This window comes from Pipistrellus kuhlii, unplaced genomic scaffold (genome assembly GCF_014108245.1).
Source record: "Pipistrellus kuhlii isolate mPipKuh1 unplaced genomic scaffold, mPipKuh1.p scaffold_m20_p_18, whole genome shotgun sequence".
Classification (NCBI taxonomy): Eukaryota; Metazoa; Chordata; class Mammalia; order Chiroptera; family Vespertilionidae; genus Pipistrellus; species Pipistrellus kuhlii.
This window is the reverse complement of record NW_023425493.1, coordinates 4,092,828-4,164,916: the sequence shown is the minus strand read 5'-3', so window position 1 is coordinate 4,164,916 and position 72,089 is coordinate 4,092,828. Positions and strand designations below refer to the sequence as shown.

General features: G+C 41.1%; 1 long non-coding RNA gene and 1 pseudogene across 1 annotated transcript; one reads left to right on the top strand and one right to left on the bottom strand.

The window, feature by feature from the left end:
• Window positions 1-38,547: 38,547 nt before the first annotated feature.
• Window positions 38,548-39,528, top strand: LOC118721665 (annotated as a pseudogene).
• Window positions 39,529-57,867: 18,339 nt separating this feature from the next.
• Window positions 57,868-67,542, bottom strand: LOC118721602. Its single transcript, XR_004988779.1, has 3 exons — window positions 67,533-67,542; window positions 61,829-61,835; window positions 57,868-58,102 (listed from the first exon to the last, which is right to left on the bottom strand). It is a non-coding gene; the product is annotated as an uncharacterized LOC118721602 (long non-coding RNA).
• Window positions 67,543-72,089: the final 4,547 nt, after the last annotated feature.

Sequence of the window (72,089 nt, the reverse complement as noted above, 5' to 3'; positions counted from 1 at the left end):
ACTTTAGAGTGAGAACATGGCTCAATTGTCTAGTGAAGACAGGTTGCAACGTAAGCTTGAAGTCATTGAAAAAGGCAGGGTCATCAGGGAAATCCAGAAAAGCAGTGGCCAGTGAAGGGTGTAGCAGACATGATTCTGTCCCTCAAGAAGTAAACAGAGAAAGCAATAAAATTACCCCTTGCCATAATAAATAAACTGGCCCTAACCAGCAGTTTCAAATTAAAATTTTTAATATGCCCAGCTGGTGTGGCTCAGTGGTTGAGCGTCAACCTATGAACCAGGAGTTCAGGGTTCAATTCCTGGGCAGGGCACAGGCCAGGGTTTGGGGCTAGATCCCCAGTAGGGGGCATGTAGGAGGCAGCTGATCAATGATTCTCTTTCATCATTGATGTTTCTCTCTCTTTCTTCCTCTCTGAAATTAAAAAAAAAAGTTAAAAATAAAATATTTTGTATGCTCTTGAAAGCCTATTCAAATATAGATTTTATTATGTTTAAATGTGAATGAGAGTAAAATGTTTATCTTTACATGACAACATCTACATACTTAGCATAAATTGGAAGAGGACAGAAATGTGTCAGGATACTCCCTGACTCTTGCCTTGGGGCTTCCCTTGAGTTGGGAGAGAAGCAGGCTGAGGCCGTGTAAGGAGAATGAGCCGGAATCCATGGGCTTTGAGAAGTCACAGCCTCCGGGATAGACCCAAGTTTCACTTGGAGCTATTTTTTGTGATCTCAGAATTTAGTAATATTTTTCTGCATTTAACAGTATGGGCTTAGTTGTGTTATAGGGCATTGAGGGAAGGATTTATGTCCATTTTTGAGGTTCAGTCAAAAGGCAGGGAGAGGAATCTCTGAAACAGAAAGGAGACAGCAGTAGAATTTGGGAGCCAGCTATAATAGAATTGGAAGAAATATGAATCATGCTCTGTGAACCATGACTGTTTTATTCTGATCAAAGAAGGCACATTCCGCCCTGGCTGGAGTCGACCTGGAGAAGCAGCCCTTCCTTCCCATTGGGGGCTGCCTGTTACCATGGAAAGATGAACAACTTCGCTGCAGAAACCAGAGTCGCCAGCCCTTTTTGCATACCTCCAGGCAGGCCTTTGCAGACCTCCAGACCTTCATTGCCCACCTGGCACTGCTGCTGGCTAATTCCCCCTATAACCCCAGCCCTTGCATATTACACAGCCCTTTGGAGACCCCTAGCTCTTTTGCATATCTGTACCCTGCCCTTTTGCCTAGTTTCCTCTGTATTGTTTTGCTATAGAAGCAGCTGGCTTATGGTGGGCTGAGAGCAGATTTCTGTGGCTGACCTGCTGCTCTCCCACTCTGCCGGCAATATTGGCATAAACGCTCAGATGTGATTCAATCCTGTCTCTGCTTCACCAGCTGGAGTAGTGACAGGCAGCCCGGACCATTGTTTGTCCGGTTACAAACCCACGGGGCAGTGATGATAGGGAGCTTCTTGGGGATGTGATTTGAGGGGACCAGAGTTGGAGCTACCAAATCCACTTATCCTTTCATATAAAGAGATTTTTTCTGGTAGTTTTTACAAGAATTATAGACTGGCAGAAGAACTTGATGAGTCATGGCAGAAATACTAGAAAGAAGCAACCAAAGAATGGAAGATTGCTTTTTGGAAGTTCTGGGCAATTATTTCTTAATTGAGTCTAAGACAAAGCTAGTCTTTTTATATATATTGTTATTGATTTCAGAGAAGAAGGGAGAGGGTGAGATAGAAACATCAATGATGAGAGAGAATTATTGATCAGCTGCCTCCTGCACGCCCTACACAGGGGATGAAGTTCATAACCCAGGCATGTACCCTGACTGGGAATTGAACCATGACCTCCTCATTCATAGGTCAATGCTCAACCACTGAGCCACACTGGCTGGGCAAAATTAGTCTTGTAATGTTTGGTGAGATAAACACCTGATATCATCTAGGGCAGAGTGAAACAAGGTATTTATTGAATAAATAAATTAGTACCAAATGAGTGAAGATGACACAGCCTCAGTTCTTATAGCTCACAAACAACTATATTCTAATAAGATGTGTTGTAATAGATTAATGAATAATAAGCTATCGTTGTAAAAACAAGCCAAGTGACTTATTTTTTCTTTGAAACAAGGGAGGGGAAGAGTATGGGAAGAATACAGGTCAAGGAAGTATTCAAGAGTGGTGAGATTTTGAATGGAACTTAAGGGCAGGTATGTTTTGTCCTGGTGGGAAATTTCTGAGAAAATATTAAAATGGGTAGGACATGGCTTTGTAAAATAAGAGGTTTGATATTTTGTGATCAATTTATAAGAAATCTTGAGGTTCTCAGGTATAATTTTAAATCATTTCACTTTGTCTAATTGTTTCAGAGGATGATACAATAGAAAAAATTGTATGACAGCTTTATAATTTTTTACTGGAGGGTTAGAAGATAAAAAGCCATACATACTCTGCAAATCTTAAAGCTTTATGAAAATCTTAGGGGATCCTGGTTGTCAGAAAAAGAAATCTCACTTTTGTGTTTGTGGCTTATAAATAGTCCGGGATAGATAGTGGAGTCCAGGGAAATAAAAACCAGCAATCTATAATAATAAAAGCAGAACATGCTAATTTGACCAGATGTCCTTCTGCTCATCCTTCCAGATGACCTTCCGGACAAAGCCAGGGCTAAGAGGGCTGAGGCAGAGGTGGCCGCCAAGGCAGAGTCCCCAGGCCTCGGTGGTGGCAAAGGCCGAGCTCCTTGCACGAATTTCGTGCATCAGGCCTCTTGTCTACTATAAATTAGAGCAAGTTATAGCTTTCCTATATAGCAGGGATCATAAAATAGAATTAGGACATGTCTTAAAAAACAGGCACAGAACCAGGAAGAGTTAATTTGCCCAAGGACTTTTTGCCCTACATGGGAGAGATAGTATTTGCGACATTTGGTAAAAAACTAGAGATGGGAGGACAGTTCAGTGTGTATCTCAGATTATTTTGTTGTTGTTGAGTCCCATGGATCCATTCTTGGATATTGTGGAGATTTGGCATGTTGGGTAAAAACCCTTTTGACTTGGCACTCCATTGAGTTGGGGAGAGATCCATTTCCTCTACTTCATGGAGAAACATTGTGAACTCTGCTGCCTTGCGGACTGAAGAGAGAGCAGCCAGTCTAGGCACCTGGGGAGGGCTGCTTCGGAAGCCCCTAAGGAAAGAATCCCTGGAATAAACACCAGGCTTTCCACAGTGGGCGGTAGGGACAGCAAGAGGAACAGGAGTGTTGTGGACTTCAAAAAGGAGATGGCAGTTCAAGTTCCAGAGGGGGTCACCAGGGACACTCAGGAATAACGGAGTGTGACTCCAGGGTTAGGCAAGGACCATTAAGCTCTCAGCTAATGCAATTCAGCTCTCCTTTGCAGGTCGGTAAGGCTGGGAAAAGCCAGATGTTTTAGAAAAATCAATAGAGACTGAGTAATCCAGGGCTTTACGTTGAGCAGGTGCATAAGCACATGCTGAGACTCGATAATTAAGTTGTCAAAACAAAGAAATAGATAAAATTGCATGGGATTTTGAAATATCAAGGGACTCAGAAAAGAACATCTAGATGCAACCAGAACAGAGACCTGTTTATTTAGCTTAGAGGGATTAAACATTCTTCCTTTCTTCAGAGAGCTGAAACAGAAGGAGCAAATACACACGGTCTAACAGGAAAGGCCAAGTAATTATAACGGCATAGGTAAATAAACATGCTGTTCTCATTATAGAATGTGAGTTCTATAGAATGTGAGTTCTATGTCACTCTCCATGGATCCGTTTGCTATTTTCTGAAGAATTTTGATAAAGTTATTCCAGGTATTCTTGTGTTGAGAGAGTTTGACCAGATGGATTGAAATTTTTAGGTTAAAATAATGGTGTCCCGAGAGAATAAAACCAGGTAATAAACACAATTCATAGAACTTTGTGATCGTGAAACTTATTTCTCTCTAGGTATGCCACCATTAGTTGAATGACTAGGTATTATTTCACCCAGAACATGTATGTACCATAAATCACTAAGCTGTCCACGTATGTAGTAAATATAAATCTTATTCGAGAAACTCAGGTGAGCAAGAAAGGTCACATTTCTATTTGCTTTAAATCAAATCAAGTACGTCTCTGTTTTCTGGCCCATAGAATTGCTGAACATTCTAAGTTAATAATTATTGGGGTTCCATTTCCAATGACTCGAGGTCATGTAGAGGGTCAGGAGTTTTGTATTAATACCCAAATGTCAGGAATGCCCACCGGGTGTTGTTGAAAAGATCATTGTTCAAGCCCTTCCGGGCCCTTAAGGTCTGTGGCACTACTGCTCCTTCCAAACAGACAACGGGCATCCTTATTCTTGAACTAATGTTTTCTGATTTCTTTTCATACAAACGTACTCAGAATTAGTCATGGTACATGTTAACAAGTAGAAGTGTCACTCCTACCTCTAAGCGTTGGTTGTGATGTGTGAGCATATGCAGCGGTGAGAGAATGTTTACTTGGTCACTGGTCAGAACTCAGTGACATTCTGTAAAATAGCAGAATGAGCTTGTGTCCCAGACTCGGTACAGCGTCTGAGGCTTCAGTGTAAGAGAGCACCAGCATTTCCCGTCTGGCAGTCCACACATTCCCAGGCCTATAGATGTACCTAGGAAGTTGTGCATTGCTGAAGATAGTGATTAAGCACCTGTTAACATATTTAATCCTTTTGCAAAAGGAAGAGTTTGGACACGTTTGACTATATGTAGAGTTAAGCATCCCATGTGGCTAATGGCAATCAGAGGAGTGTGCTCAGAAACCCTGCTTCATGATCCTGATCAGTATTTAGTTGTCAATAATTTTATTCATAGTTGCATGATATTTAGTTCATGCCCATAATTGGCTGCTAAAAAATACAAGAAGTATAACGAAGCTTGATGTTGAAATGTAGGTTAATGACAACATTTCAGCAAATTCACCTCAAGGTGATCTTACCAAATCTTAAGATGGCATTCAGCTAATTAAAATTTGTATGTAGCATCTTAAGCATTCTCCCTATTAAGAGAGAAAATTTATCATGATTATAGATAACAATGTGTTATTTACAGAGAACTACTTTTGAGTTTCAACTCTAACATGATATAATATTCATTTAAAATTATTTATAATGCAGTTAGATAGTCATATATATCTTAAAGCAAATTAAATATGTCATTTGTCAAATGTGAAAATGTCATTTTATAGTATGAATTTTTAAAGATAGTATAAAATGAATCTTAAATCAAATATTTAATAATATAGTGATATAATTTAAATCTTATATTCATTTATAATATTTTACACAAAATAAAAATATAATTTAAAAAAATTCCTACAGGATCCATAAGAGATATATATCATTGTGAAAGCCTTTCATTAATCAAATCTAATTAGAAATTGATTTGGCCAGTTTCTTGCAGGTGCCTCAGATTATTGCCTCACTTAAGTGAAATGTGCCCCTTGGTTAGAGGCAGTATTATGTAGGGTGCATAATTGTGCACCAAAGATGGTGCTTGCACATGTGTGATAAACAGGGAGCATCATCCTATCTAATAAAAGAGTAGTATGCAAATTAACCATCACTCCATGACAAAAATGGCGACACCCATAGACACAAGATGGCGGCGCCCAGTCCTCTCAGGCCCAGGGAGGGCTGCTACTGAAAGCAGGCAGCATGAGGCCCCGGCTATTGGCCTGGGAGGCGGCTGTGAACCACTGGCATGATCAGCTCCTAGCTATAACCTGGGCCATAGGCCTGGGAGGTGGCATGTTCCCAGTGGTGACCCTAGTCTTGGCCTGGGCAGTGGCTGTGCCCCACCCCCTGCACTTCTCCACCCCCAACTGCCATGCACAATCTGTTCCTAGACTTGGCCTGGGCTGTGGGCCTGGGAGGCGCCAGCAACTGCCTATTCCCTCTCTCCATCCCACCCTCTACAGCAATCAGCTCCCATCCACAACTGGGGGTTTTAGGCCTGGGAGGCATCTGTGTCCCCAAGAGCTATCCCTTCCCTGGGGCAGCCTGGGGTGTCAGCCTCCAAAGGGCCTGCGCCCCATGGAGTGATCCCCACACACCTATAGCCTTGGAATTTCCCTTGCCCACAGCAGAGTGATTAGAGACAGAAAAGGAATAAAAGGGGAAAAGAAAGAAAGGATAAAATATGAAACATCAAGAAAAAGAAAGAATAAAGGAAGAAACAACCACATGATACCACCTTTCCAAGGTCTCCTGAAATTCCTGTTTAACGAGTTTATTTTATGACACTTTTAGTTTGGGTTTACATTTTTACTGGCTTGTCAAGACCATGGCAGGTACACTGCCCAATATGTTAAAGAAAAAAATCCTATCTAATAAAGAGGTAATATGCCAGCTATCAGGGGAGGGCAGTTGGGGACTCTCAGGTTAGCAGGGGAACAATTAGACATCAATCAGGCTGGCAGAGGAGTGGTTAGGGGGTGATCAGGCTGGCAGGCAGAAGTGGTTAGGGGCAATCAGGCAGGCAGGTGAGCAATTGGGAGGTAGCAGTCCTGGATTGTGAGAGGGATGGCCCAGATTGGAGAGGGTGCAGGTTGGGCTGAGGGACACCCCCCACCCCCAGTGCACAAATTTTGTGCACCAGGCCTCTAGTCTATATATTGATATATAAAAGACTAAGCAACCATCCAACTGTCCGACTGGTAGCTATGATGTTCTTTGACCATTAAGGGGCAGACACTCAATGCAGGAGCTGCTAAGCTGTGGTGAGTTGGCAGTGGCAGTTCTTGGGGACACACCCTGGAGGGGGGCAATTCCAGGGTGCATCATCTGAGAACTGATCTCTCTCCATCTGGGAACCCTTAGAGGATGTCAGAGAGCTGGTTTTGGCCCGATCCACATATATAATACTAAAGCACAAAACTATGAAGGACAGGATTATTGTCTTGGTTGCATATCCCCAGCAGCTAACATTTTAAGATTTATAATAAGTAATTAAGAAATGTTTATTTAATGAGTTATTTTACATTTTAACTTTGAGATAGGAAAAGATTTATTACCTATAGTTTCCATGTAAAAAAGAAGCTCCAAGAAATTGGGTCGATTATTCCCTGCTCAGCTTCTTGACCTGGAAAGCCACACAATATTTAAGTGGTGAAGGCAGACCTTCCTATTGTTTGAAAAATGTGTAGTTACTTTTATTTCTATTCTTTATTACCCTGGCTCATGATGATTCCTTGGAATTGTATCTCTACACTGGATTCTGATACACCATCTGTACCCTAGACACTCCATTCCATGCTGGGACGTCCCGGGCTTCAGGTTTTCAGTACTTCGAGCCACTGTTCCTGAGGAGCCCAGGTCACCTGGAGAAGTGAGGTGGAATAGACAGTACTCAGAATACTGGTGTGCCACTGTGATACCTGTTAATAACAGCAAGTTTCCTGACCTCGACCACCCTGGGCCTGTTTCTTTATATATAGCATAGAGTGAGGGTTAAGTTACAGGATCTGTATGATCATTTAACGTGGAAACATTCTGGGGATACTACTATGCTCCTGTTGCTGTACTTGTGTCTCATCTTAATGCCCCTCGTAGCTTAACTTACAACTTTTGAGACCAACTTCAAAGTGTCCTATTTCCTCCTTTTCTTAGCAGGCAAGTCTCTGTGCAGGCTTATGAGAGTAAGAGGCTCATTCCCTACCTTTGTTTCCCTAAGAGCTTCTGTATGAGAAGGTAGGTGCAAGGACGAGATGAGATGACCAAGAATCTTCTCCTCTGTGCAATCAGACCCACATTTAGTGCTTCAGACTTTGCGACCTTGCATGTATCCCCTTGTTTCACGGGTCAGGGCATTACCACATACTCGTATATATGTATTCACATGAAGTTACATCACAGTCTAGCCATCCAAATGTTAAGGCTGGTCTCCATAAGAGAAATAGCCCAAAGTTTTGTAGAAGGTTAAAATACACTTGCTACCTTTTCTTTAGTGATCTCCATGGTTTGGGTGGGGGAGGGCTGGGAAGGGACGTTATGTGAGTGTATGATTCTCAGGATTATTATAGCATCAGCGAACCAAGTTACATACTTTTCCCATCCTGAGCCACTATCATTATGCACACCCCAAATTTTGGAAACTTTTAACATAATATTATGAAAAGGTCTCAAAAGTATAAACAAAGTCAGTGTGATGATTCAAACTCAAAACACCACAAGGAAGAAATCTCAATAGAAGTGAAAGACAAAGAAATATTTCTGCCTGTTAAAGAATTAATACAGCAAAGGCAATGTACTTAGAGAAGAAAAATGGGAAACTAGAGAGGAGGAAGTATTAACAATCTGAGACAACAAAGGAACAAGATATTTATACAGAAGCTCTGGGCCTGAGGGGAGTCTTGTTTTGTGAAGAAACAAATATATAAATATGACTTATGTGTAAATGACTCCATGATAAAAATAACCCATAGCCACTTCTCCTGAGGTCTTTGAACAAGAAAGTTCTAAATGCCAGTAATCTTAAGTAATGTATTATAATTGAACATAAACAAGAAAGCATGCAACTGGAACAAAAAGACACAGCGAAGTGCCATGTACAGGCAGAACTTTCCGGGGAAGAGTCTGGAAGTATTTTTATGCTTTTACTAGAGGCCCAGTGCACGAAATTTGTGCATGGGTAGGGTCCCCAGGCCTGGCTGGTGATCAGGGTCAATCAGGGCCTTCTGGACACTGGTCAGGGACTTCCTTCATTCCACACCGTCCCCCTGTTGGCCAGCACACGTCATAGCAAGCAATCGAACTCCAGGTCTCCTGTTCAACCCCCCAAGAGGACAATTTAGGCATATATATATATATATATATATATATATATATATATATATATATATATCTGTGCTGTCTCAGGCACTGGGTGTTAGGCTCATCTTGGACTGCTTGGCTGACATACTCACCTAGATGTCAGCCATGAGAGGGACAAAATGAACTTGAAAGAGAAAAACCCGTGGCCTTCCATGCTGGTTCCCCTCCTCCTACTAACTCTCCACCCAGAGAATCTGAGAACTTGATTCTGGGCAGTAGGCCATAAGCTAATCAGGGTGGGGAACGTCTGGCCCACAGGCAGTGTAAGGCCTGGGAAGTCATTTGGTGTGAAATTAAATGCTTAAGGCATTTGGTGTGAAATTAAATGTTTTACCCCAAATATAGCAGCCTAAATTTAAGTTGATAATTCTATATGGCCCGGGAATGATGTTATAAACAACTATATGGCCCTTGGCAGAAAAAAGTTTCCTCACCCCTGCAGTAAGCAGAATTTTGTTGCCGATCTTTCTCCACATTCAGGTTCCATGTGGTTCTATTAGGTTCCCTACTATGCAGTCCAGTTCCTAGGAACCCCTGTTTGGGTGGTAGGGCTTTGATCTTTGATATCCCACTTTAACCATCACTCAGAGTGCTGAGCTTCCCCTGTCTCCAGGTTCAACACGCACTTTCACTTTTGATCTTCAGTGTGTGTGTGTGTTTGTGTGTGTGTGTGTGTGTGTGTGTGTGTGTGTGTGTGTGTGTGTGTTTATTGCAATTCTGTCTCCCCTTTCTCTCTCCCATCCCTCTAGCTCCCACTTTTCCTTTCAGAGACCCTGCCTTCTCTCCCCTTTCCACCACCTTTGTTATGCTTCCCCTCTGCTCCCATATCATAGACATGACTCTGTTAAAACACTTACCAGTATCTAATTTGCTCAACTCACCCACTGGACTGTAAGCTTCTTGAGAAGGGATCTGCGTCAGAGAAAAATCTCAGGAAATAATTAATTCATTCATTTTCCCTGTTACGACTTTCTGTCCCAGTGACCTGATCTGTTTGTTCCAGGCATAAGAGCTAGAACCTTGTATTGCTCTTGCCAGCCAGTTTTCCTCTCTGATAACCAAATCTCATGCACTAAACCTTAGGCCAGGACCTTTGTCTGTGGAATCATTCACGCTCATGTCTCTTGGTATATAGTCTAATTGGTGAATTCAGACCAAAAAGTGCTTTACTGTAACTAGGTTTGCTTTTCAAGCTAAACTTCATTTTTTTTCATTAGCAGGTGCCCCCAGTGCTTCTCTGGTCCTGTGGGTGGGTCTAGAGCAGTTCCCAAAATATAGTTCCTGGGAACCCAGATGAAAGACACCTGAGGTTCTAACTAAAAGGGAAAATTCCCTGCCCTGGCCAGTATAGCTCAGTGGGGTTGGGCATTGTCCTGTGCACTGAAAAGTTGCCAGTTTGATTCCTAGTTAGGGCACATGGCTAGGTTGCAGGTTTGGTCCCAGTTGGGGTATGTGCAGGAGGCAACCAACCGTTTCTCTCTCTCTCTCTCGTCAGAGTTACTTCCTCTCTCTCTCTAAAAATCAATAAGAACATTAAAAAAGTGAAAATTCCCAGGTTCTTTACTTTCAGAATTCCAATACCAAAATATACATGTAGGTGCAGTGCTGGCTTCATGAGCATGTGTCCTGTGTTTAGAAGGGCCGTGACCTTGGTTTAGAGCACTGCTGTTGCTACTTGAAATTATTAATCATTTTTATCAGTTTTGAACAAGAGGTCTGCTTTTTCATTTTGCACTGGACCTACAAAGTTATGTAATTGGGCTGTGTGTGTGTGTGTGTGTGTGTGTGTGTGTGTGTATGAGAGTAATGTCACAAATATCCGTTTTGAAGAAAGAAGAATTCCTGACTTTCTTTGAATTCTACCTTGAATACTTTTAAAAAAGTTATGTTCTAATGTTAGTGAAGATATGAAGAAAAGAACAGTCTTGTTTATTACTCTGGCAATGTAATTTTCCTAGAGGGAAATTTAATTTTTATATACATTTAAACCCTTAAAAAGTTCTCTTGGATATGAAATTCAAAACTTAATGCATTATTTGCCATATCTTTGCCTTTAGGACTATTTTTTGTTTCGACTTATATTACCTTTATTTTCCAATTTTATTCTTATTACAGTAATGCATGCCCATAGTTTAAAAATCAAGCAATACTAAAAAGCTTATAACAAAAAAAACCCCCACAAAAAACAGCATTTTCTTGCTTTATTCACCCTCGTTCCTAATTCCTACATCCCAGAAGCAATTCATTTAGCTCTGTCTTCTGGCATTTGTTTCTCTATTTCTCTATTATTTATTGATTTATTAAATTTAAGTAATCTATTAACTTCCTGTTGGAATAGAGATGATTTAGCTCTCTTATACTTTCCCACAATCCTTCTAAGGTCTTTAATGTGTATTTTTTGCATGTTTCTTAGAAATGTGTTGGTTTTATGTGCATACATTTTCAGGTTTATGGAATTGTTGTTATATATTTAATTGTACTTTCTTCCACCAACCACTGTGGGTCTAGGATTTACCTATGTGGCTTTGTATTTGCACATGGATGAAGAAGTTTATGCATTGCAACTTTGTAATAGAAAAAGACAAAGGTTTCTCAACGATATGGGAGTTGGAACCTTTTCCTCGATGTCTCTTGGCACCTTAATAATCGAAATAGAAATAAATATTATGGAATTATAATACATATGGGGAATGATATCAAGTTGCGGATGGGAAAGAGGTAGTTAAAAGAATGAGACGGGTGTGTCAGATATGAAACCTGGGTCATTGATTTATTGTCGTCTGCTCATAGAGGTGCCTGAGAAGGGACACGTCTTAAATAATTGAATAAATTTAATATCTTCCTTGCTCCTTCTTTCCTACAGACCCAGTTGGGAAGTTTTCTCTGGTTTAAGTGAGAGCAAAGGATTCTTGCATACATACCCAAAGTTCTGCTTACGCTAGTCATCGTTTGTCACTCTTTGCAGCTAGAGATTCAATCTCATACACACACTTGTTCTCACTCAACAAATGTTTACTGAGCTCCTGTAAAGTGGAAGGTCCAGCTCACTTGTATTTTGAAAATGTGTACAAAGCTCTCACTTCTGGAGGTTTAACAAAATCCTACATGTTACTAGATGAATTCCATTGAGAGCAGAAAGATTTTATAAAAATCTTATTCATGCATAATCAGTTTATTGATCACTTTTGACACAGTTGGATAGGTATAAAGAGTTTGATTTTTTTTCACCTCTAACCTATTTGCAACCAGTCTCTGTAGGATTTCTATTTCTGCATTTTAACGCTATTATGGACAGAGTCCATAATGTTTCCTTCTCTTTCAATTATAAGGTGAGATCCCTTATCCCAACTATTTCTACTGGCCCTGTCAATGGGAAGACTTTTGACTTTCAAGATTCACACATCAAGGTGACGGTGGTTGGTTCTTTTGATTTTCCTTCCACTTAAGCTATTTGTATTGGGTGTGGAGGGTTAGACAGGCAGGATCTACTATCTCACTATCTTCCTTTTCTAATTTAGCAACCTTGGGAATCGTGGTTGGGGATTTACCAGGCTGGCTCTGAAATTTCTCTACTGCTTTAAGGCTTAGCTCTTTCGCTCTTTTAGGCATTGAGGCGGGTAAGGATGGAGACAAGCGGCTGTCAACTCAGTTGACAACGTTGTTTTTAGTCTCCTGTGAGTGGTTATCTTTGCTTCTCTGTCAATGACAGTTTATTTATTTTTTTTGTTTTTGTTTTGTTTTTTGTTTTTGGCCCAGCAGACATCTAAATGCCAGCTCTGGCACATGCACGAGCTATTTGGAAGGCCCTATAAAACCTCCCAGACAGTTCCTTGACATGATAATGTCAGTTCCCTCTGAGATCTTACCTCCAGGGGATGCTCTTCTTTTGCTGGAGCCCCATGGCAGGCTGCCCTGGGGGGGGGGGGGGGGGGAACCTGTAAGCCTAGCCAACTCAGGGGAGTTCATTTGATTATAAGAAACTCATGGTGTTGTCATCTGATCACCACCCATTCACCTTGTTGCTAAAGGAGGGACTCCCCCATCCTAAAAGGGTCGAGATGGCCAAACATGCACCATCTGACACCGGACAGAAGACATTGGCAGAGCCCATCAGTCCATACTCCCAGCGTCAGGGAAGAAGGATGCCACGCAGAGCCACATGGGGATATGCTAGAGCCATGGTCAGCAAACTGAGGCTCATGAACCACATGCAGCTCTTTGGCCCCTTGAGCGTGGCTCTTCCACAAAATACCATGGCCTGGGCAAGTTTACTTTGAAGAAGTGGCGTTAGAAGAAGTTTAAGTTTAAAAAATGTGGCTCTCCAAAGAAATTTCAATCATTGTCCTGTTGACATTTGGCTCTGTTGAGTTTGCTGACCGCTGGGCTAGAGAATACAGGCGGGCTTTGTAGTGACCAGAGGAGGAGGTGACCCTTGGTTTCCCTGGAGAGATATGATTGGCTTCTTGGAAATCTTGCAGGTTGGCTGATAGGTGAAGCATGTTAGGTGGAGGACATGGTGGGGTGCAGCCAGTCCAGCTAATGGATCACTAGCCAAGGGAGAAGCCTTTCCCACTGCTTGTGGGGGGGTATATGGTAAGAATGGAGAAATTCATGGTTAGCCCTTTGGAACACTGTTAGGCTCAAAAATGTCAATGCAACAACATGGAATTTCAAGCTTTACAATACTCCCTACCATCTCCCTCTGATTCCCTTTCAGCTCACCTCTGGACCCAGGGACAGATCAGTGAGTTTGTTGTCCAAACAGACATCCAATGAAGCCATGTCCTGAATGATTGTTTTGAAGCATTGCCTCTTATCCGTGAGTGATTTTTTTTCTTTTTTAAAATATATTTTATTGATTTTTTACAGAGAGGAAGAGAGAGGGATAGAGAGTTAGAAACATCGATGAGAAAGAATCATCAGTCAGCTGCCTCTTACAAACCCCATATTGGGGATGTGCCTGCAACCAAGGTACATGCCCTTGACTGGAATCAAACCCGGGACCTTTCAGTCCACAGGCAGACGCTCTATCCACTGAGCCAAACCGGTTTTGGCTGAGTGATTTTTTTGACTCAAGAAAATGGGAGGGTTGGGATGGGTGGGACTCTCCTCTGGTCACAGCAGTGTGTTCCAGGCAGCTCCCACCGGCACCTGATGTGGCTCCTTATTGCACTGGGAAGGGGCAGAGAAACACAAGGCTGAGCATTTGATTGGGGGCAGTAAGGTTAGACCGCAGGTCCTTGACAAACCCTGAGAGGAGATATTAAGCTCTAAATGTCATTAACCATTTTTAAAATGTGTCTTCTTTTCAGAGAAGGCTCTAACTCTAGGATAGCAAGAACACACTGAATGTTCTTTTAGACATGCTCCATGAAGGCATGGCCTTCTATCCTGACCTGATGTCTGTGCAGCTCTATGGCATGAAGGGAGCAGACAGAGGGTCAGAGGAAGAAGGGAAGATTTTCTTTGTCTGCATGACAGCTTCTGGATCCCAAATTTGATTTTGGTTAAATATGAGGTTCTTTTTATTTTAATTTAAAAAATATATATTTTATTGACTTTTTTTACAGAGAGAAAGAGAGAGGGATAGAGAGGTAGAAACATCGATGAGAGAGAATCATCGATCAGCTGCCTCTTGCTCACCCCCTACTGGGGATGTGCCTGCAACCAAGGTACATGACCTTGACAGGAATCAAACCTGGGACCTTTCAGTCCACAGGCCGATGCTCTATCCACTGAGCCAAACTGGTTTAGGCTAAATATGAGGATCTTAACAACAAACGTAATGATCTGCCCCTGGGTCCAGAGGTGAGCTGAAAGGGGATCAGAGGGAGATGGTAGGGAGTATTGTAAGGCTAGAAATTCCATGTTGTTGCATTGACATTTTTGAGCCTTACAGGGTCCCAAAGGCTAACCTAAGGACATTAGTTTAGAGCTTTTCAGCCAGTGAAGAATGCGGCACCTGGAGCAGAGAGTTCCTTTCCTCCCTATTTTGTGCTCTCCCAAGAGTTCATTTCATTGCCAATATTACCCTGGCCAGTGCCACTCAGTGGGTAGAGCATTGGCTTGCACACTGAAGAGTCTCGGGTTTGATTCCTGGTCAAGGGCATGCACCTGGGTTTTAGGTTTCAACCCTGAGCAGGGTACATGCGGAAGGCAACCAATCAATGTGCCTCTCTCACATCAATGCTTCTCTCTCTCTCTCTCTCAAAATCAATGGGAAAATATCCTCAGTGAGGATTAGCCAGAAAACACTGTTAGTACCACTCTTGTATTCCCACACCATTCAGTGTCTGTCTTCCCTGCTGCTCCTCGGCACTCCATTCAGCTGATGCCTTCTCTTCCTCCACACTTTCTCCTTGAGTGAGCTCACTCATTCCTATATCTAACTCAGAATATTCTCCTGAGTTCCAGATCGAGGGATTCTGCTGCTTCCTGGATAGCGCCACTTGAATACCTCACAGCAGTGGTCGGCAAACTCATTAGTCAACAGAGCCAAAGATCAGCAGCGCAACGATCCAAATTTCTTTTGAGAGCTGAAAACCAACTTCTGCGCATGGGCCACGAAGTTTCAATCACACTGTGGTATTTTGTGGGAGTGCCACACCCAAGGGGCCAAAAAGCCACATGTGGTTCACGAGCCGCAGTTTGCCGATCACAGTCTCATAGACATGGCAACCTTAAATGTCCAAAATTAAACTCCGAGTGACCGTCACATGGTCACCTTCTCCTCTCCCAGGATTTCCCGTATTTGTTTAGGGCACCACAGTTCACCCAGGTGCCAGGCCAGAGATCTCAGGGTCATCTGACTGCAGTGGGCCTCTATTTAGCCCATAACCAAGAAACGCCAGTCTTCCACAAATCTGTCTATTTCTCTCCATCTGCACTGTTTCCACGCCAGCGCATCTACCAGCCCTTGGATTTTGTAGCCAGTAATCGCTTTCAGATCTGTCTTCCTGCCATTTTGTCCGTCTATAACCCACCTTCCCCCTCTGCTAGCAAAGTGAACTCTACAAATTACAAATAAGTCAACCATTGCTTTACTCAAAGACATACACACCTACACATGTCCTTAGCATGCTTTCTTCATGTGGGATACAAAGGAATCAACCATTGCTTTACTCAAAGACATACACACCTTCACATGTCCTTAGCATGCTTTCTTCATGTGGGATACAAAGTATTTCATCATGTGATCACCACCAATTTTTGGCCTGTCAATGTCTCATTAATTTCACACCCCAGATCTACTAAACTTTTTCAAATTTTCTCTTACATAACTGCAAATGCTGATTCCTCTGACTTTTGGTCTTCCTTTTTCATACCCTTCTCAACCTTTTATCCAGCTGGCTCTTAATGAGCCTTTAGAATTTGGGTTTAAGTGCTACTTCCTCTGGAAGCTCTCCCATGATTCCTATATTTGGTTATAGTGCACCAATATGTGTTCTCATAACATACCATATTTCTCCCACCATAAGATTTATCACCCTTTTTGGTAAATACTTGCTTAATTTGGGGCCTTTCCTGAGTCACAATGCCTTAATTATTACTCAAGCTCCAATTTGTAGCATGTAACATACCTTTACTTAGTTGATTACATGTTACTTCATTTTATTAAACTCCAGCTATAAAAATGGGAATCATGATACTTACTGACCTACATACTATCACTGCCCGTTTTACAAACCTGGCAATAGATGCATGAAGAGGTGAGAGCATTTAGTGAGTGTCAGAGGTAAAATCAGAACCAAGGTCATCTGTTTTCAGATCTTTGTTCTCCATCTCCGTGCAGTACTGTTTCTCAAGGATGCTCCTCTACAGGTAATTCTATTTACTGTTCATCTGCTTTTTCTACTTAGCTGAGCTTGCAGGCAGTATATAAGAAAGAGGGTTTGCTGCTATAGCCCAGCACACCAACAGCTCAGAAATGTGACAGCCACATCTTGAGAGAAAGGGAGGATACAGAAAGATCTCAAAAGGGGAACACAGCAGTTCTGAAGTAGAAGAATATGTAAGTTCTGTGGGACAGAGGCCAGACCTGCCATCCTGAGGACCAGGGTGCTTCATAGCAGCAGAGAGCGAGGAACACTCATTGCTGATACACTCAGCCATCGAGGAGCAGTTTCAAATGTATTCATCGTACGTTTCATTGTTATATTTAATAAATCGTTCTTGAGATTTATCTTGTGCCATTAACCGTACGAGGCACTGGGCATACAGAAACAGTTATTGTGTCAAGGGGTTTGCTATTTGGGAAGGGAAGTGGATTAGGAGATGGACATTGCCAGTGCAGAGACAAGCTTAGCATAATATGGGCGTCCATGGGAGGAACACACATAAGCTATTCAGAGAAGATGTTTTGGAGGAAGTGATGTCCAAGATGAGGCCAGAGTGACTCAAAGAATATAAGCATTTTCAAAAAGGAAATGTACTGCCTTTCAGAAAAAGTAAAGATGAGATGTGGTGACCGTGTAGTGAAAAACACAGTTTGAAATTACCTTGGTATCAATTCTAGCTCTGCCAATGACTACCTGTGGGACTTGAGGTACATTAGTAATTCACACTTTTGTAATTAACTTAAAACGTGGGCATAAAATGTGTGTAGTTCATAAGGATCAAGTAAGATATATTGTGAAGTGCAAAGTACGATAAAGTGGAAGTGCTGTTATTAACTGAAATAAAGTACAAGACTAGCACTTAGCATGGTGCCTGCCTTGTAGTAAATCCTCAGTAAATGGTTATTGCCTTTTTCTCACACCATATTGCTTTGCTTTCCCATTTGAAATTGCTGTTCCCTTCAGAGATGACTTTCTAAAACGCTAGATCCACATGACCTATGCCACCTGCCTATCCCTTAGGGTCATCTCCTGCCTCCTTCCCTCCACACTCATTTTCCAGAGCATATGGTAATGTTAATCATCTCAGAACTTATTTACCTTATACCTGGATTTTTAAAAATCTTTTGTCCACATTCATCCAATTCCTCCAACCTGCAACTCCACCTCTCTCTGGCAATCACAAATTTTCTCTGTTAATATGAGGTTTTTTTTTGTTTGTTTGTTTTTAAATTACACATATAAGTGAGATCATACAGTATTTGTCTTTTTCTGACTCCCGCTCCTCCCCCCCCACTTAGGACATTATTTTAAATGTCCTGATTCTTAATTTTATATGGCACATCACACTTATAAATTAGTTTTGAAGATGATACCTAGATGGGTAAGAATGCCTTTTTTATGGTGGTGCCACATCCTTTTATGAAAACCTCCACTGCTTTTGGCTCAGTGTTGCTTCGGGATTAATTAGTGCGATGACTAAACGAACACTGAGGGTGAGAAGGGTCTTGAAGCAGCTGAGGGGTTGGCTTGTGGAAAATCCGGGGAAGAAAGTAGTGCTGACTCAAGGGGCCCTGGCACTACGGACCTGCTTATATTACTCTTTATGTTTTGTTTTTCGGCGAGGGGAAACAGCCAATATTTTGTTCTATTTTTCCTTTATGGCATTAATCAGGAGGTGCCATGGTGTGCAGGAATGAAGAATGCACTTCCGGTTTTTACTCCAAACAGGGCACAGCTGTTTTTGACCAACTCATTTTTCTTCATAGTCAATAGAGACAAGCTGGCTCCATGGAGAGAACCAGCAGCCAGAGAGAGGCAGGCCGGGAAAGTCAGATGAGAGGTGAGAGGTGTGCACAATCTATGACCAAGGCCAGCACTCCGAAGACCATGGTAGACAGAAGCACTGACTTTAGTATAAACAAAATAATAAAAGATCAAGTTGTAAGATAAAACTTTATCAAATTTTAAAAACACACACAGTTCACCTTTTCCAGAGGTCCTGATATAATTTTCTTCCTCGCGATGGACTATTCTTACGTTATTACCTGTGGTGCACATTTGAATTGGATTAAACAGACAATGAAAAACTACCTTGAGACAAAATATTTTTAAACTTGGCAAAACAAATGCAAATAGAAGGCCAGATCAAGACATGTGAGAGCAAGAACAAAGACAATGTTCGAAGCAATGCTCTTTTCATAATAGTATTTATTTAAAGGAAAGGCGTCTAATGTGTGAGGGAAGTGTAAAGCATCTCTACTAGGGGGAGCTACCACACCTCCTGACATGAAAAACGCAGCCATAGGGGAAACCCAGACCTTCCCTAATTTAGCACAAACTAACAAACAACCCTGCAGTAATTGGGATTCACCTTCCGCACAGCACACTTGTGTGGCTAGCTACACTTACTGGAATAGGTGTCACCCATTCACCTTGAGTTTTCCCAATATTCTTCCCAAGCACATTACTCTCCAAGTCAGGTGCTCTATTCCTGTAGCTCCATCTTGTTACATCTCCAGGATGTTTTAGTATCCCTTCTAGAGTAAGGGCAATTGACCACCTTACCTTATTTTTAACCTGTCTCTCTTTGAAGGGCAGAAGAAATCCAAAATTGTTACTTTGGAGAAATGTGTGGCTCCAATGACAGATACAGGGCTGTTCCCATCTCTGGGTGTGAAAGAAGCCCCAGTGAAGGAGATGGGGCAGTATGGGGTGTGGGAGTAGGTCACACTGTGGTCCGGCATGGTCTTCCTACATTCTTACACAGAAGAAATCAGGTAGCCACGAAGTCAGTGTTCACCTGGGGAAGAAGGAGGTCCCAGAGGCATCATGAAGCCAAAGAAGTGTGTGAGCTGAAACCGGTTTGGCTCAGTGGATAGAGTGTTGGCATGTGAACTGAAAGGTTCCAGGTTCAATTCCGGTCAAGGGCATGTACCTTGGTTGCGGGCACATCCCCGGTGGGGGGTGTGCAGGAGGCAGCTGATTGATGTTTCTCTCTCATCGATGTTTCTAACTCTCTATCATTCTCTCCCTTCCTCTTTGTAAAAAAAACAAATATATATATATGAAATGGGCAGGTCACCTCCACCAGTGGAGATTGGTTAGGATGAGTTTCCAGCGGTTATAATGTCTGTTGATGGACAATTAGAGCACTGGATGCCACTTCCTTTTTTTCTACCGGTTGCTTTTTTGTGTCTCTGCCCAGCCCTAAGCTACTCTAGCTGAGCATAGTAGCAGCAGTCCTACCAACCGAATCTGGACCCTCTCTGTGGCTGAACCCTAAGGGTGTTTGTGTGGAAGGCACACACCAGTAGATAATCTGAAAAGCATGATAGAGAATGGAAAGGAGCTTTCAAAATGATTTATACACTCCAGGAGGATAAAAACCCTGTGGGAGAATAAGAATGCTGAAATGTGATTACGCGTTACAATTTCAGTAACGAAGCCAATATTTCTACTGGAGGGGAAAAGAAAAACAAGGTAGAGGAGAAAAACACAAGTTGAGAGTGTAAAGGAAACACCACTTGCAAAGGAAAGAAATTATGACAAAAAAAAAAAAAAGGGAACTTGCAAATATCTAAATCTTTGTAACTAAAATCTATTCCTAGAACCAGATTCTGTTTTAAAAATTGAAATATGCAAAGTAGTTATGTCTTTTTAATTATATTTTGTGTGTAAAGAAATTGTGTAGTTAAAAAAACAATGACAGTATCTTTTGCTAGGCTTTCTGTCCTGTTCTTTCCTTGACTTTCCTTTCCTTTTATATTAATCAAAAGTAGATATGGAGGAATTGTCTTCTTGTTTTGGAAGTTGGCTTCTTAAGAAATTATTGTGTGAATTATTTGAATAAGCATGCGAATGATGGCTTTTCTTCCGGACAGAGGCCTCCTCATACCCAAGGGAACCCACCTACCTTCTTGAGTCTATGGAATCTGTGTTATTTTCTGATATTATTGCATACCAGACAATTATGACTTATTTACAAAAGATCACTGCCATGCCAAAAAACCAGATTGTCATTTAAAAAAAAATGTTTTATTGATTTCTACAGAGAAGGAAGGGAGAGGGTGAGAGAGATAGAAACATCAATGATGAGAGAGAATCATTGATCGACTGCCTCCTGTGCGCCCCCTGCTGGGAATTGAGTCTGCAACCTGGGCATGTGCCCTTGACTGAAATTGAACCCAAGACCCTTCAGTTCACAGGCTGTTGCTCTATCCATTGAGCTAAACTGACTAAGTCCAGATTGTCACTTTTTTGCTGAAAAAACAATAGCACAGAATCAAAGTGTCTTTCAAAGCTTAGCTTTATTAAGTTCTAGGTCAGCCTTGTTAGATTATTATGCCATTGACATTTCACTGGATTCTGGATGAATACCAGGTTCTAATGCCTTAACTAGATTGTTGGAGATAAGATTATACACTTCATTGCCTCCTGAATTAAGTACTGATCCTTCATCTTAGAAGACAATGCCATCCACAGTCTGGCTGCAGCCTGGCCCTTACCTCTGAGACACTATTCTCTCTAGTTCAGTGGTCGGCAAACTCATTAGTCAACAGAGCCAAATATCAACAGCACAACAATTGACATTTCTTTTGAGAGCCAAAAACTGACTTCTGCACATGGGCCATGAAGTTTCAATCCCACTGTACGTGTGCGCCCACACATGGTTTTTAGTGGAAGAGCCATACTCCAGGGGCCAAAGAGCTGCATGTGGCTCGCGAGCCACAGTTTGCTGACCACTACTCTAGTTAAATGCCTCAATTGTTCTTGATACACGCCTGGCTTTACTAATTTTATTACTTCTTTTTATTGCCTTCATTCTGTCTTGAATTTCTTATCCGTCTCTGTTTTGCAAAATCCTAACCATTCTTAAAAATCAATCTTTTGAAAGAGATTTGTTTCATGATGACTTTTCTGATGTCTCAACGAGACCTTGTTCTCACCTGTTTTTAATCTCCCATTAGGTTAAGATCAAAGACTTTGAAGGAGCATTCAGTAGTGGTTGACTATTGTGAAAGTTACTAAATCTCTCTGAATCCTGGATTCCTTTTCCGCAAAACAAAGATGAAATTATCCACCTCATAGTGTTTTTGTGAGGGTAAATGATATATCACAATAGGCATAAAGTGCATGAAAAAGTGTCTAGATGGTTAGTTATTATTATCATTTTAAGGCCTTTTATGGATAGTACCATTGTCTGTCTCATATTATAGGTATTAGTGTATTTTTCTCTTATCCCCTCTTGACTGAAACTGGGTATCAGGTATTGCTTAGTTTTAGATCACCCATTTTATTTGACAATTATTCTTGCTCATGAAAGGAACCTCATATATTTATGGAATCAAAGGATCAAGTAGGATGAGGACTTTTTACATAAAACAGTTTATTAGTAATAAGTAAAACCCAGTTGAGTACCAGGAGCAGGCTGCACTGGAAGTAAACCCTGGGAAGTAACCTTTCCTGGGAGCCTGGGGCTTTGCAATTCTTTTTCCCAGATGTTAATTAATGAGTGCTATAAACTCTAGATAGAGTATACAAGGTTTACCAGCTGCTCCTAGTTTTCATCTTAAATGAAGAGATTACCATTTTGTCAACCAGAAATGGCTTTGAGATTAATGAAGAAAAGAGTGTTCTCTGAGTGGAGACAAAGCTGTGGACCAGCCCAGGAGAGGAGGAGGTCACACCACTATGAGGGCCCAGCGCCAGAGTGTTTAGCTGGACATGAGAATGGCGTGTTCAGACACTGCTGAGAGGCAGGCCCTGCTGGAGAGCTGGTTCCATAGCAGAATGGGAAAAATGGGAGGGAGGTGGTGCTGATTTTGTTCTTTAGTTTCCTTCTCTGGAATATGTTTCTTGGGCCTTGAAACAGAGCTGAGTTTCAGGAGTTTTCAAAGTGGAAATGGAGGTTTCTTTCTGCTGCATGAAGGAACGCTCTGATGTCAGGATACAGCACAATGAATCCTGGGCCTCAGAACCGGGCAGAGCTCTCCAGGTGAACAATCCTTGGCTGCAGAGAGGCTCCTGGGAGTCTTCCTGCTAGTCAATATATTTCATTGATTTCAGAGAGGAAGGGAGAGGGATAGAGAGATAGAAACATCAAAGATAAGAGAGAACCATCCATTGGCTGCCTTCTGCATACTCCCCACCCCAGCCCCCCGAGATGGAGTCTACCTCCCAGGCATGTGCCCTGACAAGGAATCCAACTGTGACCTCCTGGTTCATAGGGAGATGTTCAGCCACTGAGTTACCCTGGCCAATCAGAACTCTGCCATTCTTGACCACGACCTATAAAAGAGAATAAGAAAAAGGTCAGGGAACTGAGCACTGACTTGAGGGAGCACTTGTGTTACTAGGGTGGCAAGCAGGGAAAGAGCCAGGGAGGGAGACAAAAAAATCTTTGGCAAAGAGAAGGATAGTTTGTGTAGCATCATGGAAACCCAACTTTTTATATAAGTTTCCAGGAGGCAATGTTGAGTGGGATTACATACATCAGAGAGATCTAAGTGGAAAGGATGCTGGATGTAGCAATAAAAACTTCATCAGTGACCTTTGGATGAGCAATCTCCTTCAAGTCAGCATGGCAGAAACCAGGGAGCAGGGAATGATGAAGGGAGGAAAAGGTACAGAGTCTATTTCATAAGATTTAATAATTCTGACAAAGATCATAATGAAAGAAGCAAGGTTCTCAATAAGGGACTCAGGATCCCATACAGATTATAGATGGTCTCTTCTTGACAGAGAAGCTTTTGTGTTTCTGCTTCCCACCCCATAACATTTCAACCAGTGACAGAAATAAAAAATCAGTGTCTACCTCATATTCTGGGTGATGTTTCTTCCGAAGTAGCTCTAAATGCCAGGCTCCAGGTTGCTGGCATACCCCTCCACCCCTCCCAGTTCTGGCAGAGCCACACACGTATCCCTTTCCAGGTCCTGTGGCTATGGAAAGTCTTTCCTTGACCTCAATACTCTGTTCCTAATTTTAGAGTTCATTTATAGAGGAAATCTCTGCTCAGTTTTTCATCTTTTACTTTGGGGTTTAGTCCTACAGGTAGACCATGCTACCTCAGTGAAAACTTAACTTCAAATTCAGAATTCAGCTGAAATCCTCTCTAGAAGGCCACCATATTTATTGCTCTGTCTTTATCCTTTCCTACATCCCTAAGTTATCACTCACTTATTTCAGAACCACTCATCTTCACAATACTTATGAAATTTACCTTCGTTGCTGAGATAGATTTTTATCCATTATTATTTTTTAAATCTTTCTTGTTGAGAGTATTATAGATGTCTCCCCCTGGTTCATGGGTTGATGTTCAACCACTGAGCCACACCAGCCAGTGCTACCCCAGCTTTTTATCATTTTCATTTACAATTATTCCTTAGGTTAGATTGACAGGCCTCTGTGGTCAAGAACCTTCTGGTTAAAACTCCAGGGGAGCAAAGACTCTTTCTCTCCCACATCCCCAACCCATGACCCGTACTCACCCAGTTCTCTCCTGCCCAGGAACACCCAACCATGGCAGCAACCCTGCAGAGTGACGTAATAAGAACCATGTGGAACATATGTCTTACAAAAGTGGCAGGATCGTTCTGTATGCAAGAGATTGTTGTTGGTTGAAATGAGGCTCTTCCACAGAATCATGAGAAAAGCATTTCACAGACCCAAGCACAGGAGGTTGTGGCATGGCAAGGTTTATTCGAATGGCAGTAAAACCCTGGGTTTCCAATGCCTCATTGTCCCTGTGGCCCTCCATAGGAAAAGTCCAAGTGTGGAGAGACAAATGCGCCAATGTTATTCTGACTGCTGATTATGCAGCGAGCATTATGAGAAATCTACTCTGATTCAGAAGCCTCATGTGTGCACTCAAGAAAATTTAATAAAAATGAATATTAAAAAACAAGCATGCACTCAAGCACTGCCACCCTTCTCGCATGAGGGCTAAGATCCAAACGTTATTGGAGAGGGCACAGCACCAGTCCGCTCTGTGACAGAGACAGCAAGGCGCCATGCTGAGAGAACTCGTTAGAAGCTAAACTTCTGGCTGGGAGGTGGGCCCAACAGAAGCCCAGAAAGCTCGGGAAGTTGATTGCTTGGTTATGTTGAAACACAGGTAGAAAAGAAATTCAAGAAAATAGTAGTACAAAGGACAGGAAAAGGAAATGGAAGTGCACCGTAAGAATCTTCTCACATGATCATGTTTTATGAAGGTGCACTGACTACTTAAATATAAACCTCTGGGTGACTATTAATAATTAAAACAAACAATTTTAGTTAATAAGCCAATATTAGAAAGAAAGTGAAATCATAAAACATACTTGGTTAAAGCAAACAAGTCAGATAAGAGGGAAAATGGAACAAAGAAAAGAAGGGTCAAATATAGAATAAATAGTAAAATGGTAGATTAAGCCCAACTGTATTGGAACAATTGCAGTGAACATGAAAGTGGAGTTTGGCAGAGAGAGAAAAAGCAAGACTTAACTATATATTTTCTATATGAGGCACTCTTAAAATACAAAGAGAAAGATAAATAAAAATTGAAAGGATGGAAAAGTATATAACATGCAAATACTAAACATACAAACACTACAGTGACTATGTTAAAGTGAAATATATGAGATTCATTACCAGATAAAAGAGGGTTATTTTACAATTACAAAGAGTCAATCCAGTCTTAAATGTGTACACACTTAATAACAAAGCTTCAGAACTCACTATAAAAGACAGACAGAACTGAAAGTAGAATAGACAAATCTACAATTATAGAACAAGGTTTCAATAGTTCTCTCACAATAATGATTGTTAACAAATAGACAAAAAAATCAGTAAAAATATAAAGGACTAGAACTACAGTTTCAATAAATTTGAACTAATTGATTTTTACATAACACATCATTGAAAACATCATAATGCACATGCTTTTCAGATATTCATGAAACATTTGCCAATATAGACCATTTTCTAGGCTTTAAAACGAGTCTTAATGAATTTTAAAAGATTAAAATCATACTGTATATCTTCTATGGCCATAATTAAATGAAATTAGAAATAAATTACAGAAATGTTCAACCGAAGGGCTTGTATGAATGCATATAAGCATAACCAATGAATGCAACTCACAGGGAGGGGGGTGAAGGCATGGGTCGGGGGGTAGGGGAGACTGGGGGAAGGTCAATTGGGAAATAAAAGAGAGACATATGTACTACGATTTGTAATACTTTAAACAATAATAATAATAAAAAGAAATTCTACTGGGTGTCAAAAGTCTATAAAGAGATTAGGATGGGTAGACAAGGTAGAAAATGAAACAACAATTCAAATCTCTAGAAATAAATAATGAATTTCATAGAAAAAAAAAGAATGTACATATATGAAAAATCCACAAATATTTGGGAATTAAACAACATACTTTTGAATATCTCATAGGTCAAAGAAGAAATCACAGGAATAATTATTACATGTTAAGAACTAAATGAAAATGCAAGAAATCTTGTTTAATAGAGCTAAAGCAGTTCTTAGAATTTTATGGCTTCGAATGCTTGTATTTGTAAAAAAGAAAGGTCCAAATTCAATGATCTAAGTTTCCACTTTTAAGGCCCTAAAAAATAAAAGAGAAGAAAAGAAAGAAAAAAGAAAGCCAAAAATAAATCGGTGAAAATAAATAATGTAGATGAAAACTGAAACCAATGAAATATAAAGCAACCAAATAAAATTAATAAAACCAAAGTACTCTTAAAATAATAAATAAATTTGATAAACTTCTAGTCAGACTAAGACAGAAAAGAAGATGCAATTAAAGAGAAAAGACTACTACAGATTCTATAAGTATTAAAAGATTAAAAACAGAACATTATGAGGAAATTTGTGTTAATCAATTCTACCACTTACATAAAGTTAATAAAGTCTTTGAAAATAATACATGAACAAATTTGACCTAAGAAAATCTGAATGTTCCTATATCTATTAAATTTATTAGAATAAATTCTCTCAGAAAAAGAATTCTACAGGCTTTGACAGTAGCATCACATGGAAATTCTATTAAAGATTTAAGGAAGAATTTGCATGAATTCTTCACAAACTTCAAGATTAGAAAGAAAGAATAGTTCCACTTTACTTTTTGAGATTTGCTTTATTCAGATCTAAAATCAGATGTGTGCGCGTGCACACATACACACACACACACACACACACACCAAAAATAAAAATAAAAACAACAAAAACACTAAAGAAAAATATCCCTCACAAACATAAATGCAAAGTCATTAATACAATGCTAGTAAATATAGTTCAACAATTTATAAAATAAATCATATATTATGAATAAGTAAATTTTTTAAAGAAATAAAAGGTTGGTTTCACATTTGATACTGCACTTTATCTTAGTCAAAAGATCAAGAAGTAAAGGTTTAACATTTAAAAATCAATTAATAAAATTCACCATATAAAGGTGTTAGGAGAAGATTTGATGTTGGGTGGTGGGCACACAGTACAATATACATATCTTGTAACACAGAAACCCGCACCTGAAACCTATATGATCATATTAACCAATACCACCCTAATAATTTAATTTAAAAAGAAAAAAAATTCACCATATCTATAATAATAAGAGAGTAACATGCTAATTAGACCAGACAGCTGAATGACTTTCCAGATGTCCTTCCAGGCAACCTTCCAGATGAAGCCAGGGCTGCGAGGGCTGAGGCAAGCTGCTTTGGTTATGAGGGCCAAGCCTCTTGCATAATTTTGTGCACCAGGCCTCTAGTATATAATAAAGAAGAAAAATCATACGATTACTTGATTGTTCAGGGGAAAACGGTAAAAATTTAGCCCCCATTAATGAAAAATTTCTTGGCAACCTGGCTATGGAAGGGAATGTTTTCAACTGACAGCTGTCACTGTAATTAACAGTAAAAGGTTGAATGTTTTGTCTTAGAACAAGAGTAAGGCAAAGTAACCTTTTATCACTTATATATTCAGTGCTGTCCTGCTGGTTCTAACTGGTGCAACAAGGTAAGAAAAATAACTAGAGGCTTTAAGATTATAAAGAAATTAAATTGTCTTTATCCATATGTGATCTCTTTATATATATAGAAAAAACATTTTAAAAATCAATAGAAAGTGTACTAGAATTTAAAAAAGCAAATTTAGCAAGTTTTCGGAATACAACACTAATGTAATAAACTGTATAGCAACCAGTGCTCATATCTTTTTTAAAAATATACTTTATTGATTTTTTACAGAAGGGAGAGAGATAGAGAGTTAGAAACATAGATGAGAGAGAAACACCTATCAGCTACCTTCTACACACTCCCCACTGGGGATGTGCCTGCAACCAAAGTTCATGCCCTTGACCGGAATCGAACCTGGAACCTGGGACCTTTCAGACCGTAGGCTGATGCTCTATCCACTGAGCCAAACCGGTTTTGGCTAGTGCTCATCTCTTGATGTACTGTATTCCTGCTTGTGGTAGTGCCCCAGCAGAGATCCTGGCCAAAGTTTCTCCATCTGTCCATGGAGCCCAGTTGGCAGTTTTGCCAGATTCGGGAACTCTAGCAAATGGCCTCTATTGGCCAAAGAGCCTGTTCTAGGACCTCACACAGGCAGGAAAGCAATCTGCAGCTCTTTGTAACTGCTGAGCAGCCTTCTAGTCCCACCAGGGTAGGAAGGCTGGCCAGGGCATCCAGGCAGCTCCACAGCCCATCCTACAGCCTTGCCTGGGCAGAGAGCAAAGTCCGCAGTCAACACTGAGCACAGCCTCTGATCCCACATAACCAGGAAGTCTACACAGTGACCTCCGGCAGCCTAGAAGCCCAGCCTACATCCCTGTCTTCTTGCTGAACACAGCCTGTGATCTCACCCAGGTAGGGAGCCAAGCCAGTGAACCCACTCAACCATGGAGCATAAGCTGTGGTCCCAAACACTGCAAGTCGTCTCCATCTACGCACAACTGCAAGAGACAACTGGAGGCCCTGTCCGGCCAGAGAGATTAGCCCAACAGGAGGGCATAGCCAGTGACCTACCTGATTGCAAAGCCCAGCCTGTGGTCCCACCGACTCCAGGATGCAGCCCCTGGTCCTGCCTGATTGTGGGGCTCAGTATGAAACCCTTCCTGTGGTCTCACCAGAACATGGAGTCCAATCTGTAGCACTGTTCAACTGGGGAGCACAGACTGAGGCCCCGGGGAGCCACCTCCATGACGGCTGTTTTTCTATTTTAGAAAGAACCTAACTTTCTCTAAAAATGTGTTGGAAAACTTAAATATATATAAGCAAGGGTTATGAGGAAGGAAGAAAGCAGTAAATGGAGAACAGGTGATTTTATTGAGGGCAATGAAACTATTTTGTAGACTCTATAGTCATGGATACATGTTATTAGAAATTGGTCAAAATTTTGTGTACGACACAAAGGGAGAACCCTAATGTAAACCATAGACTTTGGTTGATAATGATGTATTGATGTTGGTTTATGGATTGTAATAAGTGTTGATTACAATGAAGTTGGTTCACTTCATCTCATTTTGACATCATCACACGATGGGTGAGTGCAGTACAACATGTGTGAGGAGGTGGAGATATGTGGGAACTTTCTGTGCTATCTGCTCACCTTTGCTGTGAACCTAAAACTGCTCTAAACACTAATGCCTGCTAATTTAAAAATGCACAAAACAAGATAAAACATACACCTTCTCTTGTTATCTTTTTTAGAAAATCTTGTAGAAGACAAAAATAATGGCCAATGTCCAAAACAGATGAAAATATATTAAACATGACTAATGCAAGCCAAAACAGTATAGGAATATCATTTTCACCCCAAATTTCAGAATAACTCATTAGCACCAGCAGGAATACAGAGACACAGGAACTTCTGTACACTGGTGGTACACTGTAGAAGGCTACAAACATTTTTATCAATTAGCCTGAACTTCATTATAAAATTACTAAAAACACTCATTGACTCATAAATCACTGAGGAATAAGGTCTAAAGACATGTAAGTCCCAGGAAGTAAAATGTCTATTTGAAAAGCTGGTTATTACACTATATTTTTAATCTTAAGTAATTTTAATTGTCACTAGGAGAATGGTTGAATAAATTACAGTCCATTCATACCATGAAATATTGTGCAATGAGTTAGTTCTATTTGTATTAATATGAAGTGACACCTGTAATATATTTTAAGAAAAAAAAAAGAACATTGCAGAGTAATGCATGTGGTGTAGGACATGTAAAATTGAAATACACAAAAAATCCCAATTACAGTCCCCTCCTAATCTCTGGGAGATATCATCCAAGACCCACAGTGGATTCCTGAAACCACGAATAGTAAAAAATCCTATATATATCAGGTTATCTCATATACATACACACCTATGATAAAGTTTCATTTATAAATTAGGCACAGTGAAAGATTAACAACAATAATAAAATAATTGAAGAGTTAGAACAATATATCAATATTATAATAAAAGCTATGTGAATGTAATCTGTCTCTCAAAATAACTCATTATACTGTACTCACCCCATCTTGTGATGATGTCAAATGATACAATGCCCACAAAATGAGATGAGGTGAAGCAGATACACTGAACAAAGTGATGACTCAAGGTCAGGGTGGGACAGCGTGGGACCGCACGAGACCTCATCATGCTACTCAGAGTGGCACGCAATTGAAAACTTACGAATTGTTTATTTCTGGAATTTCCCATTTAATATCTTTGGATGGTGGTCGACCATGAATAACTGAAACAGTGGAAAACAAAACTTTAGATATACTGTATCTTTTAAAAATATGTTTTTATTGACTTCAGAGAGAAAAGAGAGAGAGAGAGAAAGAGAGAGAGAGAGAGAGAGAGAGAGAGAGAGAAGAGGGAGCCCTAGTGAGAGAGAAATATCAATGATGAGAATCATTTACCAGCTGCCTCCTGCACAACCTACACTGGGATCCAGCCTGCAAGTTGGGCATGTGATCGGGAATAGAACCATGATCTCCTGGTTCATAGGTCGATACTCAACCACTGAGCCATGCCGGCCGGGCTAGATATTCTGTAGCTTGATCTTTATTTGTGAGCACAGAGAAAGGGGATAAAAGGATACAGAATAAGCCATTAACATTGATTGCCTTGGGAATGAGGAAAATAGAAGATTTTGGCTTTTTCTTTACACACTGGCAGTTGTTTTATTGTTGCAAAAAAATAGATACTGCTTTTGTAGCTTGGAAGAGAAATTCAACGAATTGTAGTAGAAATAAAAACAACAAAACAGAAGCCATGGACAATATGGCCTCAGGGTCAAACATCTATAGACAGTCAGATTTTATTCTGCCAAGAGTGACTACCTCTTAGCAAAACTCCTCAATACTACTACACTAAGGAGTCCTTTTCCAAGCTTTGAGGGATGTTATAAACAGCAATGACAAGCCTTCTGCTATCTGAGCAGGGCTTACATCAGGAAAGATCTGTACTCCCACCCCATCTCCACCCTGTTCCTAAATTGCTATTCATACAGTTTTAGAAGATGTAGGGGGTAATGTGACATGCCCAGAAAGGGGATGAGGAAAAATTTCTATTAAAAATATTTAACTACCGTCTGGCATCAAAGCTCGAACATAACATATTAGCCAGCTAGTAATGCATAACAAATTTATTCCAAAACTTACCAGCTTAAGACAACAATAAGTATTTATTATATAATCTCATCTGGTTTCTGTGGATGGGACCTTGGGTGTGGCTGTGCTGGGTGGTTCTAGTTCAGAGTCGCTCATGAGGTCAAGGTATTGGCCTGGGCTCATCTGAAGGATGGCCAATACAATGACCAGGGCTGGAGGATGTTTTCATGTTGTCTGACTCACTGGCTGATGAGGTAAGCTGGTGGTTAGTGCCCTTTCCCCATATTTTGCACTGAGCATCTTTTCCATCAGGCTGTCCCTGAGTTATTTTCTTTTATAATAAACTAGAGGCCCATTGTAGAAAGATTCCTGCAAGAACAGGGCTTCCGGCGGGTTTTCCTCCCACCACCACCACCTCTCCCTCCCAACGCTTTCCCTGCCACGTCTGCCCCCCACCCCTACCCCATGCTTTCCTTCCCACAGTAGCCCCACACTTTTCCACCACCCACTGCCTCCACTCACCACCGCTTTCCTTCCTGTAGCCGCCTTGCTTTCCACTTTCCCTCCCTCTTCCTTCTATGCTGTCTTCAGTCTTCAGTTTTCCCTTCCTCCACATATGCAAATTAACCACCATCTTTTTTGGGTTAATTTGCATACTTGCTCTGATTGGCTGTGGGTGTAGCGAAGGTACAGTCAATTAGCATTTTTCTCTTTTATTAGTGTAGATGGGTACTCTAGTCCAGTGTTTCCCAACCTTCTCTCATGATGAGAATCACCTGGTGGAGTTGTTAAAACACAGATTCCTGAATCCCAACTAAGAAGTGCTAAACTAGAATTTTTGGGAACATATAGGTAAAATTGTATACTTAACTAGTGCTCTAAGACAGATTTTATATACAGAGCACTAAGCTAGGTATGCAATTTTACCTATATGTTCTCAAAAATTCTAGTTTAGCACTTCTTAGTTGGGATTCAGGAATCTGTGTTTTAACAACTCCACCAGGTGATTCTCATCATGAGAGAAGGTTGGGAAACACTGCTCTAGTCAATTAAAATTTTCTCTGAATTCTTGAACCATTCTAGAAAATTAATTGACCCAAGGAGGGGGTCATTGGAGCCTCTGATCTATAGCTGGGTGGTCATAAAGACAGGTGACAGCCTAGACATTTGAAGTGAAGGGCAATCTTGTGGGACTAAACCATTAACCTGTGGAATCTGATGCTATCTCCAGGTAGACAGTGTCAGAATTGAGTTGAATTTGTAGGACACTCAGCTGGCATTAAAGAAGTGCTTGATGGTGTGATAAAAAAAAAAAGAAAGTAATTGGAAGCAGAAGTATAGGTTTATTGATCAAAACACTGTTCCCTATTCCCCTCCATTCTTAACTTCTCTCCTTACCCCACTTAGAGTCCTCGATCCCTGATTATAATAATCTGTCTCACCTTTCTTGTTTTTATCTGTCTTCACTGCACTCACCTGGCAAACCTTCAAGTCCAGTTAAATCCAGCTTTCAGGCTACTTTATATCTAGTGCATGCCGCAGAACTGATTGGAGAGCACAACCACTCTATGCCTAGGAGCCTCTATGGACCAAAGTAGTGCTAAGCAACCTTACCATATTTCCATAGTCCAAACGTTCTTGCACATTACAATCCCTTGGGCAAATGTTTTTTTTTTTAATCTGTATTGTTGAAAGAATTACATATGTACCCTTCCCCCCCTCCCATTGACCCCTCTAGCCCAACTCCCCACCCCCTATCCCCAGGCTTTCACCACCATATTTGTCTGTGTCCATGGCTTATGCTTATATGCATACAAGTTCTTTGGTTGATCTCTTCCTCCCCTCCCCTCCCACCTTTCCCCCACATCCTCATTCTCACCTTCCCTCTGAGGTTCTGCAGTCTGTTCTAGGCTTCTATGTCTCTGGATCTATTTTGTTCATCAGGTTATTTTGCTCATTAGATTACACATAGGAGTGAGATCATGTGATACTTGTCTTTCTCTGACTGGCTTATTTCACTTAGTACAGTGGTCGGCAAACTCATTAATCCACAGAGCCAAATATCAACAGTACAACAATTGAAATTTTTTTTGAGAGTCAAATTTTTTAAACTTAAACTTCTAACACACTTCTTCAAAATAGACTCGTCCAGGAAATGGTATTTTGTGAAAGAGCCACACTCAAGGGGTCAAAGAACCACATATGACTCGAGAGCTGCAGTTTGCCGACCACGGGCTTAGCATAATACTCTCCAAGACCCTCCATGTCATCTCAAAGGGTAAGAGATCCTTCTTTTATACTGATGCATACTATTCTATGGTGTAAATGTACCACAGCTTTTTTATCCATTCATCTATTGATGCTGGCACTTAGGCTGTTTTCAGATCTCAGCTATTGTAAATATTCTATTGTGATCTGAGAAGATGCTTGATATCTCAGTCCTCTTGAACTTGTAGAGACTTGTTTTGTGTTCAAACATCTATCTTTGAGAATGACTCACATACTCTTGAGAATGTATATTCTGCAGCTTTGGGGTGAAATGTTCCATAAATGTCAATTAAATCCATCTGTTTCAGTGTATCATTTAAAGTCACCATTTCCTTGTTAATTTTGTGTCTGGAAGATGTGCCCAGTGAAGTCATCAGGATTTTAAAGTCCCTACTGTGATTGTAGTGCTGTCAATCCCTTAAAGTCCTCTAGAAGTTTTATAAATATTTAGGCGCTCCTATAATTGGGTGCACATATGTTTACCAGAATTATGTTCTCTTGTTGGATTGATCCCTTTAGTATTACGTAGCGACCTTTATTGTTTCTCTCTCTTGGGCAAGTTTTTAAAAATTCTTGATGTCAGGCCAGGCTCACAGACCAATGAAATCACAGTTTCAAGGGGTGGACACAGGTATCAGTTCGTTTCTAAAACTCCACAGGGGATTAATGTACAGTCAAGTTTGAGGACCACTGCCCTAGTCTACTCTTTGCTTTCCCTCCCACATGTCCAAGCACAGTTCTGCCATAGGTCTTTGGAATAGTTTCTCTATCATCTACTGGTAATGCCTTTCTAAGCTAGCCCATGTAAAATAGGCACCCCCTCACCTTAGCACTTCCTGTCTCCTCTGTTTTACTTTGCCTTCCCCCTAAGCATTCACTACCATCTAACATATTATGTATTTACTAGAGGCCTGATGCATGAAATTCATGCAAGGGGCTTGGCCCTTGCATACCCGGAGGCTTGCCTCAGCCCTCGCAGCCCTGGCTTCATCCAGACGGACATTCTGAAGGTCATTCGTCTGTCCAGTCTAATTAGCATGTTATGCTTTTATTATTATAGATTTTCTATTTACCCCGTATTTTCCGGCGTATAAGACGACTTTTGAAACAAAAAAAAGTCAACTAAAAATCGGGGGCAAAAGACCAAAATTGCACAAAAATTACCCGCAGATCTTGACAGCAAAGTAAGTCTTTTCTTTGAAGTGGGGGGTAGTCTTATACAGCGAATATAGGCCTAAATCTATGTTTTAACTGTAAAATTAGGGTCGTCGTATACGCCGGAAAATACGGTATTTATTATCTGTATCCACATGCTAAAAAAAAAATAGCAGGGACTTTGTGCATTTTATACATTTGTTATAACAAATATGCACAGCACATTTATTTTACTATAGAACCCTAAGTGCTCAATAAATAGTTTTTAAAAGGGTGGGCAGCCTGGCCAGTATGGCTCAGTCATTGAGTGTTGACCTGTGAACCAGGAGGTTACGATTTGATTTCTGGTTGGGGAATATGCCTGGGTTTTGGGCTAGATCCTTGGTAGGGACATACAGGAGGTAGCTGATCGATGATTCTCTCTCATCATTGATATTTCTCTCTCTCTCTCTCTTTCCTCTCTTTAAAACCAATAAAAAAAAAACATTTTTTAAAGGCAAGGCAACAGAAACTTCTCAGGACTTTATTGTGTTTAAGGCAACTGTTACTTTTGTAATAAATGCATTTTCTAAGCCTGACCAAAGGGACCGGAAGCTTTCTAGTGGGACTTGGTCAGGTGGACTGGGATCTTGGATGTTTTGAGATTCAGTTCCTAGGTAAGAGTTAGGCCTGTTGGGATGGCGGGGAAAGAGAGTAGCAGAAGCAGCAATAAAGGCAAATAGGGCATTTTACAGCACTTAGTCTGCAGGATTGTGTTCTCAGCAACCAGAAGGAGAGAATCAGCAGGAAAAAGCAACTTTTAATTAAGCTCAAGGCCCTGAGGGACTCTGCTGGTGATCCGAGAGTGACCAGCACTTGCCACCATAACACACAGATGACAAGCTGCTCCAGGGGCTTTTGGGGGGAGAGAGGGTCTAAAGGAAGTGGGGGTGACAGTAATTACAAGGGTAAAAACGCAGCTTAGTAGGAGTGGTTAGGGTACCAGTGGGTTTTCTTTACTAATTTGGTGACTGAGGTACACATGCACTCTTAGAAGATCTAAAGAAAAGAGAATTTACAGGCTGATAGCAGATCACATTTTTTAAAGTTTAAACTTTTTAAGTTAAGTATAATAAATAATTCATTACAAAAGATTAAAAGATGCATCTTTAGTCAATATTGTTCAAACTTTCCTCAAATTACTCTGTATTTTGAGTAATAAAACACACAGACCCTTTTAAACATAGATTCTCCCCATGCAACCGTAATAGGCTTACATCAATTCACCTATCTCTAGGACAAAACAGGCCACATTTCTTTGTTTTATAAATCAAATTAACGTTGTTACCTACTTCCCACTCATGGCAGCCCATGAAAAGGTGCAATGCCAGTTCCTTTCCCACCACTGGATTGTCCTGGGACTCAGGCCTTCAGGAAAGTGTGAAGAGGCTGAGATTTGGACCGTGACCCAAAGGGTTCACGCCCACACCTGGGAGTCAATCTGAAGCTGTGCGCCTTCCTGGCCAGCGTGGCTATGGGAGCCCTCTGGGGAGAAATGGTAAGATTACAATCTTTCAGTTAGCCGTGGCCCCCCAAAATGTTTAAAGTATGACTCACCATGAAAAACCCGGGGAAGGAATGGCCCTGTTGCGTCACATGGTCTGTATTTGCCATGTACAGAGCTGGCTGTTCTTCTCTTAGTGAGGGACATGAGAAGAGGCGGGGCCTCTGCAATTTGGCAGCTTTCTGAGCGCACAGCGCTGAAGGAGCAGGGCTCTCAGACGTACACAGGCTGTGTTTCAGGTCCCATTTGCTAAGAAGCAAGGTGCTTGCTGAAATATCCCCAGCTTCTTCTGGAGCCATTTGCCACAGATTCCTTCTAGAACATTTTTTTCCCCCATTAAACACCTAACTTCTAAATAAGTTATGTAATTCCCCCTCAGATGGAACCAAAACCTGGGAACATTTAAACATATACGTTATTTATTTTATAGATTAAAATGCATTACACATTTTACATTATAGAAAACAACATTTTCCATCAAAATTGAAAATGGCCTAGCCAGTGTGGCTCAGTGGTTGAGTGTCAACCTATGAACCAGGAGGTTATGGTTCAATTCCTGATCAGGGCACATGCTTGGGTTGTGGGCTGCATTCCCAGTAGGGGGCGCCTGCAGGAGGCAGTCGATCCACGATTCTCTCTCATCATTGATGTTTCTATCTCTCTCTCCCTCTCCCTTCTTCTCTGAAATCAATAAAAATGTATTTTAAAAACTTGAAAATGCACTATCAGCTGTATGTTAATTTGGCTCATTGATCTGTAAATCATATAGGTTATTCTTTTTTAGTGAAAGAGAAGGAGGTGGGGGGGGAGAGGAACCTGTTATGTCCCACGATCGATTTTTTCTCCTTTGAGCAAGCAACAAATAAACAAATTAGGTATTCTCATTTCAAAACAATATGAAACTGTTTTTTTTTTGTTTTTTGTTTTTTTTTTTTGAGAGCCTTTAGTCTCCATGGGTGTTCAGACAACTGTTTTTCCTCGGAAATCTATTTATGGGGTGTTGTTTATGAGAAGCACACAGATTTCCATAACACCCAGAGCTTTCAATTCATGGAACCCTCTCTTCTTTATGGAAATTAAGCTGCCTTGGCGCTGTGCCACCTATTCTCTCTTAAAGTCACAGTACCCACCCGCTCCCACTGGTGGACCCACTGTCCTAGCTTCCTGACGGGGCTCAATTTTCAAACACAAAAGCACTGTTTTTCTCTTTCCTGCATCAAGAAGCTTCTTTTTTGGGCTGACTGGGGCGGGGGAAGAGCAGATAGTATATATGTTGGTGCTAATGAGGAAGGAAACAGGATGTTTATTTTTCCCCCCTGATAAAGCCATAGCAGGTAAAAGAAAAAACAAAAGACCTCATTAATCCTTTAAAAAATGGTAAAAGTAAACTGCAGAATAATCATTACCCTTTACTGGCTTAGACTTCTAAAGCTCAACTCCAACACGGGCTCACAGTGGCCAGCTCCTGAAGGATACAAGTGCCTTCTGTATCCTCAACAGCTGCTTCCCACTAGCGCGGACTAGGTGCTAATTAAAAGCTGAATGACCAACCCAGGAGCAAGGACTATGCACCCCTAGCCTTACTATGTGGACATTGTGGTTTAAACGTCCAAGACTATCATAACTTACTCTTTTTAGAAATCTTTTTTCTATTTAAAAATTTTTCTTTATTGATTAAGGCATTACATATGTGTCCTTATCCCACCCATTACCCCCTACCCCACCCCTGCTCATGCCCTCACCCCCCTGGTGTCTGTGTCCATTGGCTAGGCTTATATGCAAGCATACAAGTCCTTTGGTTGATCTCTCCTTCTTACCTCCACCCTCCCCTGCCTTCCCTCTGAGGTTTGACGGTCTGATCGGTGCTTCCCTGTCTCTGGATCTGTTTTTGTTCATCAGTTTATGTTGTTCATTATGTTCCACAAATGAGTGAGATCATGTGATCTTTCATAATTTATTCTTAAGTTATCAGTCTCTAATCTCTTTCCATTCTTTACATTTACCTATACTTTTATTTTTATTTTTAAAAATATATATTTTATTGATTTTTTTTTACAGAGAGGAAGAGAGAGGGATAGAGAATTGGAAAAATCAATGAGAGAGAAACATCGATCAGTTGCCTCCTGCACACCTCCCACTGGGGATGTGCCCATAACCAAGGTACGTGCCCTTGACCGGAATTGAACCTGGGACCTTTCAGTCCGCAGGCGGACGCTCTATCCACTGAGCCAAACCAGCTTCAGCTACCTATACTTTTAATATTATAGGTATTAAATTGGCTGCCATGACAGATTACAGGCATATCTGCGAGATATTGCGGCTCCACGCCACCGCAATAAAGTGTGGATGGCAATAAAGCGAGTCTTAATCCTTTTGCTGGGAAGGGTCTTGCCTTCGGTTTGTAAAAAACATGCAACACCTGTGAGGCACAGGAAAGTAAAGCCCAATAAAGTGAGGAATCCTATACATACAACAAACACGGTGACTTAATTTTACTCCTCACAGCTCTGGGGGCGGGACGTCTGACATAAAGGCCCCACAGGGCTGGTTTATCTCCTCTCTGCTGGCTTCCAGAGGTGTAGAGGCTGCTGGCAATTCTCGCTGCTGGTTGGCTTGTAGGCACGTTTCGTCCCATTCAGATGCAGCCCGACAAAGCCTTGTGAAGCAGTTAGGATTTTAAGATCACGATTCCTTGATGCCGGACGAAAAAGGCATAACTTCAGTCAACAGGCCACAGACATCCAGAGTGAAGGTTTTGACTCAGCTGCCCCTCTCCCAGGGAGGAAGCCAGAGAGGAGCTGGCCGAGAAACGGCGAGTCAGTGCCCCAGCCCTGCAGGCACCGCCCCAGCTCGCACAGCAGGAAAGGAGATCATCAAACGACATGCCTGGACCAAGGAATCCAACGGGCTTGGCGACAAAGGAATCAGGTATAAGATTATCCGAAAGATTTCAGAAGAAGCCAACCCCTACGCTGCAGAGACAGCCACGGCCGCCGCATACGCGTGGCCGCAGCTGGCAGAGCAACCAGACCCAGTCGCCCGCCTGGCCAACTCTGGTTCTTCTGGCTCTTTTCCTCCCAGGTTCTGGGACATGTTCTTGAACTTGCAGTCTGAGTGGAGATTCTTACGGGAGGTCCCAAGTCGGAGCCAATGTGCACTCACAGGTGCACCTTCCGTCCTGTGATCCCTCAGAGGCAGGCTACGGTGACGGCCTTGGAGGAAATTTGCTGTCCAGTCACATAACCTAACTGCTAATGGGTGTTAGCAGGCTGGTGTGCCTCAGTGGTTGAGTGTTGACCTGTGAATCAGAAGGTCACCGTACGATTTTTCTCTGGCCAGTTAGCTCAGTGGTTAGAGCATTGGCCTGTGGACCAAAGGGTCTCAGGTTTAATTCCTGGCCAACGGCACATAGAATCTGAGGGGTCTAGGGCATCTGGGAGGTGACTGGGCTCCCACAGGCCTGAGCTGGAAGACAAAGTGTGGCTGGACATGCAGCAACAGGCATCAGGAGGGTGAAGGCTAGTGTCAAAAGTCAAGGAGAGGTCAGGAAGAATACAGCAGGAGAAGTGTACCTTGGTTGCAGGTTTTATCCTTCACCCCAGGTTAGGGCACGAGTAGAGCCAGCCAATCCATGTGTCTCTAACACATCAATGTTTCTCTCTCACTCTCTCAGTTTCTCTCTCTCTCTCTCTTTCTCTCTCTCTCTCTCCCTCTTTCTGTCTCTCTCTCTCCCCCCATCCTTTCCACTTCCTCTAAAGCAAAAACAATGAAAAAACTATTCTCCCTCTTTGGGTGAGGATTAAAAGCTAATGGAGGCTGCAGGACATAACAACTCCATCTCCAGTGACTTCCACAGAAGGCCCGGAAGTGCGCACTCTTACCTCTAACCTCTGGCAACACCTTTCTCTGTGCTGACGGGCCGTGGGAAGTGCATTCAGGGCCATACGGGAGAAAGGAGAGCATTGTTGTAGCCGACCATCTGCAGCTTTCCCGTAGAACCTCCTTTTATTAGAGGACTTGTAATCTGTTTTTTAAGGGCTCATACTCATTTGTATTTATACTTAAAAACACACAATGTTATCAAAGCACTTTCTCCAATGAGGCCGAGATTTAACATTGTTGACAGTTCTGTGGCTACTTTATCATAATTTGTCATCAATATTTTACATTCATGGTTCTACAGTTGCCGATTACTTGGCCTTAAGGGTGAAAAAGCACAATATATGCTAAACCTCAATCGTTCAAGCCGATGAAAAATTTTACCTCACCTAAATAGAACTCCTGGCATTTTCCATCCTAGACTCTTGATCATCTTTCTTTCATATTGCTTATGGAGCTGGAGTAAATGACCTGCTGGGCTATCTCTGCTTAAAAAAATTGATATTATAATTCCATCTACACGGACAGCTTCATTTCATCATTCCCACTTCTTGTCTTTTTCTCTACACATTTGGGCTACACATTTCTCTCTGCAATCTCTATTTCTGTCCCAGTTCCAAGTTTTTAATTAAGAAGATAAAAGTAATCCAGTTGGGATACTTCCTGATTCAACCAACCTTGACCAGAGTTGGGATCATATTTATACAAAAATGGGCTTTGGGGATCAGACCATATAGGTTGGGGATAAAGGCAGTTGCACTGAAGAAAGAATTTGGAGTTTGGCAGATTCACCACAACGTGCACCACACTTCTCTTCTATAAAACGGTGTTAGCACTTTCTGCTCTGCTCACTTCACAAGGCTTTTTGAGGATCGGAGTAGACATTGTGCTTACAAACACATTACAAATGGAAGGAATTGCTTTAAAGTTTATAGTGCGATGTCTAGGTTTTGGACAAGTTAGCAGCCTTGACATTTTTTAAAATGGGAAATAGGAGATAACTCATCCAGTTGTGAAGTAAATAAGATTTCCTAAGAGTTCATAACCGTGGCTTTCAAAGTTTTTATGGTTTCCCAGTAAAAACTGGCAGAAAATTTTAATTTCAAAATAGGGACAGAACTGTGTGTGAGAGAGGAAGAAACTGGAGTTGTATTTTGTAAGTGGGTAATGTCTGTAAGTGGAGACAACCTTTCAAAGCTATCCGGACAACAATGGCAAGACTACTAATTGGATGGAAACTCTGATACATTAGACATAGAAAAAGATGGACTTTATGTAATATTGGTTTCTTAATTATTTATCATATGGTTATTTACTTTCTGATAGGTCATGAAAAGCAGGATAAACACCTGATAATAGAAGAAATTATCAGCCTACAGAAAAATTAGAGACATTTTTAAGTTTTTTAGGGATCTATGATTCAGTGTTTATGTTGGTGAGAAAAGATGGGAGAAGCAGGAGTATCTTTCAACAGGTGGATCAAACAGGGAAGATATGTTTTGTCAAGAAGGTCGTCAGCGGGATTATTATATCCCTCATCTCTTATTTCCAATGGGGCTGGAGCAGCAGCAGGAAAAGCCAACAGTCCTGGGATGGGCACAGAGGAAAGCCTTGATAGAGTGAACTTCTTGAGTCATTTTATTCTGGGCTTTAGGAAGACAGGTTCTTACACTTAAGATCATCTATCTGTTCTTCATTTTACTATTTCATTAAAAAAAAAAAAAAAAAAAAAAAAAAAAAAAGCTTGTCAAATTCCTGGAGGAGACCTGATAGAAAAAGCCCCAAAGTCACCCTAAGACTTTAAGTTAGACTGGCTGAAAAACACTGTAGACAGGACATGTGAACCAGCCCAGATCATCAAAAGAAGACACTGTATTTTATTTGGGAAACAAGTATGCACTTCCCTATAGTGTTATTTGTGACAAATATGTCCTGGTCCTATATAATAAAAAGCCTAATATGCAAATCAACCAAACGGTGCAACGACTGGTCTCTATGATGTGCACTGACCACCAGGGAGCAGATGCTCAACACAGGAGCTGTCCCCAGCCCTCAGGCCCCAAGCCAGCCAAGGCAGGTGCCAATGGGGGCCCCATGATCGCCCCACCAATCTCCCCACAGATTGGCCCTGATTGCCGGGCAGGCGTAGGGATCCTATCTGTGCACGGATTTTGTGCACCGGGCCTCTAGTAAGAATATAAAGGAATAAGATCTATCATGAAAATTTTAATATACCCTGTGAAGAATATAATCGAGAGACAGCTGGTCAAATATTTGACATCCTGGCTGTCTTTCTATTAACACTGCTAAAACAAGGCACATAAGTAGGTGCTCACTGAGTGATGAGGGAATTAACACTTTACTGAGTGTGTCCTTTTGAAATGTGTCACTGAGATCTATATGTGTTGTTTTATGAAGCAGCAACAGTTTCAGATTTATACTCTGTGAATGTGGCAGTGTTTCCTGGAGACAGAAATGTATACTGGTATATATGGAGCTGAGAACACCACTCACTACATTGCTTTTTTTTAAGTTAGAGATGGAGATTAGAGTTAGCCATGGGAGCAGACTCTTCTTCTCCATGGAGGACACAGGCAAAGAAAGGAAGGCTAATATAGAAGACCATGGAGGCCTGGTGCTCGAAATTTGTGCATGGGGAAGGGGTGTCCCTTAGCCCAGCCTGCACCCTCTCCAATCTGGGACCTCTCGAAGGATGTCTGACTACCTTGGACATCCCTCTCACAATCCAGGTCTGCTAGCTCCCAACTGTTTACCTGCCTGCCTTCCTGATTGCCCCTAACCACTTCTGCCTGCCAGCCTGATCACCCTGTAACCACTCCCCTGCCAGCCAGATTGATGCCTAACTGCTCTCCTGTTAGCCTGATTGTCCCTAACTGCCCTCCCCTGAAGGCCTGATCACCTTTAATTGCCCTCCCCTGCAGGCCTGGTCACCCCTAACTGCCCTCTCCTTTAGGCTTGGGTTCTCTCTAACTGCCCTCCCTTGCAGGCCTGGTTCCTCCCAACTGCCCTCCCCTGTTGGCCATCTTGTGTCCACATGGGGGCAACAATCTTTGACCACATGAGGGCAACCATCTTGTGTGTTAGAGTGACTGTCAATTTGCAAATTATTCTTTTATTAGATAGGATATTTGAGTTAAGAGAAGAGATTTAGAGAAACCCATGTCAAAGTGCCCTAATATTCTTGGTAATGCAGTTGATTTGGAAAACTTACTGGTGAAAGTGAGGGAAGACAAAAACACATTCTCATTTTCTCTTTAATTTATTCAGGTCTTTTCTCACATGTTATCTGGAGGGGTGATCAGATTATTTTTATCTTTCATTTTGTTTATGTAGTCTATCTATCACGTTAATTAATTTGTAGATATTAAACCAATTTTTATCCCAGAAATAAATCCCACTGGATTATGATGTATAATCATTTTTAAAAATATATATTTTATTGATTTTTACAGAGGAAGAGAGGGATAGAGAGTTATAAACATTGATGGGAGAGAAACATTGATCAGCTGCCTCCTGCATACCCCTACTGGGGATGTGCCTGCAACCAAGGTACATGCCCTTAACCGGAATCGAACCTGGGACCTTTCAGTCTGCAGGTCGACACTCTATCCACTGAACCAAACTGATTTCAGCTATAATCATTTTAATGTATTGGTGAATTGTATTTGCTAATACTGTATTTTGTTGAGGATTTTTGCATAATTAGGGATATTGGCCGATAGTTTTGTTGTTGTTATTTTGTGGTGTCTTTGTCTGGTTTTGGAATTAGGCTAAATTATGGCCTTGTAAAACAAACTTGGAAGTCTTCCCTCCCCTTGAATTTTTTTGGAATAGTTTGAGAAAGATAGGTGTTAATTATTCTTTGAATGCTTGGTAAAATTCACCTGTGCAGTGTAGGTCCCATACTTTTCTTTGTTTTGATTACTAATTCAATTTTGTTAGTAGTTATCAGTCTGATCAGATTTTCTGTTTCTTATTCAGTGTTGGAAATTGTATACTTCTCAGAATTTATTCATTTCTTTCAGATTGTCCAGTTTGTTGGCATATTTATTGACATATAATATTTTCATATATATCTATATATATTTCTATGGTGTCAATTGTCCCTTTCCTTCTTGGTTTTTCTGATTTTATTTATTTGGTTCCTCTCTTTTTTCTTAATGATTTAACTAAAGGTTTATCAACTATGTTTATCATTTCAAAGAATCAGCTTTTGGTTTTCAAATATTTTTTAAGGTTCTATTTCATTTATCTTTAATGTGTTTTTTTCTCCTTTACTCCCTTTGGTCTTTGTTTGTGTTCTTTTTCTAATTCCTTTAGTGTAAGGTTAGGTTATTTGTTGTATTTTTCTTGTTTTATGAGGTAGGCTTGTATTGATGTGAATTTTCCTCTTAGAACTGCTTTTGATGTGTCCTATATATTTTTGGTTATGTTTTCACTTTCATTTGTCTCAAAGTATCTTTTGATTTGTTTCTTGATCTTACTGTCAGTTCATTCATTGTTTATTGATATGTTATTTAGCCTCAATATGTTTGTGTGTTTTTAATTTTTTTCTTGTAATAGATTTTTAGTTTCATACCACCATGTTCAGAAAAGATGCCTGCTATGACTTATATCTTATTAAATTTGTTGAGCCTCATTTTGTGGCCTAATGTATTATATATTAGAAAATGTTCCATGTGCATTTTTAAAAAAAAAATATTCTACTGCTTTGGGGTCAAATATCCTAAAAATATCAACTAAATTCATCTGGTCCAGTGTGTCATATAAGGCTGCTGTTTTGTTGTTGATTTTCTCTCTGGATGGTCTATTCATTGATGTGAATGTGGTGTTAAAGTCCCCACAATGACTGTGTTACTATTGATTGTTCTCTTTATATTTATCAATATTTGTTCTATATATTTTTGTACCATGTTGGGTGCATAAATGTTTACAAGGGTTATATCTTACTGTTGGATTGATCATTATTATTTAATGCCTTTCATCATTATTTAATGCCCTTTTTGTCTCTTATCATAGCCTTTGTTGTAACGTCTATTTTATCTTACATAAGAACTGCTAACAATTTTCTTTTCAATTTGCATGAAATATCTTTTTTTCCCATCCCTTTATGTTCTGCCTCTGTGTGTCTTGAATTTGAAGTGGCTTTCTGGTAAACATCATATATATGGACTTTGTCTTCTTACCCATTCAGCTACACTATGTCTTTTGATGGAAACATTTAATCCATTTACAATTAAAGTGGTTATTGATAGTGCATAGTAATTGTCATTTGATTATTTTTAGATACTGCATTAAGTGTACTTTCAGTTTGGTCATATTTTTCACACAAACCCAACAAGGATGGCAACTGATCAACTAAATCACACAGGCGTTTTCAAATCTTCTTGGCTGGAACTTTCATAAGGAATCTTTAGACTGATCTTTGGTGAGCAGTCAACCACTCAGGGTGGAAAAGCCAAGCCACAGCTACCATCTGGCTTTGCCTGCAATACCTGCTGGTTTGGGTCAAGTCCTCAAGTCCTTGAGGTCCCCAAAGGTCTCCTGAGTTTTCTTTTTCTATCTTTCAGAAAAGCAATCTTTGTTCCTTCCCTGGAAAGTTTGTCATGAAGCACGCAACCAAGCAAGGTATCAGGCCATTTTTGCAAGTGACTTATGTTTCAAGAGTCAGTCTCAATTCCTTAAAGCTTTCTGGTAATATCAAGAGTCTAGACATGTCTCTCTTAGTCAAAGTCTTGATTAATAAGACCACAGAGTTTGTAACTGGTCTTATTGGATTTATGCAAAGAAATGTATAGCCATGACTCACTCACTAAGAAATGCCAAATTCTGGAGATATACATAAGGAGAAAATGTTAAAAGTAAGTAATTAGCATTCCCTCGATTGGCAAACATATTTCATAACTTTTAGAAACATAGGCTTCTTTACTGGCAAACACATTGACCCTTTAAGAGACACACTTCCATGGAAGCAGGTATACAGTAAAACTTACTAAGTTACTAATTCACAGGCAAACTGAATTAAACTGATTGGCTTAGATAGTTTAGGCTCAGATTAGATCTATTCCTCAGAATGAGCATTTCAACAGATGGCTCAGTTAACCTATTAACCGCGCGGGACCTATAAATACGTCAAATGTAAACAATATCGGGAACGGGTAGGACGTATAAATACATCCTTGAAATATATGTTGCGCCCCAAGAGGGACGGTATATATTTTTTGTAATCTTTTTTTAAAAATATTTTATTAATTTTTTACAGAGAGGAAGGAAAGGGGAGGGCTAGAGAGTTAGAAATATCGATGAGATGAGAGAGAAACATCGATCAGCTGCCTCTTGCACACTCCCTACTGGGAATGTGCCGGCAACCAAGGTACATGCCCTTGACTGGAATCGAACCTGGAACCTTTAGGTCCGAAGGCCGACGCTCTATCCACTGAGCCAAACCAGTTTCGGCTATTTTTTGTAATCTTTATCATTGTTTGTAAAATTTATAATTTTTTAATTCGACGTGTCCATTTTTTTGGTCAGTATTCTTTTCTATTTTTTTTTGGTAATTTTTTATTTTCCTTTGTGCTTTATATATATAAATAAATGAAAAAAATATATATATATTTCATTTATTTTTATTAAGTATAAATTAAAAAAATAATATGAAATTACGTCCTCCGGGCGTGACGTACTGACACGTCCTAGTGAAAGAGTATGCACCCGTTACGGGTTGCGTCATTTTAAGATTTCTTTGAGACTAGGTATTAGCATTTTAGAGGCAGACAGTCCTTTCTTTGACAAGCCCATAATAAAATTCCTTGACAGAATAAGTACTCTTGAGGAACAGAGACAACATTACCATTTATTTTGGGAAGAAAAACCTAAAATAAATAACTTTCATCCTTTTTTTATTTCTTTTTTTTATTTAATATATTTTATTAATTTTGTACAGAGAGGAAGGGAGAGAGATAGAGAGTTAGAAACATCGATGAGAGAGAGTCATCGATCAGCTGCCTCTTGCACACTCCCTACTGGGGATATGCCCGCAACCAAGGTACATGCCCTTGACCGGAATCAAACCCGGGACCTTTCAGTCCCCAATCCAACGCTCTTATCCATTGAGCCAAACCGGTCCCAGCCTTTTTTTATTTCTTAAAAGAGGGAGATTCGATAGTTGGGGGAGGTATGAAGGTGTTCTATGCTCCCCAAATCCCTGTCCCTCAGCCATGGCGTACCACAACCTGTCCAACCTTAGCCGGCTGGGGACTGCATTTACCCCCAGTCCCAAGCCTCTTCCCACACCCGGAAAAAAGAGCTTTCCTAAAGGTCTGGAGTTTTCCGACAGCCAGCATTGATCAGGCACTGTTCAGTTGGGGTATTTAATCCATCCAGGTGATTCTGCTGGTCTCTGACCTTCCTGGAGGCTTTTACCCTTGACTGACTTGGGATAAAAAAAAGTCTGGTCTTTTTAACTTGCCTCTAAGAGTTGGGCTAGCAGCTGGTTGCTGTCCCTTGTACTTTCTAAACAGCCTAGGTCCCTTAAGAGGCTTGGCAGTGTGAGACAGCTTCCCACAAGTGGGCAACGAGCATTCCCTGTTAATCTGGCCAGACAGAAATTTAATTTTGAGGTTTATTCTGTATTAAGTATACCTGTGGAAGAAGCATTACATGACAAGCAGCAACATTTGCATAAATTAAAATATAGCAGTTACGAGGGTGCTCAAGGTCTGGAGCATGGGGGCAGGCTAGAGGGGGTCCATGGGGAAAAAAGGGACATATGTAATATTTTCAAATATATATATATCCTATCTAATAAAAGAGTAATATGCAAATTGACTATCACTCCAACATAGGATGGCTGCCCCCATGTGGTCAATGATGGCTGCCCCCATTTGGATGGCAGGGGAGGGCAGTTGGTAGGGATCAGGCTTACAGGGGAAGGAAGTTGTGGGCGATCAGGCCAGCAGGGGAGGGCAGTTGGGAGGACCAAGCCTGCAGGGGAGAGCAGTTGGGGGAGGGACCAGGCCTGCAGGGGAGGGCAGTTAGAGGCAAACAGGCTGGCAAAGGAGCAGTTAAGCATCAATCAGGCTGGCAGGGAAGTGGTTAGGGGGTGATTAGGCTGGCAGGCAGAAGCAGTTAGGGGCAATCAGGAAGGCAGGTAGGCAAGCAGTTGGGAGCCAGCAGTCTGGGATGGTGAGAGGGATGTTGTACATCCCTCGAGGGGTCCCACATTGGAAAGGGTGCAGGCTGGGCTGAGGGACACACCCCTCCGTGCACGAATATGTGTGTGTGTGTGTGTGTGTGTGTGTAATAGAAACAGTATTACTAACAAATGCAAGTAAAAAAGATTTCCAAACAGATCAGTCCCTTTGCCTGGTTACAGCTTCCATGCATTATGGCTGCCAAAGGCAGGACTTCCATCCACAAGCTATGTGGCTGCCAAGGTGCACAATGACAAATTCCGTCCTCAAGCAAAATGGCTGCCCAGGTGGCTACAGGGAAAACTTCTGCCCTCAAGCAAAATGGCTGCCAAAGCAGACTAGTTGTGTTCTCTTTCCCTTAGCAACCAGCAGAGGGGACTTGGCCTTAGCAGTCTGCAGTGCTGACTTGCCAGGGGCGGGACCTGCCACAGCTTTTCTCTGCTGGCCCAGAAAATTCATCTGGACGAAGCATCTAATGAGCGCCCTCACGTCCCCAGCAAAGGGCTACCAGGTCTGGGGGGCACTTTGGCTCAGAAATTTGCAGGATCAGAGCTCTGTGCTCACAGCAGCAGCTTCAGCCGGTGTCCATCCCTGCAACCCCCATGCCCACTCCCAGAGCTGTGTGCCCTCCAAGCGCAAGCCTGTGGAGACTGGAGCACGGTCTGGGCAGAACAGAAGGAAGATTGGAGGCTGAGGGAAGCAAGAGACTGGAGTGGCAGGGCTGTGAGTCTCTAAGCTCCTTACCCCACACCCACCACCTCCCAACCTCCAAGGGCTCAGCAGCAGGGATGTCTTAGAAGACATCTTTTGTGGCCATCCCCTCCCTCCCACAATGCCCCGATTCTGTGTGCCCAGCCACCAGAACTGGGGTGGGCACACCTGAACCAGCAGGGCCAAAGGCAGTGCAGGGCTGAGATAAGGAAATGGAACACACACACACACACACACACACACACACACACACACACACACACGTTGAGGGAGGGGAGATTTCATGTCACCAGAATCCAGGTGAGGTTTTTGTCCTTCCCAGTGCAGCCCAACTGCCAGCCAGGGGGCAAAAAAGAGATTTTCCTGCTTCAATCCTTTCTGTATTATTTTTGGTTAATCCTTGCCTGAGAATATTTTCCCATGGATTTTCAGAGAGAGAGAGAGAGAGAGAGAGAGAGAGAGAGAGAGAGAGAGAGAGAGAGAGAGAGAGAGAGAAAGAGAGAGAGAGAGAGTATAAGGGAGGTGGGGAGACAGAGAAATATTGATTGGTTGCCTCCCACATGCACCCTGGCTGGGAATGGACCTGCAACGGAGATACATGCCCTTGACTGGGAATCAAACCCGGGTCCTTCAGCCTGCAGCTCTCTCCACTGAGCCAAACTGGCTAGGGCCTCCCTGTATTTTTTTTTATTTTTTAATCAGTTCCTGATTTGCCATCTGTTATCAGAGGAAGGCATGGGTAGTCTTTCTCCATGGCTAGTGGGAGTGAGTGCCTCTGGAATAAGCATTCCCAAAGGCCCCCCTGGAGGGTTAGATGTGGCAGATCGCTTTCTTTTGTGGAATTACAGCCATTCAGGGAAGCTAGAACCAGAGTCAGAGTCAGAGTTTCCATTCCATATTGGAGCTAAAGAATCTGATAATGAACAACATAAACTGATGAACAAAACAGATCCAGACACAGAGAAGCAACAATCAGACCATCAAACCTCAGAGGGAAGGCAGGGGAGGGTGGAGGTAAGGGGGAGAGAACAACCAAAGGACTTGTATGCTTGCATATAAGCCTAACCAGTGGACCAATGGACACAGACACTAGTGGGATGAGGACACGAGCAGAGGTGGGGTGGCGGGGGGAATGGAGCGATAAGGACATATATGTAATACCTTAATCAATAAAGAGGAAAAGAATCATCTGATCTGGTTGAAGTCTACTGGTCTTGATTAGAAGAACGTCTGCTGTGACCTGGTTAGCATTCTCCACTCCTGGGAACCTAGCTTTCTAAGGAGATCAAGGGAAGGAAGACAGTTTCTAACTGTGACAAGAGCTGGTATATGACAACAAAGTAAAGCCAGCCCATGACCAATACCAACCATTTCCTTTCCTTTTTTTTTTTTTTTAAATATATATTTTATTGATTTTTTACAGAGAGGAAGAGAGAGGGATAGAGAGTTAGAATCAATGATGAGAATCATCGGTCAGCTGTCTCTTGCACACTCCCTACTGGGGATGTGTCCACAACCAAGGTACATGCCCTTGACCGGAATCGAACCCGAGACCTTTCAGTCCTCAGGCCGAGGCTCTCTCACTGAGCCAAACCGGTTTCGGCAATTTTCTTTCCTTTCTAAGAAGCATATGTCTGTCTAATGCTGAGGCAGAGCAGGAGAGCCGGCTGGAGGCGTCTGAGAAGTGAAGCTTGACACAAAGAGTCTATGGCAGAGCCTGAGGCTGAGCAGGCAGCAGAGGCATGCCCTCTAGCAGGAAGGGGGTCAGGCGTGGGAGCTGCCAGCATCCTGGACAACCCCTCTGTGTGGAGAAGTCTTTGAAGCCAGAGAAGATGGTCTCTCAGGAGTAGCCAGTGGGGATCCTGGTTCTCACTCTCTGAAGGCAGCCCGAGAGCCACCCTGGGGCTGGGAGGAGGCAGACAGCAGGTACCTGGGGAACTCATTAGGTGGGGTTCATTGGCCCAATCCCAGGCGTAGCATTGTGGGAGCCTGAGGGAAGTTTGTACTTCAAGAAGAAACAGCACTAGAGGCTCTAGGATGGTTTATTTAGGTGGATTTTATTTGTTTGAATAAGCACCCTGTGGTGCTGTTTTTCATTTATGCCTTGGAAACTTGTAGTTTACAAATCTAGGCAGCTTAAGCCCAGAGCCATTACACCTTTGGATCTTAGCAAGGCTAGGCCCTTTTTCTTGTATAGGCAGGAACTCTACCCAGTTTAAAAATCTGGGTTTCTGTTTGGAATAAAAGAAGTCAAACATGGCCATGGTGGTGCAGGGGCCAGTTTTTTGCTGCCTGTCTTTCTGCCCTTCTGGCATTCAGAATCCAAGGAGCACAGTCTTTAGCCCCGGGGTCCTCTCTTGAGGGCTAGGAAACCAAGAGGAACGAGAGGAACTTCTAATCGCTCTCTGCTCTGTTTACCCAGAATTACCTGCTCTTCTTTATTTGAGAGCCCACACTTCCCTCGGAGACTTCTCATGAGTTAGTTTATTGCTTCTTTAGTGTTTTCTTAGTCTCGTGGGCAGCGCTTACCTGTGGCCATTCCCTCTTCAAGCACTCAGCATGTGCGGGGCCTGTGCTAGCTGCCGGGAAGGCAGAAGTGACGAGGTGCTCATTAGCTTTTGAGGAGATCACTGTTTGGTGGTAGGTGATGGGCATTACAATAAACTGAAATAAATACCATGTGCCAGTGGGGTAGTGAGGAGATGGCCCTTGATTAGACTCAGATTGATTATAGGAAATGATTCTGTAGGTAAAGTAAGGTCGAGCCCTGCAAGTATTGAAATTAATTACACTTTACCACTTGTAAGGGCCTCTCAGGTGATTTCACGTTACTCCTCCTGTTCATAGTCTTCAAAGTCCCTTAGCCTCTGACCTCACGAGGACCACCAGCCTCACAACCAGCTGTCTTGAACCCCCCTCTTCCTGGCTACCTGGTGGTTTTGCTTCTCTGTGGGGAAACGACACCCTTCAGCACCGGGACTCAGTAGATTGATTGGGAAGAGAGTGAGGATGGATTTAAGATTGGTGAGAAGAGGCAGGGAGACTGCTGATATAACAAATCAGGCCAGAAATCAATTTGAATTAACCTGGAGGAATGGCAGTGGCCCAGAGAGAGACAGAGGTTAGAGACATTTGAGGTAAATCAATAGGGCTTATAACTAAATCGATGTGTGGATCAGGAAAGAGGAAACCAATAATTTTATAAACTACTCTCATCAAGTTCAACTCCCTAATTGTTCACAAATATGTATAGCTTCCTATTTTAACAGATAAGTCAAACAAAGTGATCTCTATATCAAACAGTCTATCATTAGGTACTAGAGGCCCGGTGCATGAAACTTGTGCACTCAGAGGGGTCTTTCAGCCTGGTTTGTGCCCTCTTGCAATCTGGGAGCCTTTGGGGGATGTCTGACTGACAGCTTAGGTGTGCTCCCCAGGGAGCGGGCCTAAGCCAGCAGTAAGACATCCTTAGTGCTGTTTCTGCACTGGTCAGCCATGAGTCCGTCTCAGGGCTTCTGGCCCAGTGGGAGCAGACTAATCCCATGGGTGCAGCTCCTGCATTGAGCATCTGCCCCATGGTGGTCAGTGCACATCATAGCGAACAGTTGTTCTACCATTCGGTCAATTTGCATATTACCCTTTTATATATAAGATTATTATATAGGATGATTGGTGGCTATAGAATCTCAAAAGAAAGGAATGGAGTTGAGCAAAATAGCTCAATGTTTTATGATGCCATTCCTTTGGAACAAGTTGAATTTTGGAAATGGGGCACTGGGTAGGTGGTTTAAAAATGTGGTACCTGGAGAAAAAGAAGAGGTATTCAGCTTCTGAGTCAACTTAGCATTTAATGAATACTTCAACAAGTTTTTTTTTTTTTCCTTAACCCTCCTAATGACCCTGTTAAGTCAGTGCTATTATCCCCATTTTATAGATGAGAGATGTTCATAACAGGGTTATCTACAATAGCTAAGATCCGGAAATAGCCCAAGCACCATCAGTCGATAGTGGATAAAAAAGCTGTGGTACATCTACACAATGAAATATTACGTGGCTTTGAAAAAGAAGGATCTCTTACTCTTTGCAACAGCATGGAGGGACCTGGAGACCATTATGTTAAGTGGAATAAGCCAGTCAGAGAACAACAAGTATCACAGGATCTCACTCATATGTGGAATCTAATGAACAGAATAAACTGACAAACAAAACAGATTTAGAGGCGTGGAACAGACTGAGAAATCTCAGAGGGGAGGGGAGTGGGGGACAGGAAGAGATTAATCAAAGAATTTATATGCATATATGCATACCCCAAGGACAGAGACAATAGTGAGGTGAAGACCTGGGGTGGGGTAAGGGCTGGGTGAAGGGGTAAATGGGGTGAAAATAGGGGACATCTGCAATAATGTCAACACCAAAAAATAAACTTAAGGAAATAGAAATACACAGGCTCATAATCTCTCAGGATCCAGAGACCCAAAGTGAAGAGATAGATATGTAATACATTTATCAGTGCTTGGGAACAGACGGTACATAAATAACCTCATTAGAACTCTGAAATCCTTAGAGAGCAGTTAAAGGAAGGCTTAAAAGCTGGACAGCAGGTCTTACAATAGTCAGTTAATCTTAATCCTTATTTGTGGATACCCCCTCATTACAAATTTTCTTTCTTTTTTTAAAATATGTTTATTGATTTCATAGAGGAAGGGAGAGAGAGAGAGAAACATCAGCGATGAGAGAGAATCATTGATCGGCTGCCTCCTGCATGCCCCACATTGGGGATCAAGCCCACAACCCAGGAATGTGCCCTGAACAGGAATCAAACTGTGACTTCCTGGTTCATAGGTCAATGATTAACCACTGAGCCACACTGGCCAGGCTCCTTGAAGATTTTCTGGTAGCTTTATGAAAATGTGTAGCTATTTGAAGTTAGAAGTAGAAGGGAGTTCCAACCTATGAGAAAGGAAAGGAAACCGTAATATTGAAATTACAAACTGAAAATGACTGAATTTCTAAAAACTTATCCGAAAAAGACTGAAAAAAAGTGTCTAGAGTAGATTTGTGTGTGTGTGTGTGTGTGTGTGTGTGTGTGTTTTCTGAAAAGAGAAAATATATTGAGGATTGCATAGTTTATGTCTTTTGACAATTTTGTATTTTCCATTCTGATTTATTTTTTTATATCTCATCTCTCTTGACCTTTTACATTTAATCATGAACTACAATACAATATAAAATACTACATTTATTACAAGCATTTTGGTCTTTTTCCAAATTAAAAAATTATTTTGCAATTACAGTTGACATTTAATATTATATTAGTTTCAAATATACAACACAATGGTTAGACATTTATATAACTTAGTAGGGGCCCGGTGCACTAAACACGTGCGCTTGGTGGGGGGTCCCTCAGCCCAGCCTGTGCCCTCTTGCAGTCTGGGAGCCCTCATGGGGAGTGGGCCTAAGCCATCAGTCTAACATCCTTAGTGCAGCTGCAGAGGTGGAAGAGGCTCCTGCCACTGCCGCTGCACTTGCCAGCCATGAGCCCAACTCAGGGCTTCTGGCTGAGCATTGCTCCTGCTGTGGGAGTGCACTGATCACCAGGGAGTGGCTTCTGTGTTGAGTGTCTGCCTCCTGGTGGTGCACATCATAGCTACCGATTGTTCTGCCGTTTGGTCAATTTTCATATTAGCCTTTTATTATATAGGATGAGGTGATCCCCTCAATAAGTCTAGTATCCACCAAACATCATGCATAGATATTAGAATATTATTTATTTAAAAAATTAGAATATTATTGACTATATTCCCCATGCTGTACTCTACTTCCTGTGACAATTTATACATCTTAATCCCTTCACTTTTTCACCCAGCCCTCAACCTCCCTCCCATCTGGCAATCAAGGTTTGTTCTCTGTATCTATGATTTGTTTCTGTTTGTCTTGTTCATTCATTTCTTATTTTAGATTCCACATATAAGTGAAATCATATGGAATTTTTCTTTCTCTGACTTACTTCATTTAGAAAGTCAACCTTCCAAGTCCATTTATGTTTTCACAAATGGTAAGATTTCATTCTTTTTTTATGGCCAAGTAATAGTCTGTGATATATGTATCACTTATTCTTTATCTATTTACCTATCGAAGTAGAGTTAGGTAGCTACCATATTTGAACTATTATAAATCATGCTGCAATGAGCTAAATGGTGCACATATTCTTTCAAATTGGTGTTTTGGAGTTCTTTGAATAAATACCCAGAAGTGGCTGCATCAATCTGCAGTCCCACCAACAGAGTTCCCTTTTCTTTACATCTTCTCCAGCATTTGTTGTTTGTTGATTTATTGATAATATCTGGTTTTTGCTGTACAAAAAGGCAAGTGATTTATTAATATTAATTTTGCATCCTGCTACTTTACCGAACTACAGAACTAATTTATCATTTCTAATTTTTTTTTTTGTGTGGAATCTTTAGGAATCTCTATTTATATTATCATGTCATCTGAAAATAATGGCAGTTTTACTTCTTCCTTTCCAACTTGAATGCCTTTTTTTTTTTTTCCTATTTGATGTGGCTAGAATTTTCAATACTATTGTTAACTTAATACACATTCAAACCTGTAAAGAATTTTTGTGAGTTTATTTGAGCCAAACTGTTGACAATTGCCAGGAAGTAGAATCTCAATGCATTGAGACAATGCTCCAGAGAATGGTAGTCTTGCACCTATTTTTATAAATGGCCATCAAAGGAGGAGACATACATAGGGAACATGAAATCCATTGGTGATAGATTAGGGAGGCAGGAGAAAGCAAAGCAGGGATACAGCTGGGATTGGATAAAAAGTAAAATGATAGACATATGCTTCTTTTACATAGGTGGGCATAGGGTAGTTTACAGTCAACAATTAACAGGATAGCAATAACAGTAAGGGAATTTGTCATCTCTGCCCTGACACCTGGTGCATTGGTTGTGCCCTGAGGAAAGTTACAAGTTACCCTTACATTCCAAAGGTATGCTATCATAGATGCAAAAAAGACAACAGTCTCAGTTAAAATCAAAGTGGATCTTTGTCGGGGAAGATGCCAGCCTTAGGAGATGACTACCCACCACAGGCTGCTTTTTAATTAAAAAGTTTTAATTTCAGACCATCCTTTGTGGTCACTTTAGGTCTCAGTTTGCAAGACCACCATGCAGGCCCTTCCTGAGCTAGTCAGGCTGGCATGTGACTCCTTTTCATACACACTATGCTGAAAAAAAAAAAAAAAAGAATATTCTTGTCTTGTTCCTGATCTTATGGAAAACAGTTTTTAGCTTTTCCCCATTGAGTATAACCTTAACTATGGACTCTATTATGCTGAGGTGTGTTCCCTCTATTTACACTTTGCTGAGAGTTTTTTTTTTTTTAATCATAAATCGACATTGGGCTTTATCTGTATCTATTGATATGATCATATAGTTTTTATCTTTCATTTTGTTCATGTGGTTTATCACATTAATTGATTTGTGGATATTGATCAAATCTTGCATTCCAGGAATAAAACCTACTTGATCATGATGTATGATCTTCTTAATGCATTGCTGAATTAGGTTGGCTAATATTTTGTTGAAAATTTTTGTATCTGTATTCATCAGGAATATTGATCTGTAATTTTTCTCTAAGGTCTTTGGTTGTGGTATCAAGTAATGCTGACCTTGTTCAATTCTGGGAGTAGTTTGAAAAGGATAGGTGTTAATTCTTCTTTGAATGTTTGGTAAGATTCATCTGTGAAGCTCTCAGATCCAGGACTTACACTTATTAGGAGCTTTTTAAAATTATTATTACTGATTTGGTTACATTAGTAATCCCCTTGGAGCAAGGCTTGTCTCAGCAGGGCTCTCCGGTGCCTAATGAGTTTACTCCTTTAACGTGTCACTCGTGAATGTGGTTGGGTGGTACTTCCTTGTGAAACTATCCATCTAGCAGGTATGCTGGCTCTGGGGCCTCCTAGGAGGTGCGGGCCAAGATTGCCACTGCCTTTGCTCTGCCCATTTACACAGAAACACAGTGATCTGCTAATAGTTGGCACTTGTGCTGGGCTTGGAGATGTTTGGGAGAGGCCATCTTGTGCACCGAGGCCCTGCCTGGGGCCTCTTAGCTAGTGGCAGGGGGCACCTTGAAGCTAGATGCTGTTTATTTGGGGTGTGTTAATTTTTGAAAGATTTTGGAAAAGTCCACAGCATGAGCAGAGACCGGCCACTAGTATGAAAAAGCCACTGGGAACCGCTTTGGAGGGCCCACCAGATGCACGGGGCGGGGCTCTCAGGGAATCACCTCTGTGGAGACTCAGATATGGTGCCTGCGTGCTGGCTCTGTGGGGGCGGGCTCAGGCAAGAAACCATGGCCCCTGTCAGCATTTTTGTCTGAGAGAAATATGCTCCCTCAACCCTTCCCTCAAAGACAGACAATTCAGTTCCTCTCTGCATGTTCCTGGTACCTTAGGGTTGTCACCCAGTGTCGGAACTTAAAGCGTGGAGTCTGAGTAAACCTGCACAGGCCCTTTCGGAGGCATGCCTGGGATTCCAGCAGCCTCCATCTCACTCAGCCTCAGCCCTCGCTGCTTTCCACAGCCAGAAGGTATGGGGGCTTCTCTTCCCAGCACTAGATCGCTGGGCTGGGGAGCCCGGTGTGGGCCTGGGGCCGCTCACTTTTCAGGGGGGCCATCACAGCTGAGATATTCCTCCTGATTTTTAATTGCCACACAGGGGTGTAGGACCTGCCTTTTCCATGTTTCTGAAACTGGATAATTAATGGGTCTAGACTTCCTGTAAGCAGAGACAGGGTCGAATCATATATGAACGTCTATTCCAATACTGCTGGCAGTATGGGAGAGCAGCAGGTCATCCTGCTGCCCCACTATAAGCCAGCTGCTTGTATCGGGTAGAAGGACAAAGATTCCATAGGGAAGCAGGCAAAAGGGATAAGAACGGGTGTGTAAAATGGGCAGTTTACAGGCAATGTGGGCTGGGGGTTTGCAAAGGCCTATGGGTATGCAGAGGGCTGGCCCCTCTGGTTTCTGCAACAAGGTTGGTCATCTTTCCATGCTGATAGGCAGCTCCCAGATGTGGAGGGTGGGCCACATTTCCAGGGGAGCTCCCAGGTCCCACGTGCAGCTCCCAGCCAGGTTAGAATGTGCTTTCTTTAAACAGAACAAAACAATCTCCAGTATTCTATTTCTGCCCCCATCATTTCCACGTCTATCAGTCTCCATGTGGCTTCTGTATATCCTTAGTTATAGGACTCCTAGTCAACTAGACTTCAGGTGGTTCTGAATGGCGGCTGTTCTGTTGTGGAGCTGTTATATGGATGTGTTTTTGGGAGGACATGTGTACTGCATTTACCTACTCCACCCCCTTGATGGAAAGCCTCCTGGTTTTATTTATTTTATCTCTCTGATTCATCACAGTTGCTGAAGGTTTTATTTTTAAACTAGAGGCCTGATGCATAAAATTCATACAAGGGGCTTGGCTTTTGCAGCCCCAGCTTTGTCTGGAAGGTCATTTGGCTATCTGGTCTAATTAGCATATTATGCTTTTATTATTATAGATTACTTTTTCTAAAGTTCCAAAATTTAAAAATAATTTCTGTCATTTTATATTTACTTTTCTGTTTTAAATAATTTCTATTATTATTTGTTTCTACTTTTGGGGGGAGTATTTTGTTATTATATTTCAAGCTCTTTTTGTTTATTTATTTCTCCTCTTATTTTATAGTAAATACATAATGTTAGGTTTCTTTCTCAGAACTGCTTCAGATGGTCCTCAATTTTTTTTTGTAGTGCTTTTGTTAAGGTTTGGCATATATATATATATATATATATATATATATATATATATATATAATTTATTTGATTTTTTTTTTTTTTTTTTTACAGAGAGGAAGGGAGAGGGACAGAGAGTTAGAACATCGATGGAAGGAAACATCGACTAGCTGCCTCCTGCACATCCCCCATTGGGATGTGCCCGCAACCAAGGTACATACATGCCCTTGACCGGAATCGAACCCGGGACCCTCTAGTCCACAGGCTGATGCTCTATCCACTGAGCCAAACCATTAAGGCTGGCATATATTTTTAAAATTTTATTTTTATTTCTTTTTAAACTAATAGTTTCTTTAGATGTTTATGTTGAGGGAATAAATTTGATACAAAAGTCAAGAGCTCAGGTCCTAGAATCAGCATGCCTGGGTTATGTCCGACTTTGCCACTTAATATCTGACTTGGGCATTTTGCTTAATGTTTCTGTGGCTCAATTTCTTTATTTGTAAAAAGTGGAGAATAATATTACTTCCCTCAAACAATTGCTGTAAAGAATGAGTAAATAAATACTGAATGTGCTTAGGATAATGGCTGGCATATTACAGTAAGTACTATGTAAGTGTTTATGAAGTCAATTTTCCTTCATCACTGAAGGCACTGCTTCATTGTTTTCTAACTTCTTGTGTGGTTGCAAAAACATCCAATTTCTTTTAAATTTTTAGTCTTTTTAATATAATGTTCTTTCATATTTCTCATTTTGGGAACTTCTAGAATTTTTTTTTTATCCTTAGAGTTTGAGTATTACAAGATGATAGTCTTCAATGTGTAAATACTTCCCTGCCCCAGTGTGCTAGTCACTCAGCCTGGAAATTCATGATCTTCCATATATTGAAATATAATTTTTGTTGATGTTTTCTCTCTTTTATTTTCTCTATTCATTTTGGAACTCACATTTGTTGGATATTAAACTTCTTCTAGCAATCCTGACATTTTCTATTTTCTCTGTTTTATTATCTAACTTTTTTCTTCTTTACTACATTTTCTGGAAGATTACCTCAACATTCTCTTCCAATGTTTGAATTTATTAATTAAATAAATTATCTTTTTAAAAATATTTATTGTTAATGAAGCCTGGTTTTATTTTATTGATGCACTCTATTCCTTCATCCCTTAAAGGATCATATATATACACACATATATGCAGCATTTCTTTAATATTCTTTCTAATTTCTGAACACCTTGTTGCAGGATTGTAAGAGTCAAAGGAGGAAAATGAGACTGGGAAGAAAGGCTCTCTGCTTGGTATATAAAATATTTCTTAATTATTTCATTTTCTACTTGCATTTCCCTTCAGTTCTGCAAATATCTCTGGAAAATATAAATCTCCAGTGTTTCACTTGAATGTGAGAAAGGCATTGACCTTACTGTGAATAGTAAGAATGAAACCTCACTCCATATATTCTGGAAAAAACATATTTAGAGAATTAAGAAAATTGGAATAAAACCATCGTCAAGAACTGTGACTTACCTTACTTGCAGGCTTACCATTTTGCTTTCCACTTTTTCAAAAACCCAGGCAGAAGGCATGAAACTCCTGGGTCTGAGACAAGAGGCACTATTACTCGCAGCAATAGTATTGTCATGTGCACCAGTTCTTACAGAAGAACACAAAGGGAGCTTGGAAATACCTTAATAGGCAGTGGATTGCATTAGAAATGAGGGACTCTGACTTTGGGGGACTGAGTCTGCTGTGATGTTCATTAAGTGCGCCGATTCTTTGCTTCAGAGGAAGACACTCTCTCTGTCTTGTAAGGCTGGTAGCTATACAAATATTCTTGATATGACCACCCGGAGCAATAGCAATCAGCGCCTCTGCTCACAAGACATGCAGAACGCAAGAGACCCAAGAAGAATTGTCACAGTTCGAATGTAACAGCAGAATCTCCTGGGGAAGGATGCTGTGCTGTGTGCTGCAGTGGGTGGGGGTACATGTTGGCTTCAATAATGAAGTATAAATGCATTGAGCATCGCATATGGAGAAAACAGCGTGGCTTTTATATGGGGAATGTATTCTTTAAAAGGCTAGCTGAACCATTTGCTGTATAAATTAAAAAAATAATTTAAATTTTGGTTTTAAAAGCTTGGAAAGGCTCTAAAATGCGAACCATTAAAATAATTAAAAACCTTTATCTACTATGGGTAGATTAGCGTTTGGTAATAAAGGATATATGGTTATTTATCTTAATGAGAATGTGTACACTCCTCAAAGTTGTAAAGATATGAAGTTAATGAAAATAAATGGAAAGAATTTCTTTGCAGCTCACAAGAAGAGGAAGGAAAGATTCAGTAAAAAATGAAAAATGATACATTGAATAAAAGGTTGTAGAGTATAATAAAGCACCAATGGCTTTCTTAGGGAGGGGAGACCCAGAGTGGGAGCAGTCATGAGTTTCTCTTTAATAGTTAAGAAGGCCTTTTGGATTCTGGCCAGTGTGGCTCAGTGGCTGAGAGTCATCCTGTGTACCAAAATGAAATAATTAAGAAATATTTTATATACCAAGCAGAGAGCCTGGTCAGGACACATACCCAGGCTGTGGGTTCATGTGGGAGGCTACTGATCACTGTTTCTCTCCTTCTCCCTTCTCTGTGTGTAAAATCAATAAAACCATTAAGGAGAAGGAGGAGGAAAGAAGAAGGAGGAGGAGGGAAGATGAGGGGGAGGGGGAGGAGGGGAAGGAAGAGGAATAGGAGTGGGAGGAGGAGGGAGTGGGTCTCCTTTCCAGGTGGGCAGGAGGGGGAACAGCTTCTGGCTGCCCATAGGAGGCAACCAAGGAAGCTGGTGAAGGGACCCCACCACACAGGTCCCCCTCTCCTAGGAGGGGCACTGAGGAGGAGGAGGAGGAGGAGGAGGAGGAAGAGGAGGAGGAGGAGGCCTTTTAGAAATTCTTTTCCAGTCTAAGGACTCTAGGTCTGTTCACTTTAAAGCTGCATAAAGCGGTTTTTCAATCAGTTCAAAGTTGAGGATCCATATCCTGCAAAATCTTAATTGATGACAGGTGTCTGATACGGCTGCCTGAAAGGCAGGGTCCCTCCTGTTGGGAGTAGACTTCTCTGTCCTTGGGTGATCTCTAATCCCAAGCACTTTACATGGGGCTGGAGTATGTGAGCCTTTTTCTGGGAGACTCGATATCCCAGATCAGCTAGACAGTTCAGAGTTATCATGGTGTTCTTGTCACATGCCCTCTCATTTAGGCTGGCAATACACATATTATCAACATAGAGAGCTCCTTTCACCAGTTAAAGTCTCTCAAGCCTCCAGCTGAAATTTTTTCAATAGGGTGGGGGAGTTTCTAAATTCCTGCGAAGCACTCTCCAGCAAAAGGGCTTTTGTTTTGCTTTGTATTGGAGGTTGGGTCTTCCAATCCAAAGGCAAAGACATTACATGATACAGGGCTTATGTGTATACAGAAGGAAGCATCTTTCAAAACCAATACTGTAAACCAACAAAGCACCCCAGATAAGGTGGTCAGTCATCTGTAGGGTTTGGGGATCACCATCACCAGATTATATGTCCTCTACTATTTGGCTGAAAGCTTGTAAGTCTGAACAAATCGATACTCACTAGTGCCTGGCTTCTGTACAGGAGAATGCCATTATCAAGGGCTAAGTTCCTTTCTTTGCTTCTCCTTTTAGCTACTGTTTCACGTGAAAAATAATGGCCTTTTCCTGTGGATGGATCTGCACTGCAACAGCTGTCTTGACTTGTCCTGGCCTGCCTTAGGCGCAAACCTTCCAAGTTAACTACTCTCAAGGTAACATCTGGGGTTTTCTTAGGGATGGTTTTGCTCCCAGAGCTTAATAAGGCCACCTGTAAAGCACAGGCATTTTCTAGAAAGAATTTTAACGTCTATTCAGTCAAGGGCAAAAATTATCTTTGCATTTAATCCAATCAGTAAATCTTATCCTAGGCGTGGAATAGGGCACATAGGCACCTAAAGGAAGCTCTGTCTTAGGTAGCTTTTTCTCCCATTTTTGAAGTCCAAAGTTTGGAGGAACAGCTTTTGCCCGGGCTTCCCTAAGGCCCCCCAGTATTAGCATCCTTTCCTGTGATAGTTTTGTTAATCTGGTATTTAATACAGAGTAATAAAAGTAATAAGTGGCTCCGGTGCTGATTAAGAAGTCAATAAATTGCTTTTCCGCTTCTAGGGTGGCCTGGGGGTCCATGTGGTTGATGTTAAAAGAGCTGTTGCTTTCTACCAGACCCCCTGGACCTCATCGTTCCTGGACCCTGTGCCATCTGGTGTGTTTGCAGCAAATTTCAGTTGGCTTTCGAGTGTCCGGGTCCCTGGCTCAGAGTCGGGCAATCCTTCTCCCAGTGTCCTTCCTGTTTCAATGGGCACACCGATTTAGACCTAGTTTGGGGCGTCCTCTAGAGTTGCACACTTTAGGTTGAGGGGAAGGTCTGACCTTGTCATCTTCTCATGTCTTCCTGGTTTCAGAGCTGTAGCCAGCAGTTAGGCATGTCACCTTATTTCTTGTCTTTTTTCCCTCTTTGAAACCTGGTTTTGGCTCTTGAAGACCCTGAAAGAAATCTGACAATTGTGAAGTTGGCATCCCATAAGCACCCTCAAATTTTTGAAGTTACCTGTGGATATCTGATGCAATCTGAGTGAAAAAGCTCATATTAATGACCATGAAGTTTCAGGAGCAGTGGAATCTAGGTCAGTGCACTAACGGTAGGCCCCACAAATCCACTCCGAGAATTCTGAAGGGTTTTCCTCAGCTCAGTGGTTGAGCCCTTGAACTTTACTGGAAGTTATTGTTTGTTTAGGTACTCCCTTCGTAGGCCAGAACACAACCCTATCATGTTCAAGTTTTGGTAAGTACCGTCATTAGCATTCCATCAGGGTTAGTTGTAGGAATGGCTACCGAGGCTTCAGCCCTCACCTAATATTGAGGGTTTTTCTTGTGTAGATGACTCACCTCCTTTCTAGCTTTTTCTAAAATAGTTTGTCTTCAGCAGTCAGGAGAGCAGCATATGCTGAATGTCTACCAAGGCTGGTCTCTGAGAAGTAAAGACAGAAGCAAAGAGACTTTCCATTCTGAAAGGGTCCTCTCTGTATGCAGCACAGTATTTCTGCAGCCAATGAGGTGTGAGGAGAAGAAAGAAATGTATACCCAAAGCATTCTTGATTGGTGGCCATTTGCATTCTGCTCTTATTGGCATCTGTCTTGAAGGGTGTTGCCATGCCTGGGTTGGGAAAGTTTCTTGACCAAATTGGGTTGTCCTTTTGGTATGGAAAGGGGAAGCCATTCCTATATTTATAGTTTTGGAATACCCTACAGAAAGGAAGGGGGTGTTGCCTGCACTGCAACTTTATTATTCCCAATAGGGGTGGGGGTAGGTGAGGTGGCAAAAACTGATGCTGAAATCAGTTGCTCCATAATAATCATAGTCCTCTGCCTCTAAGGGGTTTCCAACAAAATAGGCTCAGTCGATTTCCCTGTCTTTTGTACCAAATTTTTACATTTTCTCTGAAGAGGTCTGTTCTGGTACATTAACATGAATGCCTGGACATATGGGATCTCTAGCTGTGTTTATCCTCTGGCCAGTGTTCCTCCGAGTCTAAGGAATACTGTGGTCATGCCAGTCTGCATACAAAAATCATTCTTTTCCTTTTCGTGGCCCCATACCTAAATGTTTCCCAGTTCTGTAATGTACAGCCCTGGGGGCTACAGTGAGTTACAGAGGTGGAGTTACCCATATCATTAAGGCCTATAAAAACATTTACTTATTTTAGCTCGAACGATATTGGATAAATTCTAGGATTAGATAGTTGTTAGTGAGTAGAGAGCTGTAAGTTCTACGAGTTGAACAGCAACAAGTCAGACACAACAGACAAGAGAACAGGAAAGCTTGTGGGGCCTAAACTTCTGCTCTGCCTCATGCCCTGAACATTATTTACTCAGAGGGAACAAACACGAGGCCCACTCAGTTTGGTGGCTCTGAGACAAACAGCTGTCTCGAATTAGGCTGGGACAAGTTTCTGCTGCCAACTCCTCCCAGGTTTGCTGAAATACATCAGATTGGCCCCCTTCCCAGAACGTGAGGCTCAGACAAATATCAAATAAGCAAATTAATAAACAAGACCTCTTGGTTCCACCACGTTTCCTCGATTCTGGGAGAGAGAGAGACTAACAAAACAAATGTACAAGACTTCTTCCTCTTGGTTCCCGCCAAGTTTCCTCGAGTCTGGAAGAGGGAACCTAGACAAATAATCTTTCTTGCTGAGTTTCCACATGAGATCCAACAGACTGGCTAAGATTTCTCAGGAACTGCTTCTCTCCCTGTTCCCATTCAGGTTTCCTGGAGCCCAGGAGAGGGTGGTTATTTGAGGCTTTATCACTCACAAAACCTTACAGAAGAAATCCTTGATTTCCAAAACCAGCTACTGTTATGGGACTTTGTTTATTATGCTGCAAACGAATGCACTGTAAGTCAGGGGGCACTCAGTCATAAGCCACAGTCCAGGCTCTGCCTCTGAGACAACACATCAGGTAGCTGGCAGGCAGGCTTGGGCTGGGGTTTCCCACCCACAGGCAAAAGGGAGCCCTCTATTAGGTGCCAACATTGTTACCACACTGAAAGGGTCTTTTACCCGTGAGCATCAAAGTCCAAGTTGCCAATAGGAGTTAGCAGGAAAGAAAGTAGAGGTTTATTAGCTGAGAAAATGGCGCCACGCTGGGAGTCACAGGTAAGCTAATGCTCAAAGACCTGGGTTTGGGTTCTAGGAAAAAATTAATAATCATAGTGGCTAAAGGAGTTGGGGTTGGGGCTCTATTGATTGATTAGGGCCAGTGTAAGGAGGTCAGCCATGTCATTGTTCTGCCTGGCAACATGAGGGTATGGTCTACAGGTCATCTGCTTTCATGGGCCTGAGTGTGACACACAACTGAAGTCAAGATTCTGTCTCTTGTTTGATCACAAACGTTGCGGTCAACACACCTGGGGCTTCATTCTTAAGACAGTTTTGATGCTTACCAGAATCTAATGTTCTAAGACAGTGGTTCTCAACCTTTCTAATGTTGCAACCTTTTGATAGAGATCCTTATGTTGTGGTGACCCCCCAACCATAAAACTATTTTTGTTGCTACTTCATAACTGTAATTTTGCTACTGTTATGAGTCGTAATGTAAATCTCTGTGTTTTCCAATGGTCTTAGGCGACCCTGCCAGCGTTTCTCAACCTGTGGGTCAGGTTAAGATTTGTTCCCACAGGCTGAGAGCCACTGCTGTAGAGCATAAGACCTAGAAAAAAGATCTACTTCTAAGATCTCCTTATTAAATTTATTGGGGGTGGCATTGGTCAACATAAACATATACTAGTAGGTTTTAGGTGTGGGTTTCTATGTTACAAGATCTAATCTTTTTTTTCTTAGCCAGTTTTATAGCATTCTTCCAGCAATCTACTCCCTGAGCCACCTGTCTTCCTTCCTCTGAGCCCGGTGTTTATGCTGTCCATTTCTTTTAGTGCCACAAGGACTTCTTCTTTTGGCTTATCCTCAGCCAGCAGAAGCAAAGATTCAGACCAAGTCATGTGAGCTATATTCACATGACCAGAGCTACATGGCTGTCATATGTGGTTAGCAGTCCTCTCCACTAACTCTCCTTATCCCCATGCCTACCCCCTAATTCCATTTCCTCTGGAATCCACATGTGACAGGAGACTTGCAGTGGGTTGTTTGAAAGTGTTCTCTCTAGAATGTTTTTAGCTCATTCTAAACCCATTTCCTAGAGCATATCTATATTTTTTGCTTTGCTTATCTTATTAAAACACATGGCAATTAAATTTTTGCACAATTTCCTTTCCAGTCACCCCATGTTCAAACTTCAAGTTTACGTTAAAAGAAGATTCAGTGAAGTTGCGATTTTAATGTGATTTATACTTCAGCAAAGTGGACCAGTCACTTTAAATGCGAGCCTCAGATGTGCACTAGATCACTCCCTGACCTTGTCACCATCTCCTGGAATAAGGTCAGTGGGTGTTTGTCTTCAGATCTGTACTTGGTTAGCAAAATAATTGAGGAAGTGAGAATTAATTATTAGAGGCCACCCCAGCTTCACCTTTTCTCTGGCCCTGATTATAATGTATGAGACTTCTCCAGTCTCTTGAAAACCAGGTTTTGTAACTTTACCGAAAGCTTTCTTTTGGAAGACACGAATTCCTATTTGGGTAGGACTTTTATCTTAGGAAAGGGATTTCCTATCCACCATTCTCCACAGAGCATGCTGGACATGTTTGTTTCTCAGACCACAGCATTCAGTAAAGGTGTTATGACAGAGTAAGTCCTTAAGATGAGATGAACTCAACTTGACCTTTGGTGTTCTCTGACTTGGGCTTGAAATAGACAATGGAGACACAGCCATATGAGGTGTGAGGTGCAGGTGCCAAAGGACTTCTTCCAGCTTTTCCACAGAGGCAATCTTGAGAATGGCGGAAATAATGAGGATATAAGAGATAAAGAGGAAGGTGGCAGGAACTGTGATGGGCACGAGGCTGATACTTAAGGTCAGAATATCACTGGTGATTGGAATAGCACAGGCCAGATCCAGCACAGGTCAAACACCACAGAAGAAATGCTCAATCCATGTGTTGCAAAAGGGTAGACTGAAAATAACCACAGCTGGAACCAGTGAGAGCAAGAATCCTGTGGCACAGGCTGAGGATGTCTTCATGGCACAGACCCTCCATTTCACCATGATGACTAATGAAGTGGGCTGCAGACGACCACCTAGCGGTCATGCTCCATGACCTCTAGCAGAAAGCAGTTAGTGATAGCAAAACCAAGGAAGAAGAGTTGAGCCCCACAGCCCTCCCAGAGGATGGATTGGCTCAGGCCTATGAGACTGGCAAGCATGAGGGAGATAATGACCAAGGAGTAGAGTTTCTGACATGGAGAAGACACTTGGAGAGAATTACATGGGGATGTGGAGGTGAAGCTCAGTACAGGTAACAGTCACCATAGTTAACATTGCCAGCCAGAGTTAAGATAGACAAGGCAAGAAACACCACAAAGAGTATGAGTTGCTGTTCTCAGAAGTTGGAGAGACCTTGAAAATCAAACTCTCTTACTTCTGCATGGTTGACTTTCTTCATTGAGGATCTCAAGGCTGAAAGATAAAGAGAAGGTCAATACCTTCTCTTGTACCTGAGACTGGTACAAGATCTATGGTGAATACTGTCCAGAGGAAGGATTCAATATCACAAAGACCCAGTTCAAAACTTCATGAATCTAGGGATTTGGAAGACTAGGTCGTGGAACTTAAGGAAAGTACAGAAAGTTTGAGCAATATGATTTAAAAGTTTGAGGTAAACCATTCTTTTCAAGTATACCAGGGTCATGAAAAGAAAAATGGCCATCTCTGTATGGTTTATGAAGTTGTTCTCAACCATTTCTTAGAACCGTATTTTTTTAAAATATAGACCACATTCTGAGGCCACAGTGTGACTAAGTCAGAAATTGTCGCCAAAAATGATAACTTGAAAAATTGCAAATGTTTGATAATCTAATTGATAGTTCAAAGAGGAACTTATAATGGATATTATGAAATGTTTAGAACTAAACAGTAATAAAAGATTCACAGCAATAAAAAGTACATGATGTATTTAGAACATTATTAGAAGGAAGTTTATAATTTAAAGTGCTTGTTCATTATTTTAAAAAGAGGCTAAAAAGTTGTAAGTTGAGCATCCATCCTAGAAGTTATCAAATCAAGATAGAAAAGAAAGTAGAGGGAAAGAAAAATAATGAATAATAATGAAACATATGATAATGATATATAAAAGAGAGGTTAAAGATAGAGAAGATCCACAAATGTAAAAGTTTATAAACTTTAGGTAAACTGTTAGTGATACTGACCAAGAAAAGCAAGTGAAAACATAAATAAACTCTTATTATACTAGTAAATTAATGAAGGAACATAATTTCAGATACAAAATATTATGAACAACTTTATCTGAATACATTTTTAAAACCTCAATACATTTTTAAACTTCTATGAAATGCATACATTTCTATTTAAAAAATCACTTACCCACCCTGGCTGTTGTTGCTAAGTGGTTAGAGCATAATAAGCTGAAGGATTTGCTTACTGGTCAAGTATCTGGGTTGCTGACTCCTGTAATAGATTAAAGGGATTACTTACATTTCTGAAAGAAAAAAAAAAAACATAGAAAAATTTGAAATCATACTGCTGAGTAATAGAAAGAAATCACACACATAGACAAACACACACACACACATGAGTATGTATGTATCCTATTTATATACTATTCAAAAGAAGGCAATATTAAATAATACATTGTTTAGGGGTAATCTGATTTTTAAAAAACATGCACATGCTTTAACCTAAAATTGATGATAGTGACTATTTGTCATATATTTGAAATATTTGAAAAGAGGATATATGAGGTTTCTAAATTTATGCTGCTAGACTATTTCTTACCTGGGCATGAGATATTTTTGTTATTTTTCTTAAAATGTACATTTATTTTATACACTCTTCTTAAAGTATAACATTTTGCAAGAAAAATTTTAATATTACACATAAAAAAAGTGTTCCTGATAGTGTTCATTGGAAGAAACATTACAAAACATTCTAGTGTTTGCAGGCCACACAGTCTCTGTTGCAACTAATCAACTCTACTGAGAGAGTGCAAAAGCAGCCATACGCAGTATACAAACATATACCCCATAAACAAATGGGTAATCAATAAAGATTTGTTTATAAAAACAGGTAGTTGGCCTATGGATGTAGTTTGCCTACCCTGCTTTATAATTAATTCATGTAATGCTCTAAAACACTTCATCATGAGCACTGACTTCAACTTAAATATTCTCTCTGCTTTTGAAGAACATTTGGTTTATTTCAGTTTTATTTTTTTAAATTATAAACAAAGCTGTTTAAAACCTCTGGCATGTGTCTCTTTCGTTTTTTTCTGGATTACATATTTAATGAAAAAAATTGCTGGTTTATAAAGCATGCTCACTTTCACCTTTAGCAGGAAATGTCAAAGTGTTTTCCAAAATGACTGTATCAATATATTCTTTCTCCAGTGAGAAACTGGAGTTTCCATTGCACTGTATCTAAGATACCCTGGATTTTTTGCAGTTTGGTGGGTATGGTCTTAACTTGTGTCTACGGTCTTATTTTATCCCTGGCTACTGACAACGTTAAAAATCTGTTCACAATCTGTTTGTGCTTCCTGTCATCTGAAGTTCTTATTCATTTAATTTCAGGCTAATGAAGCATATGAAACACTCAAGCAAAGGAAAGAGAAAATCTGGCATACAGGTAGGCGGGAAAGAATAAAGTCAATAAATTTCATTAAGTTGCAGAAATTGAGGGACTGCCAGAGGAAGAAGGACAGACATGAACAACAAAGGAAGACATGATGAATGAAATAAACATTGCCAAACCATTATCTGTAAGAAGGGACATAGATAATTAATATGGTTTTCTAATCCTTAATCTGACTTTTTGGTGGAGAGCTCTTCTCTCTAAAAAGATGGCAGAAATTCTATGTATTTCTTGCATTTCATAGTTTCATTCTTTAAAGTATTAATACATCTATCACTAAAAAATATGTTCTAGACGTGTGATGAAACTTAACTCTAAAAAGGACAAAGGAGTCGCCTAGTATCACACATTATGTTCATGGCAGAGCTAACTCAGGAATCCACCCTTTTTACTTTGGCCTTGCCCTTGAAATACTCAATATGGGTTGGAAATATTCTTTCTGTCTCAACTGAGATACTGATGCAGGTAACCCTGGTACACAGAAGTCAGTATGCCTTCGTTAGGAAGATATTTTAAAAATGCTAAGTGGATATCATATAAATGTACATACAGTAGTGCATGATTTTGCATGATATAGTTATGAGTAAATTTCCACTATCTCCTGAATTTTTCAGAATGTCTATGATAAATGTGCGTTCATTATCTGAATTGCTGGTGCATCAAAACTTTAAAAAAAAAAAAAAAAAAAAAAAAAGGAGAAGAACAGAGATGGGACTCTCTCCAAGAGGCTTAGAAGGGAGAAACTGAAAACCTCAAGCTAGCAGTTGAGCATATCCAGAGTGCCAGGAGGAAGCTCAGGGCATGGTGACCAGCCTGAGGTTCAGATCATTGACTATTCTGGTCTGAGAAGGTCTTCCTTCAGAGCTGAAACCTCTTGAAACCACCAATCCAGGAACTTTGTCTGTTTATTTCTGAAAGAGCACAGGACCCATTTGATCCAGAACTCTAGGGACTTCTTGAGAATTGTTCCAGGGTACAACAAGCATCAGGAAAATCGCTGGAGGCTATATTCCCAGGGCCTGATTTGGATCTTAGTATTGAGTAGAACAAAACTTTGCCTTTGGTTACCCAACTCATAAGAGCAGCTTGCATGGTAGAAACGAAAATGGTGATTGCTCTCACAGGGTTTATCAAGGAAGGAGCATACAGAGCTAGAGCGAATCCATTGGGTATATTTGTGCAAATTAGAAAAAGGAACCTCCACTAAGTAGATGCAGGCCATGTGCATACCATTGGGTGAGTAGACAACATATTTTTTTGGCAGTTAGCAAAAGGGCCTCTCTTCATATGGATAAATAGAACTCCATACCACACTGTATGACCTGTCAGTGGTCTGTGAGCTAGGTTTCACCATTAGTCTTCTTAATTAGGTACCCTTGTGCATTGCACAGCCAACACACCACATCATTTTCAAACAAATTATTTCATAAATAAATATATTATTACAAACAAAAACAAATACCACAAGGATACAACTCTTGTGTGTGCAGATAATAAAAGGGGGTAAGTTTTGCTAGTCTGATAAATCCAAATGTTTTTCTGAGGAATGATGTTTGAGCTTGGATTTTTGTCATAAATATGAGTCAACTAAGAGAATTTGAGGAAGAGAATTTAAGGCAGAGAGAAAAAAACAAACAAACAACGAATGAAGGACTTGATACATTAATGACAATAACTTAACCAAGAACTAAAAGAAAGCCAAATTGCACATGGAGAAACCAATTAAGAGATGACACTAGAAGACAATAGAGGATGAGATTGGGCACAATCAGGTGTGCTTTTCATATGTTGTATTGAAACGTGGAAAGTGAATTGGAGAAGAGCGAGTTTGGAAGCAGAAAGGCCGATTAAAAGCTGCTGCAGCACTCAAGTGGGAAC